Source organism: Hydra vulgaris, chromosome 12 (genome assembly GCF_038396675.1).
Source record: "Hydra vulgaris chromosome 12, alternate assembly HydraT2T_AEP".
Lineage (NCBI taxonomy): Eukaryota > Metazoa > Cnidaria > Hydrozoa > Anthoathecata > Hydridae > Hydra > Hydra vulgaris.
Window position 1 is genome coordinate 61,445,333 of NC_088931.1, and position 72,089 is coordinate 61,517,421.

General features: G+C 28.2%; 2 protein-coding genes, 1 long non-coding RNA gene and 1 other non-coding gene across 5 annotated transcripts; all 4 read right to left on the reverse strand.

Moving 5' to 3' along the window:
* Positions 1-12,991: 12,991 nt before the first annotated feature.
* LOC100213736 (uncharacterized) lies at positions 12,992-14,318 on the reverse strand. The gene is made up of 2 exons (XR_010642608.1): positions 13,714-14,318; positions 12,992-13,303 (listed from the first exon to the last, which is right to left on the reverse strand). It is a non-coding gene; the product is annotated as an uncharacterized LOC100213736 (transcript).
* An 8,120-nt stretch (positions 14,319-22,438) lies between these two features.
* Positions 22,439-24,089, reverse strand: LOC136088895 (uncharacterized). 2 transcript variants are annotated; one of them, XR_010642610.1, is made up of 4 exons: positions 23,783-24,089; positions 23,340-23,445; positions 22,754-22,866; positions 22,439-22,651 (listed from the first exon to the last, which is right to left on the reverse strand). It is a non-coding gene; the product is annotated as an uncharacterized LOC136088895 (long non-coding RNA). The 2 variants fall into 2 exon arrangements; XR_010642609.1 differs by having other exon boundaries at positions 23,721-24,087.
* A 4,974-nt stretch (positions 24,090-29,063) lies between these two features.
* On the reverse strand, positions 29,064-44,660 carry LOC100212589 (uncharacterized). The gene is made up of 2 exons (XM_065813982.1): positions 43,101-44,660; positions 29,064-29,679 (listed from the first exon to the last, which is right to left on the reverse strand). The coding sequence occupies exons 1-2, from the start codon at positions 44,199-44,201 to the stop codon at positions 29,227-29,229; spliced, it is 1,554 nt and encodes a 517-aa protein (XP_065670054.1). The 5' UTR covers positions 44,202-44,660; the 3' UTR covers positions 29,064-29,226.
* LOC136088896 (uncharacterized) lies at positions 31,406-33,783 on the reverse strand. The gene is made up of 2 exons (XM_065813983.1): positions 33,280-33,783; positions 31,406-33,159 (listed from the first exon to the last, which is right to left on the reverse strand). The coding sequence occupies exon 2, from the start codon at positions 32,611-32,613 to the stop codon at positions 31,642-31,644; it is 972 nt and encodes a 323-aa protein (XP_065670055.1). The 5' UTR covers positions 32,614-33,159; positions 33,280-33,783; the 3' UTR covers positions 31,406-31,641.
* Positions 44,661-72,089: the final 27,429 nt, after the last annotated feature.

Sequence of the window (72,089 nt, forward strand, 5' to 3'; positions counted from 1 at the left end):
GCAACATGTTCTGCAGCAAATGAAAATCTTAATAACTTCATTCTTAAAAGTTGAATTCTTGGAGACATATCAATAAGTGAACGATAATTTAACATTGGAATTAATGATTTGTGATCTATTTTTAATATAAAGTTTGGCAAACCATACAAATATTTTGACATGCGTGTGCACCCCTATGCTACTGCTATCATTTCCATTTCGATAGGATAATAATTTTTTTTAGTTTTTGTAAGAAATCTAGATGCACAATCAATTGGTTTGTATATACCATTATGATTCTGGTAAACTTTACACTAACTCCATTTAATAATTTTTCATCAGCTCTTACTTTTACAGGTTTTTTAACATCGTAGTGTGCCAAAATGGGTGGATTGGTTAAACTATTTTTTACCTCATTGAATGCTCTAGTATGATTTTCAGTCCAAAACCATGCTGATCTTGAACTCAAAAGATCTCGCAAGGGTTCAGCTACTTTAGCAAGTGATGGATTAAATTTTGATAATGGATGGGCCATGCCCGTAAAACTAGGTAAAGACGTAATATTTGTTGGTTTTGGAAAATGTTATATTGCTTCAACTTTTTTAGTCAATGGTTTTACTCCCTCTGCTGAAATTTTATGACCTAAAAACTCCACTTCTGTTTGATTAAATAAACATTTCTCTATATTAAGGGTAACTCCATTTTCAGCAAATCAAATTAGCAATGCTACAAGGTTTTCGGTATATTTTATTTCTGTATTTCCAAAAACTAAAAAATTATCCATACTTTTAATCACTCCATGAAATTTTTATAAAAAAAAATCGATCAAGTTATTGATGGTCTAACATCAATAACTTAATCGATTTTTTTACTAAAAATCTCATGGTGTGACGTTAAACCAAATGGACCCCTCGCTGGGCAGAACCACAAGGTGTCGTAAATGTACATTTTAACTGACTTTCAATATCCATTGGTAACTCCCAATGTCCTGAGTTAGCGCCAAATTTTGCCATATATTTACATCTATTTCCAAGTTGGGCCAATGTATCGTCTACACTTGGCAGTTCATAGAATTCACGCTTGGTGTCCTTGTTTAATTGCGTTAAATCAATACAGATACGAAGTAGTCCATTTGATTTTTTTAAAACTACTATTGGATGACACTAATCTGGAGATTGATCTACTATTTTAATAACACCCATCTCTTTCATACGCTTTAGCTCTAGCTTCAACGGTTCTAGTAGTGGGAACGCTACTTGTTGTGGCGCTCTAATGTGGTATGGTGTTGTATTTTCTTGTGTTGTTATATGTACAGGTCACTTTTAATTGTTCCTAACCCTTTGAATACTGAAGGAAAACCGTTCTATAATGTTACTTTTTGATTTTGAAATCATAGAACACATGAATCGTTAAATATAAAGTCTACTTTAGCAAGGTTAAACTTTTGTAAGGCAGGTCTTCCTAATAAAGCAGTTTCCACATGATCAAAAAAATATATAGTAGTTAATTCACTGTTCTGACCGTTTATAGAGAATGATTTTTGAAAGTATCCAAGACAATTGAGTTGCTTATAATCAGGACCTATTAGTCGTTTATTAGTAGTGTATTAATGTTCAATTTTAATTCCAAACTTTTTTAAATGGTTAGTTTCTATAACTGTGACCTCAGCGTCTGTGTCAATTTTAAATGTTATTTTTCCATATTCTACTTTTAATTGAATTTCTCAAGGTCTGTCTGCACAATCTGTTCCAACTCTTCCAAAAAACAACGCACCTAGATGCTGCTTACTTGACGAATTTTTACTATTGTTTTGTTGATCAACATATCTATCAGGAATATTTGGTTCTGCTTTTAGGCAAACTGAACTATTTGAGAAGTGATTCATAATGCTACAGTCTCTGCACTTTTTACCCCATGCTGGACATGATCCCCGAATAAAAGGATGCTTTTTTAAACAGAATTTACATACCAATGAATTAAATTTAAAATCTCTATTATCACTGTTCTGTGTGGGTGAATTAAATTTGTTTTTACTGTAAATTGTTTTCCAATACGATCTACACTTTCACTGTTATTATTTCGTAATTCAGATACACCGACTTGTGCTTTTTCTGAAGAACGACAAACTTCTACGGCTTTATCGAGTGTTAAAGTTTTTTCAGAAAGTAATTTCTCATGTACTTTGTCACACCATATTCTATATACAGTTTTATCTCCTAATAAACTGCCAAATAAACTAATAATAAACCTGCTAAATAAACTGCTAATAAACCATATCAAAACTATTAAAATAAACAGTTAAAAAATGAGTATATATAAATATAAAAAAAACCTATTTGTTGACAAAAAGCATATGAACAGTGCACGAACCATCAATCAAGTTTATTGCACAGATAAGTTCTCTTTTTATAAATATTGGATTTTATAATAATGATACAGCAGTTATGACTTATATATAAATGTGCTTTGCTTCTTAAGGTATGATTTTAAGGTACTAAACTAAAAATAGAAATACAAACTTAAATAAATTTTAAAAATCACTAATATTATAGGTGATAAATAGAAAAACTAACCCACTGATAAATCCTCTAATTGAATTAACTAAAATATTAAAATTTAACTTAAAATGAGCAAACGATCTTAGAATTAGTAAAAAAATCATATAAATTATTCATACCTTCAAATAAAATTAAAAATCTTTATTTGTAATTTCGTGAAAAACATCGATTAAAATGTAACATACTTTGGCAGCTTATTGTAATTATTATCTTCACATCTAAAGAGAAAAAATACAAACTTATCAAAAAATACAAAAAAAAACAATCTTACCAACTTAGCAACTAATCAAACAAATTTTATTTTAGAACAACACATAGGTAACTTTATAACTTCATCACAATAAGATAAACACAAACTATAAAACTGAGTAGAACCTTATTGTTCAGTTTTATCTTTTAAAGATTAACTAAAATTAAAATCTACAACTTGTGATAAGCTGTGCCGCTAAAACTAAAAATACAAACTAAAATATTGTTTTTCAATTTAAAACATTTTTACAAAAAAATGTGTTTGTTTATGCGACACAATGGTCGCAAAAAGTGACCAACGGAGCCGTCCAGTTACGTAGACCTGGGAGATGTGAAAATAAAAACAGATTGTAGATGGTGTCATTGAATAAAAAATAAAAATCATAAGAAAATATAAAATGTGTGGCAAGACTTTTGTGAAGTAGAAAAACGAAGAATATATGATAAGGGGGTATGGGAAGGAACAACTAACGCTCTAGTCACTCTGAGTGTTGAACATATGCAACAAAGAACAAATATTTGATATACTGATTTTAGAGACTGTTGATGTCTACAGGTGTGATGGTGTAGTGCATTAGTATGTACCGTTTGGTCGTCTCGTATGGTCTCGTTATGTTTTCGTTCACTTTCAAATCGGGTCAATAGAAAGCTAAACACACTCACTCCTTGCGCTTATGGGCTAGCACATCAGAGCCAGACGTAAGACCTTCAGTTTTATCTTTTAAAGATTAACTAAAATTAAAATCTACAACATGTGATAAGCTGTGCCGCTAAAACTAAAAATACAAACTAAAATATTGTTTTTCAATTTAAAACATTTTTACAAAAAAATGTGTTGAGTTAAATAAAAAAAAAAGCAATTTTCAAAGAAGTTTTTAAAAGTAAATTTAACTTTATAAAATCTAACTTGATTATCACCACGAGACAATAACACTGTACTAAGTAAAACGTGTACACAAAATAAATGTGAAAGAATGAGCACGTCATTTTTTTTCAGTTGTTGTTTTAAAAAAATTTTTATTGTTTTGTATTTTGTTTACAACGTGTTGTCGTTTTAAAAAAAGTATGTTAGATTTTGGATTTAACTTTTGTCATTTTAACTTTTTATACTGTAAAAGTATGTTAGTTTTAAAAATGACAAAAGAAGAAGACGCTAGAGAAAAAATTTTGCACAAATATTTACAAAATCCAAATAGTAGCTACAATTCGATAGCAAAATCGTTGCAAATACATCCATACACCGTTAGTCGTGTTATTCAACGTTTTTCTCAAACAAAATTGATCAAACGCAAATCTGGTGGTGGAAGAAAGGAAGGTTTTAAAGATATAAAACTAGTTAGAAAACTGGTTAACAAATTTAAGAATAACCCAAGCCTTTCACTAAAGGAACGCGCAAAAATATATGGATTTTCTCATAGTTTTGTTTCAAAAGTTAGATACAAACATGGTTTTTATTCTTTCAAAGCACAAAAGTGCCCACACGTTCTGAAACTCAACAAAAAAGTGCAAGAACCCGTGGTAGAAAGTTGTGTGACAATTTTATTTCTAAAAATTTCTGTATTATTGAAGACGATGAAACTTATATCAAGTACGATCATCAACAAATTCCTGGCTCTGTTTATTATATTGCCAAATATAAAGGAAAAGCAGATAAGAAATTTAAATACACAAAACATGACAAGTTTGCTTAAAAAGCTTTGATTTGGCAAGCTATTTGCAGTTGTGGCAAAAAATCAGCACCTTATATTTCTCAGTCCACACTTTCTGGTCAAATATATGTCATATATATGTTAAAGAATGTTTACAAAAACGCCTTTTACCTCTCATTAAATCACACTATAACAGACCTGTGTTCTGGCCTGATTTAGCTTCAGTTCATTATTGTAAACTAGCTATGGAATGGTATAAAAAGAATAAAGTAAAATTTGTGCCTAAAACAGAAAATCCTCCAAACTGCCCAGAATTGAGAGTTATTGAAAAGTACTGGGCTATTATTAAAAGAAAAATAAAAAAAACAAAAAAGTTTTGCAGAAACATTAAAGATATCAAAATATCATTTAAAAAAGAATCATATAGTCTTGATTTTTATTCTGTGCGCAAGCTTATGGGTACCACTAAAGCAAAAGCTCGAAATTTTATTAGATGCCCACAGGAAAAATTAATTTTTTTTTTAATGTTTGATCTTCTTATATTATTGTGTTAAAATTATTACTTGGTTCGAAATAAAAATTGAGGAGTACTTTTTTTTAGTTGTTTTTCTACTTTCACATTTATTTCGTGTACACGCTTTAATTAATTAGATTCGTGTACACGCTTTAATTAATTAGATTCATGTACACGCTTTAATTAATTAGATTCGTGTACACGCTTTAATTAATTAGATTCGTGTACACGTTTTAATTAATTAGATTCGTGTACACGCTTTGATTAATTAGATTCGTGTACACGCTTTAATTAATTAGATTCGTGTACACGCTTTAATTAATTAGATTCGTGTACACGCTTTAATTAATTAGATTCGTGTACACGCTTTAATTAATTAGATTCGTGTACACGCTTTAATTAATTAGATTCGTGTACACGCTTTAATTAATTAGATTCGTATAAAACATGATTGAATAGCTAACATAAAGTTATTTAATAAAAAAAATAAGAAAACAACTTACTTATATTTAAAATAAGGTCATTCTCAGTTTCAATAAAAATTTAACAGCCTGTTAAGATTACAATATATCACCTAACAAAACAGAATATATTTCTTTAACTTAAACATTAAAAAATTAAACTTTAGTAACTTTAAAAATAGATAAAAAGAAATACAAATTATTGTTTATATAAAATATATTCAATAGTTATATTGTTTAAGATATTGATAATAGAGAGATTCAAAAATATTTTAGAGATTTATTAAGGTGAAATAAGAAATACAGAAAACCTTTCCGCGCGCACATCTACAGCGCCTCATGCATTATCAGTTAATAAAATCCCAATTGGCTCTTCCAATATTTTACAGTGTTATACGGAGTTATACGGATTCCAGTGTTTTAAGGAGTTTAACTCTATTTTAGTGGTTTTATAAGTTTTGTCATTGTTGTGCATTCGGTTTAGAGTGTTTAACGGGGGTTTGGTAAAATAGCTATAAATCTCCAAAATTTATTGTTACCTTGATAATGAGTGTTTATAACTTTTTCTAATTTAATATCAAATAATGTTAATGAAATGTATTATTTTAAAGATAAATTTACCATTTTCAATTATGCATTTCAATTAACATTTTTAATTAATTATTATTAAAAAAATTCTTTTTTACACTCTCTTACTATTTTTAAATTAGTTAATGCCAGCGCGTGATAATTTCAAATCATCTGCTTGCTTTTTTTAATAAATTTTAGTTATTTAAAGTGCAAAACAAAACAACATTATAGTTCTATAGATTTTATATTCTATATATTTACATGTTACATACTCATTTTCCTTGCACGAACCCAACTTAGTTGTAAAAAAATTTAAATTTAAAACTAAAATAACATAAGTACATCATGACATATATGCGCAAAAAATTTCTCTCGATGTTTTGATGTTTTTAGAAATTTTAAGCTTTTTTAAAAATTCTCTCCCTTGACATAAAAATGTAGAATAACGGACTTACCATGGACCATGTACGTACTTTATGGACGACCTCTTAATAACTTAAGAGGTCGTCCATAAAGTACGTACGCTTTTTACGTATACTGGTCATGATAAATCTATTCCACTAGAGCCATTTTAATAATTTCGATTTATTTCAATAAATTTTAAAAAAGAGCAAAATATAAAAATCTTTGTTTTGAGTTAGCGATTTACGTTTAATACTTTATAACTTCTATAAAATAAAGAACAAAATTAAAAAAAACGGAGAGGGACCTTATTACTTTTTCTTTAATAAGATTTTTTGCTTGTAAAATCCTTTTTCTGTAAGAAAGAAAGTTGTCTCTTTAATGCGTATTAAACGCGCAATAACTTAAGAAAGTTGTCTCTTTAATGCGTATTAACTCTAATAACTTAAGAGGTCGTCCATAAAGTACGTACGTTTTTTTTCGGGACTCCCCCCCCCCCCCCGCATTTTGAAATACGCATTTTTGAGTACCCACCACCTCCCTATAAGTACCTATGCTTTTAACCTATTTATCTAACAATTTATGATATTTTTTTTAATTTAGTGTCTCCTTTATTTAACAATTGACCCACTGCCCTCTTATCTCAAATACGCTATTTGAAGACCCACTCTTCCCCTCCGAGCGTACGTACTTTATGGACGATCCCTAAGCACATTAACAACATATCTCCATCATGACATAAGCTCAAAAAATTTCCAACGGTGTGTTTTTAATGTTTTTAGAAATTTTAAAAAGCTTTTTAAAATAATTTATTTTAATTGATTTTTAAAATAATTTAAATAATTTTGATTCGAAATACTTCGAAATAGAAACTTTTAAAACTGAACTCGAAACTCTAAAAAATAATTTTACTGCAATACACATAAATATAAGAAGTATAAATAAAAATTTTGATAAACTAAAACACTTTTTAATAGATTGCAACTACTTATTCAGTATGATTTGCATAACTGAAACGCGGTGTTCTGATGAATTATTTCAAACGAACACAAATTTTCAAATTCCAAATTATAAACTATTATCTTTTGAAAGAAAAACAATCAAAAGGGGAGGAGGAATCGCAACGCATATCCGAGATAATCAAGTGTTTAAAGTAAGACCAGACCTCTCCATCTCAGACACTGATAGCGAAGTCTTTACTATTGAGATAACGGGTAATAAATCAAAAAATATTATAATTTCCACTTGCTATAGACCTCCAGAAGGTGATATAACTAAATTTTCAAATTTTTTAAATGAAATTTTTCTTAAAATAAATGACAAGGGAAAAAATATTTTTTTTATAGGAGATTTAAATATTAACAGTCTAAACTACAAAGAAAACGCGGTTACTAAACTCTTTTTTGATAATCTGTTTCAATTATGTATCCTTCCAATCATTAACAAACCTACTCGGATAACCCCAACCTCCGTCTCTGCAATAGACAATATATTAACAAATACATTTCTCGAAACTTCCTTAAAAACAGGAATTATCAAAACCGATTTATCAGACCATTTTCCTATTTATTTTTCATTATCTCAAGATTTAAGAACCTATAACAATCCTAAAACTAAAGTATATAAAAGAAAAATCAATCAGTTCTCTATTAAAAATTTTAAAGACTCGCTATCGGTAGTAAATTGGGATGAAGTGTATCAAGAATGTAACCTTGGACACACAAATTCCGCATACAATTTATTTATAAATATTTTTCTAGATCACTACAATAAACATTTTCCTGTTGAAGAGAAAGAAATAAAGCTAAAGTATCTAAACTGCCCATGGATAACTAAGTGGATTAGAAAATCATCAAAAACAAAGCAAAAACTCTATATCAAGTATTTAAAAAACAGAAACGAAACTAACTTAACTACATACAAGGAATACAAAAATCTATTTGAAAAAATTAGAAAAAATTCAAAAAAAGTATATTATTCAAAACAACTACAAAAAAGCAAAAGTGATATTAAAAAAACCTGGAACATATTGAAAGAAATAATAGGTAAAAACTATACTAAATCAAATAATTTACCCGATAAAATTATCGTTAACGAAACTGAATATATCGACAAAACTTCTATCGCTGAAAACTTCAATAGCTTTTTTGCAAACATAGGCCCTAATATGGCTTCAAAAATTCAATGCCCTGATATCTCCTTCGAAACCTATATCACAAACCAACATTTCTGTTTAAATATTTTCTCTGAACTAAACCATGAAGAATTAGAAATTGCAAAAAACTCTCTTAAGACGAATAAGGCCCCTGGGATAGACGACATTTGTAGCTATATAGTTGTAAATGTGTTTCCGGAGATAAAACAACCAATCTATGAAATTTTTAAATCTTCAATTATTACAGGATCCGTACCGAATAAATTAAAAATAGCTAAGGTAATACCAGTATTAAAAACCGGTGATGCATTTACACTAAATAACTACAGACCTATCTCAGTGCTACCTGTATTTTCAAAACTTTTAGAGAGAGTAATATACAATAAACTGTATAAATATCTAACAAATAACAAAATCCTAAATGAAAAACAGTTTGGCTTCCAAAAGCAACATTCAACCGAACACACAATTCTTGATCTTATAAATAATATAAATGACTCCTTTGAAAAAAAAAATACGTCCTTGGAGTCTTTGTTGATTTATCTAAGGCATTTGACACGGTAGATCACGCTATCTTAATTAGGAAAATGGAAAAATATGGGATAAAAGGTGTTGCACTAAACTGGTTCAAATATTTTTTACTAGGCAGAAAACAATGCGTTATTGCTCATGGAAAAAAATTTTCAAAATTACTCAAAATAAAATGCGGTGTCCCCCAAGGTTCCATTCTTGCACCTCTTTTGTTTTTAATATACATAAACGATCTTCCTAAAGCCTCAAGTAAATTAGATTTCATAATGTTCGCGGACGACACCAATTTATTTTATGCATCCTCATCAATTACAGAACTTTATGAAACTACAAATACTGAACTTGAAAAAATAAACAGTTGGTTAAAATCTAACAAATTATCGTTAAACACAGAAAAAACCAAATACATTATTTTTCATTCTAACCTTAAAAGATACCACCCGATTTACCTTCGCTAAATATAGATACTAAAGAAATAGAGAGAACCCAAGCAACTAAATTTCTTGGGATACTTATTGATGAGAACATCTCATGGAAATCACATATAGATATATTAAATATCAAAATATCAAAAAACATTGGTATCCTCTACAAAGCTAGTTCTATTCTGTCTCCTGATAATTTAAAGTTTCTATACTTCTCGTTTATACAAAGCTACTATATACACGCTAATGTTGCATGGGCGAGCGCTCATAGATCCAAACTAACTACACTATATCGAAATAGATCCAAACTAACTACACTCATACACTCATAGATCCAAACTAACTACACTATATCGAAAGCAAAAACATGCTGCAAGAATAGTTTTTAATAAGGATAGACTTTCGCATGCTGAGCCACTTTTAAAAAATTTGAAAGCATTAAATATACATCAAATCAATATATTCCAAAATTTGTTATTTATGCTCAAATATAAACTTGGACTTGTTCCTTCTTACTTTTCAAAGAATTTTTTCCAAAATAGCAAAAATAGATACGATACCAGAGGAACAGGAAACTTCAACGTACCTTTAAAATAAACAAATCTCTCTCACTTTTCCATTTCGTACCGTGGTTCTTATCTATATAATAAATTAATATCAAAAAATACTCAACTGGAGAAATCGAATAACTTAAATACTCTGAAAACGTTTTTAAAAGATCTCATTTTAAACACTAACAACTTTATGAACTTTTATTAACCCAAAAACATTTAAAACTATGTATAAAACTAACTTTGTTCCGAAACTAATCTAAACTCTAATAACTCAAAAAACTCTAAATAACCCAAAAAACTCTAAATAACTCAAAAACAACAGCAATAACAAAAACACAAAAGCAAATAATAGGCTTATTTATCAACACTCGAACGACTATATATTACCTATTTAGCAATTTACCTATTTAGCAAATCGTGTACCTACTTATATTAATGTGTATTGAAATAAAATCAAAAAATTAAAAACTTCTTTTTGTCTGCATTCTTTGTTTTTTTGCATTTTGGATTTTTATTCTCATTCTGCCGAAAACCGATAACATTTTTTTTTTTTATTTAAAAAAAAATAAAATAAAATAAACTTATTTTAAAAAAAGCATCCAAAAATATTAGTAACGCATAGCGGTTTCTTGATGACAAGACCGTCGGTCTTCTGCAAGTTTTCCGCGTTCTTTGAAGTAATTTCTAATACTTTACAGTTTTACTTTATATATTTTTTTGTATAACGTAACTTTGTAATTTTTTTTTTTTTTAATTTTATTTACTCTGTAAAGATTCTATTATATTTTACGAATTTGTAAGGATTAAAGAACAAAAAAAATTTGAATAAAAAAAAAAAAAAAATTCTTCTTTTCATTTGTATGTCTTTATAAAATGTAATCTTAATAGAATGTAATCTTTATATATATTATGCATATAATATCCTTAGGCCTTTCAAAATGTTTTACTTTTTATTCTAGAAAATTACAAAAGAAAAAACTTAAGTGTATAAGCGAAAGGATTTGAACCCACACGAAGCACTTCAACCACTTTGGTATGCTTTATCATCTTTTAAAACTGTTTAATAAACCAAAAACTTATTAAACTTTGTAAAACGGCATATAAATGCTATAAATCACATTTAAGGAGATATTGCCGCAATGAAATTTTTAAGTAAAGGTAAATCTGTAAAATTTGATATAACTTACATAAATTAATGTTTACAGGTTAGATATTTGCACAGACTTTTGTTCACATAGATAAAATACAAATACAAACGATAAAATACAAATCATTACGGATTGTGGTTTTAAAAAAATGTCAAATAGCTTAGTAAAATATACTTTTATTTTCATATTTATTAACAAATTACTATTTTCAATATTTTTCAATTGTATGACTATATTGAACAAACACGTCATCTGATTAATTTAAAATAATTAAATATAAAATTAAAATTTTCAATTATTTTTTTAAGTTTTACTATTTAAAATGCAAAACAAAACAACTTTATTTTTTTTTTAAAACAAACTTCTTTCTTCAAAAAATTTTTGTTTTTTGTTTTAAAAAAAATTAAATTAAAAAAAAAAAAAAAAAAGGAATACTAGTGTCTAGGAATCGATCTAAGGACTCCGCACTGGATCCGCGGCGCGATAACCACTCAGCTACGCAGGCATAATGACTATTGGTAGTTTTAAAAGTATATATATGACTTCATTAAGGGAAATAAGTGCTACAGAATAATGATCTTAAGATGATGTTGCCGCAATGCAATTTTCAAATGAAAGTAAAACTTTAAAACTTGATATATGAAGAGTCCAGGTGAAAAAACGGCAGTCACATTTAAAAAGTTTTGAGAAAGCATATATTAATCATTTATAAAAGTTTTTAATTAGAAAATATAAATAAGTTGTAAATTAGAAAAAATTATTTCTTGATTAATTTATCTGAAGATTACATTTTTAATAAAACATTTATAACTTTTATTAAAAAAATTTTTTTTCCTAACTTTATACAAAAACTTTTATAAATGATTCATAAATACTTTCTCAAAACGAAAAGGGTTTTTTCCCCTGGACTCTTCATATGTTTTAGTATGTTTTTAACAAATAATTTGAAATAAGTTAGATATTTGCGTAAGTCAGCTATCTGCATGACTTTTCTTATTAAAAAAAGCGCTGCTACTTTTCCTTGCTATTACCTCGGTTGCAATGGCTGCCAAGAGTATCGTATTAAACACGCTCGAATGAGCATTGACATGCTCCCTATTATATTATAATTATATTATAATATGATGATAAAAAAAATTGTAGAATAAGATACGTATGAAGTAAATGTTTTACTTTATTTGAACTTTTGTTAAGAAAAAGTTTTTATTTTTAAATTTGCAAATATTTCATCCTATTACCATCGTATTAGTAATCAATATTTTCATTTTGTTTGGCTTTTTTTATTCATCCGGCCTTTTGACTTAGAACCGATTTTAAAAAAGTCTAATTTTGAGTTAACAAGTAATGTATTAGTTTCATCTAATGCGCGATATTTGCATAGGTGACGGTATTGGCATTTTTATTCGCATTGACTTTAATTAATGTAATGATCGCAACGTAGCAAAACTGATTGTGAGTCGTTACGCGTTGAAACAACGAGCGAATTTATTAAAAACATCGTGATCAGCGCTATTTTATAAACAACCAGCTGGAAGTTAAAAAATATTTAAAACTTATTTGCACACATTCATAACCAAATAAGTGTCGCGGAAGCGTGTTCACAAAGTTAGGGGATGAACATCGACTTGTTTAGTCATGCAAAACGTTTTTATTCACATTCTTCTCAAACATAAACTTATCCTTACTAAATTGAAAAAATGGTAAAAAATTAAAAATAAAATAGAACATTAAAAACTATCAGTAACAATTGGAATATTAGTAAAGTTTTTAAAAAGATGTAATATTAACAAATAAAATAAGAAATTGAAAAATATGTTTTAAAAAATGAATACTTAAGTGACAATATTTAAGAATGTGTATATATAATAAAAAAAAAGAGAGAATAAATGCGGACCATCATTTTTTTCCTCCCAACTTTGACTTCATCTGAATTTGCATTGAAAAAATGTTTTTGTTTTTAAATTAGTAAATACGGCCATTTCATAGATCATTTATGTTACACACAAGTTGATCGATTCGTGTACTTGTTCAGTCGTACAATTTTATTTTATATTTAGCGAATAAAGTTGTCAAGAAGTATTTACGTCTTCTTATCTAATTACCTACATCTGCATGCAAAATACAAGTGTAAGAATTACATTTATTAAAAAAGTAGTTATTTAATCAAAATTTATTCCCAGACAGATTAACATATTTATAATCTATTTTTGTTAAATTGTTATTAATTTTCATTTAAAATTTATTTATTATTTAATTTATATTGTACGTAAAGTACTTTTTATAATTAAAACATCTAACAGATAAAAAATAATAAAATCCAATATCTGTTCTTTACTACCATATAAGTCTACCATATAAGCCAAAAATAAATAAGTGACCTTAAATTTAAAAACGGGTTAGATTTAAAGTTTTGAATATGGTTAAGATTTAAAAAAATTTTTAAGATTAAATCTGATTGGCCTATAGAATTCAAACTTCATTTGAATTTTTGAAAGAGTCGGATTTAAAAACAACTAACGTGTAAAAGGAACAATAATAACAGGGATATCCGAATGATGCAACACATAATCACTTGTACTTCCCAAGATAAAACTTTCGACGTTGCTTAACCATCTTTTCCCTAATACAACAACATTGACAGAATTAGAACACAAAAAGTCACATACAGCTTTACCAACGGAGCTTGACTTTTCAATTGTAACAAATTTGAATTCGATATTTAATTGGTTGCAAAGCAAGTCATACTTTAACTTAAGTTTGTTTTCATTCTCAACAGTTGCGCGCAATTTTTCGTTAAACTCTTCAAGCGCATGTATGCCACCTAACAAATTAAAACAAGATAAATCAGGAATGCTTTGAACGTGTAAAACAACAAGGGTGTCTTCTTTCGTATAATTATTTTCTACATACCATTGAAAAGCTTGTTCGCTCCATTTATTCTCGTCTACAGCCACGCAACAAACTCTCTGTTTATTAGCCATTTGTTGTTTTTTTTCAAAGTTCTAGTTAATAAAATATATAAAAAAATTGCAAGATTTTACACATAAAACAGCAATTAAATGTAGCAATTAAGAAATAAAACTCAAATAAATAACATTTTTAAATTGAGTTCTTAAATTATAAACTCAATACTACGCAAAGTAGTTATTTATAAATAATTTAAAAAACAAACATCTTAACCACAACACATCGCGGGGTTGAAAAAAAGTTAATTTTAAATGCAACTCAACCTCAAACTTTACCGGTTTCTACCGAATTCTACTTTAAATATAACCATATTTTAGAATTTGCAGTTACTAGTAGAGAGATTAAATAACGTTTGTTCGTACTTTTTTTTATTTTTTTTATTTTTGTTTCTTATTCTTTCTTATTTTTTATTTTTATTAATAGTTATTAAAATATTATCAAAATGATTAACATCGTTAAGTCACGTAGATATAATAAAGATGCATTGAAATATTTGCAAACTACTTACAACCTTTTGTTTATTAAACAAAGAAAATTTACCTCAAAACTGTATTTTGACAATAGACTTAAATTCGTTGACGCAGGAGTTGACGCACGCAGTTATTTAAAGTTGTACGCCTTACATTAATACTATTTTTTATTTCAGACGAGTTGAAAGAGTTTAATGAATGTGCAACCCTTAGTTTTTATGTATCGGCAGATAACTTCATGCTTAATGACAAAGGATATTTTGACTTTTATTTACCTGTTCTTAATTTGGAGTCACCTGTTTTCCAATAAAATATTAATAATATCTTAAACTATATCAAATTTTATTGGGAGTATTAAAAAAGTTTTTGTTTGTTTATTATTGTTATAAATTCGCCGTTTAAAATAATTACAACTCTCGTATTTGTAAAATATACACATAGCGGGGGCAAGAAGGAGACAAAATTGTTTTATCACCAAGGCCCCAATTATCCGTAAATAATATAGCCGTTAAATCTTGTCATTAAAAATGTTGTCAAATAATTTTTTTTTTTTTTTTTTAAATAAAGATAATAAGTTCTTAAATTTATCTTCAATAATAATTGAACACAAAGCAAAAATAAAAATAAACAAACGAAAAAAATATTCGAAACTATATATAACAGTTTTTAATTATTGCGATTAAGAGTTCCTAATAAGGAAATTTAATGAAAAGAATTTAAAATTTTAAGGAAAAATTTTTAGTTTTTCATAATGAGAAAATAAAAAATAAAAAATAAGTTTTTAAAAAACCAAATTTTTAAACCTTTGCAAATAAAATGAAAATATACTTTACAATATTTTAAAGGCCAACAACTAAATATAGCTCTAGAAGAAGCCCTTCATGTTTTGATTAATTAAAATTATTTCTTTTAGTTTTGGTTCAAAATTACTTATGTTTGCGAACGTTTTGATGTCATTTCTAATTACTTTACTCCATAGTTGGGGGCCTCTAGCTGTGATAGAAAACTTAGTGGCTTCAAAGTGAGTTTTAGCTTGAATATAGTTATTGTTTGCATGTCTAGTAAGATATTTGTGCTGTATTTTATTAAATAGCGTTTTAAAAATATTTGGCATCGTATCGTTATTGATTTTAAACATAAAAATGAAAAGATGATATATATTTATTTGGTAATCATTTAAACTTTTTAGATTAATAAATAGTGGTTGTAAATGAGAGAGACGTTGGATATTATTCTTATGGCATGTTTTTGTTTGTTAAATAATTTGTTTAGTTTTTTTTATTGGTGCCTCACCAAGCAATGTTAGCATAATTGAGATAACAATGAATAAAAGAGAAGTAGATATATTTTAAGCAAATTTGATTTAGGTAAGGTTTTACCTTATAAAGTATGCCAATATTTTTAGAAATTTTATTTTCGATTAATTTTATGTGGTTTATCCATATGACATTTTCGTCAAGAAGAACACCTAGAAACTTTATTGAGTGTTCTCTTTTTATAAATTGATTCTCAATGCTAACGTTTGGAAGCTTTAGAGGAATTTCGTCTCTTAAAAATATACTTAGTTTTGGTTAAGTTTAATGACAATTTGTTTTTACTAAACGATTAAGTTACTTTTAGCAGTTCTTTGTAGGCTGTTTTAAATAGAGTTTTTATATTACTATGGGAAATAAATAAATTGGTATCGTAAGCGAACAAAATAGAGTCTAAAATATTCGAAGCTCTGCTTAAGTCGTTAATGTATATTAAAAACAAAAGCGGTCCTAAAATCCTTAAAATTGGCAAAATTTTGTTAAAGAGGTCAAACTCATCCTAACTGGGAATTGCGGGTGCAAGTTTGTAAGGGTCAGAACTTGGATTATCCCTGATTGAGCTCAAAGGTCTTCTCATCCTTACAATACTGTCAATCATCATTAATGTGGAGTTCTAGCGGGTTTTGACAGGTGAGATAATTTTAATATACTTTAACTCCTCCTTGTCAACTATGTGGTTGTCATCCAGCATGTTTTGAATCTTCTTCTTGATTTGCTGTTCTAACAAATAGGACTTGTGGCATAGAGATGACAATTCTGTCGCTTTTTTAATGGCTAACTCCAGATCCAAACCTTCAATTCACTTGGGTTCTTTAGTTGCACCTTCCACAACCAAGTTCAAAAGGTGATCAGCACAGAGCAGAGACTCGTCAACAAATTTGCATTTAGGGATGGCTGCCTTCATGTTGGAAGCTGAGTAATGAACACAAACAACATAGCTGTGTCCGGCGTTTTCGGGAATCTGTGAGACGTTTCCAAAAATAAATAAAAAATTAATAAGTACAAATATTATACAAATTAAAATTTACATATAACAATTTAATACCTTTAGTTATAATATTATATTATAAAATTATAACTAAAGGTATAAAAATATTATATGTAACGGGTAATATCACAAATATGTTAAACTGTATAAAAATTTGTACAACAACAAATCAACAAGTACTACGTAATTAGCTTACTTAGTAATAGTAAGTTAAAGTATTAATGTAAGTACTACTATACTAAGCTAAAAAAACTTCTATAAAAATGTACTTACTAATCAAGTCTGTTTGCAATAGCTTCTGCAGTATGGCTTCCAGAAAAGGGTGACACCCCAATAACAAACATCTGGTGGTTGAAGTCTTCATTGATGAAGTGGAGGGTGATGGCTTGATAGGCATCATTATTTCGACTTTGCCACATGCCAGAAGAAATGGCGAGTCCAGGACTTTTTGACAACTCTTTCTCCAGAACTTGATCTACTGCTGCTTTCACGTTTTTGTAAACTAATGGCAACCTAAAAGAAGAAAAAACAAATAAAAAAAACTATTGTTTATACTAATTTATAGTTATTTAAAAGAACTAACAAAAAAAATTGGCGCGGACAGGTCTAGAAGCTAATGATTTTAAAAAAACCCGAATGATTTATAGTAAAAACCGTTTGTTCAACGACAACGTCGCAGCACATGCATTTAAGAACAATACACAATACTAATGTATTAAAACGCGATGTCGTGCAAAGATGAAGGTCCAGAAAGCAGCGCATCAAAAATGATGATTACAAAATATTTATTCAACAAAAAAGATGAATCACTTTCTGCAATCGTATCACGAATGTGTTCCTTAGATAATATGCCATTCAAAGTTTTCTGTACGTCTATCGATTTGAGAAGTTTGTTTTTGGCAAGAGGCGCTCGAGATTATGTATTACCAAAATCACCTAACTCGATTCGCAAAATGATTTTAGAATACGCACAAAAAATATGGGCTAAAGTGATGCAAATAAATTTAAAAGAAGATGGAACAAGAATGAATGGACATCTTCAAGAAACCGATGTTATTTAAATGTGAATGTCCATGGCAAGAAACAGTTTTGGAATTTAGGTTTAGTACCTGTTGAAGGACGTTTCCCTGCAGAGAAATGCATTACGGCTCTGAAAACCACATTTTAAAACAACAATCTAAATATCGATAAAGATATTACGTCTTTAATATATACATTTGATTGATGGGGCAGCTGTGATGCAAAAACGGACGGCTTTTGGACGGCTTTTACCATTTAATCAGCATTTGTGCTTCGCATATGCGGTCCATTTAGCTGTAATTAATGTTCTGTACAATAATTCGAATACAACTGAATTGGTGGCTCACACATATACAGAAAGTGTTAGTGTAGAAGATCAAGTAAGTGACTTCGATGAATTGGATGAGGAATACATTGAAGGTGAAAATGTTGGTTTAATTGAACAAACTTATAGTGAAGCTGAGCTTGTTGAGACTGAAAAATTTGGATTTAGTTTTCTCATCAAAAAGTTCGTTCGATTGTAAAGAAATTTCGTTTTTCGAGAACACCAAATGATATTCTTTAAGTATATGTGAAACAAGAATTTGGAAAACAATTGAAACTTCTTATGGACACCAGAACTAGATAAATAGCTTAGTCGAAATGTTTGAAAGGTTTAACAAGCTAAAAATATGTGTTGTAAAGCATTGATTGACATTGCATCTAATATCGTTATTCAAGTTGGTGAAATTTTGTCGATTAAAAATATTATCTCTGCACTTCTCCCAGTGAAGCTTACTGTTGAAGCCCTTTGTCGAGAAGATGCAGATCTGCTTTCTGCTGACGCGGTATTTTCTTTTATGCTTGAGAATTTCGGATCTGATGAACTTTCATTAAAATTAAAGAAGAAATTAGAACACCGAATAAGCCAAAGACGAACTAATGTGTCTGGAACTCTTCAGTATTTACACAATGGCGGAAAAAGTGAGATTCACGAATCTTATACTAGACCATTCACTAGAAAAACAATAGCCAAAGTAATTGAAAACTTTGCACAAAGATTGATATTTAACACTAACATGAAAACTTCCTCAGGCAAGCAGTCAGAAGCTGACGATGTAATAGAAGTGATGTTGGAAGAACAAACAAAGCTCTTAACATTAAAAAATTAAAAGTTGGAGAACAAAATTCAATTGAATTTATCGTCCAACATAACTTCCAACTAAACTCAACAAATAATAAATAGGAGCTTATATTCAAAAATTAAATCTGAAATGAAATTCTTTGAAGAGAACGGCGTTTGTGGCAAAATATTAGAGTCCGTCTACTCTTACTTGATTTTGATTCCGCCATCATATTTTTTATTATTAAATGATATACCGTGTCATGTTTCTGTACTAATTGAATTTGGTATAATTTTATGTTCAATTTTTAGTTTTAAAGAAGGTATTTTTTATCCCATAAATAACAATGAATGATCTCAAATAAGTTATTTTTATTATTTTTATAGATATAAAAAAAATTAAAACATTTTCGGAATTCGGCCGAATTCCGAAAAAATTTAATTTCGAATTCCGAATTCTTATTTTTTATTTTCGTCATAATTTGCATTCCCTAATTTGAACTAAAATTTGGCATTTTTAAAAAAAAAAAAAAGGAATATTGTAAAAAATATTGTTATTTCATATTTCATTATTTATCGGTATCTCTTGTTATTTTTATGTATTCCGATAAACTGATAAAAAAAAGCCGATATTGTCGTTTCAACCGATAAATTTCCAGTCAGTTATCGTTTCAAACGATAAGTTATCGTTTCATAGACAAACTTATATCTTTTGATATTGTTATCGTTTCATATTGTTATCGTTTCAAAATATCGGTTCATACCGATGTACCAATAACGATACGCAGACCCTTAGATTTAATTACAACATTACTGCTTATTTCATCAACTCCTAATCCTTTGTTTAGTTTTAACGTTTGAAAAGCAATTAATAACTCATTTTTAGTCAGTTTATTGTTGGTCATTATGAGGTATTGTGAGCAGTTAAATATGACTCTACGCTAAATTTACCAGGTTTTAGTTTTAAGGCTAAATTTGATCCTACACTAACAAAAACTTGATTAAATGTTTTTACATTTTTTGATTTTTGATTTTTTGACTAAGTATATCAACGCCATTAATGTTTATTGTTTTCGGAAAACAAGGAGTTGATAACTTTTTTTTACCATTATATCTTTAATGACACTCCAGGTTTTCTGAGTGTCGACTTTGAATTTTAGTAATTGATTTTAATAATATATATTTTTTTTAACGATTTATAACTAGCTCAAAAATACTTTTTTATACTTGGATTCATTATCAAATAATCTTTTTTTAAGAAATTTTTCGTGCAAACGTTTTTTTTTTTTTTTGATGATTTTAATATTCCGGTAGTTATCCGTGGGTTCAAATACATTTTAGATTTAATAATTTTTGTTGTCTCTGGAAATGCATTATTTCAATGCTTTTGAAATATTTGAAGAAAATTGTCATAAGCTTTGTAAATGCTTTTTATTTGTAATATATTTTTCCAGTTTTCAGAGAATAGAAACGTCATTAATGAATCGCTTAGTTATTTTCACTTTTGCGAGTTTTTTGAAAGAAGTTTTTTTACATTTTTGAGTTGCAATAAAAATTGGAAAATGATCCGATATATCGGATATAAATATTCCAGTTTTAACTTTTGTGTCTGTAAATTTGTTTGTTATAATTTGATCAATTTGATCTGTTTTATACAGATCGCATTCAGGTAATATGAAAATATTTGATGAACATATAAAAAGTTCAATTACAAATAAATATGTTTGTAGTAAATGCGTTTACCTTGTTGGCGATTTGAATTTAAATGTATTAGAACATGACTCAAATAAAAAAAGTCAGAAGTTTTCTTAAATTAGTATTTCAAAATGGATTTATTCAACCATAAATAAACCAACTACACACTAAAAAAAAAAGATAGAAATTTCTACCTTAGAGTAGGATATGTGATATACCCTTAGTAAGGTATAATTTTCTACCTTTTAGGGTAGAAAATTATATTAAAAACAATTATTTGTCATACAATTTTCTAACTTAAAGGTATAATTTTCTACCTTATAAGGTAAAAAATTATACCTTACTAAGGGTATATCACATATCCTACCTTAACTAAAAATTTCTACCTTTATTTTTTAGTGTGTAGTTGGTTTATTTATGGTTGAATAAATCCATTTTGAAATACTAATTTAAGAAAACTTCTGACTTTTTTTATTTGAGTCATGTTCTAATACATTTAAATTCAAATCGCCAACAAGGTAAACGCATTTACTGCAAACATATTTATTTGTAATTGAACTTTTTATATGTTCATCAAATATTTTCATATTACCTGAATGCGATCTGTATAAAACAGGCACAATTACGTTTTTAGTAGTTTTACTAAATATTTCAATTGTCAATGACTCATAATCATTACTTGCTGTGCAGTAATCACTTCGCGGTTTGTAAATTAATGAGTTGTGGATAAAGATGCATACTCCTCCACCAGGTTTTCAGAGTTTCTAAGTTGATGAACTACTTCATAATTTTTTAAAATGAAACTGAAAACTTGAATTGTTTTCAACTTCAATATTGTGACACCATGCTTCTGTGAGGCAAATAACTTTAAACTCCGTTTTTGTGCTGTGTAAAAAAAGTTTAAATTTCTCAAAATTGTTTTGAATGCTTCTAATATTTAAATGTAGGATTGAGAATGCATCTATATCTATTTCAGGATTTGAAGTATTTAAGTTGTAATATAATGGACTTATGTTTTTGATTTCATCGCTACTATTATAAAATTAATATTTGGATCTGAGTGACTCTCGAGAAGCATATTTTTGTTTACATGAAAAGATTTAAATCGTGAATTTTGATAAAAATTTATAGTTTTATAAATTATAAATAAAAAAGTATAAATACCAAAAAACATAATAAATTGAAATGATTAAATTTTAGCGTTCTGATTTTTTTGAAATTCTTTTAGTATTAGTTTGTCATAAATAACAATTGAGTACATACTCAGTGGGAAAAAAGACGTCGAAAAGACGTCTTTTAAAGTCTTATTTCTGATGTCTTAAAGACGTCTTTTTTAGTCGGTTATGCAAATCTAAAAGACATCTTTTTTCGACATCGAAAAGACGTCTTTTTTGGTCTTTTTCTAAACATGAAAAGACATAGAAAATGCGTCTCTAAGACGCCTTTTTTAGTCGAATATGCAAATCTAAAAGACATCTTTTTTCGACATCGAAAAGACGTTTTTTTTGGTCATTAAAAATGCGTTTTTAAAACGTCTTTGTTAATCGACGTTATTTGTTTAATCTAGAAAAGTTTTTTTTCTTGAGAAGAAAAAAAACCACGTTCAGATGTCAATATAAAAGAGTAAGCATTTTCTACATCTTTTACGTTTAAACATAGACGAATTATTTATAAATAAAACAGCAGTATTATTGAACATTACATATTTATTTAAAAATCATCAGCAGATTCATTTCCAGATTCATAACTTTCTTTATCTTTCTCTTTCTCCTCTGGTTCTTGAGCTCTGTTTTTTGGCGTTGTTGTTTACGCAACCCCCCAATTTGATCAGGGGCGTTCTTTAGCTTTCTCTGAATGAAATTAACTATTTCTCGTCGAGAACTCTTTTTATTCGAGCTTGGCTACAATTTCGAAAAAATCAGTGAACATGAAAAACAGTAACTTGTTTTAATGTAATATAAAATAGCAAATTAGATTTGATCAGCCAAACACACTAGACTTACCGACTATTAATTCAAAAATAGCTGATCCTTTTAACCCCCTCTTGTTTGCAGCTCGGGCTTTTCTTTTTGTCCCCACTAGGTTAAACTGGGACAGGAGTGCAACGGTAAACAGTCTAGAAATATAGAAAAATGAATACGCTAAAGAAATGTACGGCCATCAAAATGACTGCTTAACGATGAATTATATTATGTAGTATTTAAACCAATCTAAACATTGCATCTCTCAGAAAAACCAAGTTATAGAAAACAGATATTGATATTTTTCTGTCTTCTATGACGTAACTTTTTGATTTAATTTTGCTGAAATTAAGTGTTGTAGACCCATAAAATTTGGAAATCCGTTATTGACTAAAGACAATCAAAATTGAGAGGATAATTTAGCTAATACACCTTGAGAGTTGTTATTCATTTAAACTGGATAAAAGTATTATTTAAAGCTCTATTTTAGCCTAAAACATAATGATGCTTTACTTAACAACATAACATTATAAAAACTGGCGATATCATTAGCAACACAGATAAATTACACATAAACAAAAACATAGACTAGAAAGCTGTAATAATGTTTAGGTATAAGAAAGTGTACCTTTCCAGTATCATTTTCATTTGGTCTTGGTCCGAGCCACGGACTTGACGTCCGAAACCATCCGAACCACGGATTATATTATATAGCTATATGATATATATACTCCCTGTATATGTAAATAAATAAATATATATATATCATATATGTATATATATACATCATATATGTATATATATATATCATATATGTATATATATATATATCATATATGTATATATATATGTATATATATATATATATATATATATATATATATATATATATATTATATATATATATATATATATATATATATATATATATATATATATATATATATATTATGTATATGTTATATAAAGTATTATTTGATTACATAAATTATAAAATAAAGCATTTTACCGAAAATAGTAATTTATTAAATAGTAAAATTGTCGTTTATTTATATGCAAAAAAGCTTTTACTATTTTTTTATTGATAATATTTCTGCATTCAAGCCATCAATTCTGTCTTTAGATAATTTTAAGTTTCCGCTGATAAGTTTAAGAATGTCGTTTTGCTGCTTTTGAAACATTTCTGTGAACATTTCTCGAACAATACTTATTGAAATTTCTTTATCGTCATTAATGCAAGATTATGTTGATAACTTTTTCGATTTATTCATTATATGAAATAAACTTTTTTAATCCAGCAAGCGAAAAAATTATAATGAAAATAATAAAACAAAAAGCGAAAATTTATATATATATATTTTTTTTCTCTGCGTAACAAAACGCGTCCGTTTACCACGATGTTTTGAATATGAAAAAAATATTAAATTTTGTCATTAAAACTTTATGCTATTAGTGTAGTTAAGGTGTAGTTAAGGCGATTTTTAATAATTATAGCGTCGGTATAATATTTGGCTGACTATAACATTATTCCGTTAAATGATCATGTCTGTGAATCATGAAAAAACGAGTTAAATTAAAATGATAAACTTTGCCGAAACATAAAATAAAAATGTTTGTAGCGTAAAAAACCCAGACCGAAGATTTTTCTTTTTTTTAAAAAAAATCTTCTTAAAATTACTATCGCTTGTTCAAGTTTGAATAAGGTTTTCAATAAATACGCTTTTTAGGTGAAATGAACATTATAGTTTAATAATATGATCTGTTCTGAAGTAAAGTAAGTTTTGTTTAATTGACTCCACTGGAATTTTCTTTTGATTTAACGGTATCTTCCTAGTTTATATTCTTGAAAAATGATCAATAAGATTTTCATTTTAAGTCGTTAATCTATGCCTTTTTCTATCAAAAAGATGGTATGTCTTTCTTGGCTCATGGAAATGCGTAGATAAGCTTGGCGGAAAGTGTCCGTTTTGAGAAACTGCACTTTCCCATTTCTTTCTATTGACTGAACCAATATCGCTGATATTGGTAAGTCAATAGAAAGTCAATAGAAAGTAAGAGATACAAAAAAATTTGGAAATCCATTTTTTAACTTGTTTTGACAAAGATAGCTCAGCACATTTTCCGAGTTAGCATTTTTTTGTATACAATGAGTTATTCCAAAAAGATCAGAGCAGAGAGCTGTTGTGCCAATATCTTTTTGAAATCGTCAGACTTTTCCAAGATAATGTTGTGTAAGTGCTTTATTTCCAAAATAAAAAAATCATCAGTTCTTTTGAACATTTAATCTTGTCATTTATATTATATAGAAAGAATATATCATCAGCAGATTAAAATAATGCAGTTTTTGAAAACTGAACAATATTCACAAATCATATTATCATAACCTTTGTTATGTGCGGCTGATATTCGGTGTGCAATCAAGAATAATAGAAAAATATTTCGTCTTTTTAACCAATGAAAGTATTTTGTTTTTTTAACCAATGAAATGATTTTATCTTTAATATCAGTTGATAGCACTTGAATAAGTTCATGTCTTTTACTCTCACTTTTCACCCTTTAAATTGTTCATTCGTAAACAAACAAGGAAAGGAATTCTGTAGTTTTAAGAAAATTTTCATTGTCATGAGCCACAAAAAGCAAAGTTTGGTACACCTAGAACTCTTACAAGAGATATAGCGCGCTCTAAGATCTGATTCCAAATCTTTTCTTCACTGTTAAGCTTTTTTGTATTAACTCTATCAATAGTTGTTTTTGCTTTTAGACTTGAGCAGTAGCGTTTCCAAGTGATGATTCCAAGTTGGAAATGTGATCTATACCTTTCTTATGTAAAGAGAAAATTACTAGTATGATATGCCAATCATTGCATCCATTCTGAGCGAGACTTTTGCTTTAACTCATTCATCCAAAAAAATAGCAGCAAAAACAAAATATCAGTTAATACAGAATATAAAAAATCATATGGAGATATTCCTAACAAACATCTTTATCGTGTTGAAGTTTTCATTTATAATGCACTGCTAAAAACTTCCTTATTTTACCGTGTAGAAGTTTTCATTTATAATGCACTGCTAAAAACTTCCTTATTTTACTGTGTAGAAGTTTTCATTTATAATGCACTGCTAAATACATAATTTTTTTCTCTCAATGAAAATCTTTGCAAACTTGTTTCGGACAATTTCAACCAAAAGCGATCAAAAAATCCAGATAAAAAACAAATATATAGCTATTTAAGCAGTGTTTTTGCTTTTATGTTAATTCTTTTTTGCAGATTACTCCAATCTTTTTTATTCCTACAGAGATATTAATACACTATTTGAAACAACAAACGAACAATTATCGAAAGTTAATGAGTGGTTTATAAGTAATAAACTTTCTCTAAATGTGGATAAAACCAAATTCATAGAAATAAATGTGGATAAAACACATTCTAAATGTGGAAAAAATACATTTTTCTTTATAAAAGCTATTGATGCATTTTGAAATAGTTGTCGGACTTTTCGGCATTTTATAACCTTTTCGTTGCACGTAACCAGCTATAGCTTGGGATTTACTCATTGCTGTGTTAGCCATTCCATCAAAAGCTGCAACTTTTGACAATATTTCATTTAAAGATTCTTTTTTTACAAATGGCCAAATATTACTTATTTCAGTATTTTGTTTTTTCTTAGGAATATTATTTACTCCATCATTGTCATTTGATACCGATTTAGATATCAATATGTTGTGTCGTAGCTTCAAATGATTAATCATAGCAGTAGTTGAACTTCTCCATCCTATGTTCGTGTTGCACCTACCACATTTGGCTTCACCAATATTTTTTTTCGTCTTTCTTAAAAAATTCCCATACCTTGGATTTTTTTGACATGGCTAAAAAAACCAGAGATGAATTATCTAAGAAAATCTAAAAAATTTTAACTTACCACTTTAAATTATGCAACCACAAATTGTATATTATATTATATTTATTTAATTGTATATTATATTTATTTATTCACAAAAGATTAAAAATTATTATTATTAAGATTATTATTAAGATTTTTTTTTTATGGAACAAATATGTATTTATATTTTTAAGCAATCTAAATAAACGACTGTTTTCTAAAAGCAAACAAAAATAATGTCACACAAAATAAAAATCATACAAAAATGCAATTTAAGTTTTCCACTTCAAGGTTATATAAAAATTCTAAGAACTTTTTCCGTTTGCAAAAAGAGAAATATTTTTTTCGTTTGCAAAAAGAGAAATTAACAGTACTTTTTTAAAAGCTTACTCTGCCTATACATTTTTGAAATTATTTGAATATTGGAGAAAGTATTCGAATATCAAATAGTAAAAAAATACGCTAATATATTCTTTTTTTTTTTTATTTACACTTTTGCCGATAAAAAAAAATTTACAGTCGTAACTTATAAAAAAATAATTACATGACCGGGGCTAGAAGAAGACAAATTTAGTCTTATCATTAGGACCCAAATTATTCCAAAGAGTATTCGAACTTATAAAAACCCAAATTATTCCAAAAAGTATTCGAATATCAAGTATTCGAATACTCAAATTGGATGGTCTAAAACCAACTTACTCCAAGTTTTAATGTTCATGTATAAAACAAATATAGGATTATCTCCTAAAATATTTCAATCCTATTTTGAAAAAATATTTCATAAATATACAACAAAATTTTCAAATAGCAACTTTGTTGTCCCAAAATATAATTTAAAACTTACTTCATATTCAGTTCTTTATCGTGGACCTTACTTGTGGAAAATGTTTCCCATGATTGTAAATACACATAAAACTAATATAGAGCAGTTTAAAAATGAATCAAAACAGACATTCTTACTTATGGATTTTAATATATCCAATTTTAAATGTTTTTTTTTTAAATTAAAACTTAAATACAAAAAAATAATTAATACAAAAATTACGTCACTGAGTGTATCAACATTATTTTTTCATTACCTTAGTGATATACTTCTCGCGTTTGCTAATTTATTTACGTTATTTCTATGAAATATACTAATTTATTTATGTTATTTCTATGGTGTATAATAATTCATTTACTTTTAATTTTTAAATCTTAGTTTAAATTTTTAGGCAAATGATAATATCTTATTCGCTTGATCTTACTCATTCCTTAAATTTTGATTCTTTTATTTTTTTTTAAATGACAACAAATTGTTATCTATTTTACTTTTATATTTTTTTAAATAAAATGTTTGTTAACTATAGGTATTTCTATATTACGCTTTTTGTAAATACGTGACAATGGGGCTCGGTGATAAGGCTAAATAAGTCTTCTTCTTGCCCCGCCAATATTTATTTTTATTTATATACTTCGAAACTGTATATATTATTAAACGGCAAAATAAACAAGGAAAAAAACAAACAAAAAAACAATAACATAGATATCGCAGTTTGTAAGCCATTTGACGTTTTGAAAAGTGGTGTTTACATTATAACTTTTTTCTCCTTATTTGTAGATTTTTCCAAGAAGCAGGACAGGAAAAATCTATTTTTTACACTTTCTTCAGTTATTTCAAGCAGTTTATTAAAGTACTATTTTTTAGAGAAACTGCAAAAAGAGAACTTTTTGCAGTTTCTATTGTTTTCTTTTCCTCTTGGCTATTACGATCGTCATTGTCTGACTAGCCTATATTGCAATCTTTTGAAGCTTCATAAATTTTATCATTAGACATTTCCTTTACAGATAAAGAAAAGTTTATTATCAGTAGAGAACAATCATTTTTATTGCGATAATCACTTCATAAAATACTTACCTTGCAAAAATTTTTTGATCTAAGTTGGAAAAAATTAGATACGTCACCCCCTCCTCCTCCTTTGAAATCTCTTCGCGACGGCCCTGACTCGGGGAGTATTGAAAGATCCCAACCGTACCAAGAATGAAAAAGATCCAAATCATAGATATAAACATACTATCAAAGCTTTTATCATGCTTTTATCAAGTTTTCAATGCTTATATTTAAAGCATTTCAATGTCTTATCTTTACTTTTGGGAGGAAATACGAGGTTTAATCTTTAAAGTTTTGGACTAACCAGTTTAAAGGAATGGTAAGAATTTCAAGTAAAAAAAATTGTTGAGAAAGAAAAACGAGAAAACGTATAGATATATAGTGGAAATAATTTTTTTTTTATAAAAGTTTTTATAACATCTTTAAATTCTTTAAAATACCAATACTTTTAAATACAAAATTTATATATCAAAATTTTAAAAATATATTTTTTTATCACAAATAATAATATATATCAAAATATTCATAGAAAAATTATTTTTACGATTTTTAAGTTTTATTAATTATATTTTACTTATTAAGATGTAAAAAAATCAGCAACAACAACGAAAAGTAATATAGATACAAAAAAAAAGAAATTATTTTTAAAATTACCTGATTAAGGATTTATGTTTTCTTATCTTAAAAATATAAACATTTATATGTGCACAAAGTTGTTGCTTTATATTAAATCTATAAATTCAGCCAAAGGTTACTTAATGAAATCATTTATTTTCGGATAAATTTAAAGAATTTAAAGAGGATGGCGTTTGATAGAGAAAATGATCCGCTATATCTTTCATACTTTTGTTATTAAACTCAGGCGTTCCCTTATGATCACTGGATGAATGATGCCTTACTGAGCTCTGATTTTTTCTTGAAAAAGAATTTTGACTAACATTTGGCATTGAAATATGGTGTTGATTTACTTCTGATCCAGAGATTTTCTTTACTAAACTAGGTACGTAAATCTGATTTTGAAACTCGTGAGTGTCATTAAACGATTTTGAGAGTAATGAACTCGAATCTTTGAATTTTGTAGAATCTTTGAATTTTGTAGAACCTTCTGCATGTTGATCTGAAAATACTTCTTCTGCATGTAGATCTGAAAATACTTCTTCTTTTGAAGAAAAACTAAAATCTAAAGCGTTCTCTTGCGAAAGCATTTTTTGAAAGTCCTAAAATTGACATAATTAACATAAACTAAAATTAGTTAAAATATTTAACATCAGTATAAAACCTCCACCCTTGTCAAGTACAACCCTCCTCCTCTTCAACCAAAATGTCTTTAAAAAAATAAAAAACTAGAACAAGTGAGAAATTAATTCAGTACAATATTAATGGAAAATAGAAAACTTTATCAATGCCTGAAAAAAACAACAAGTAAATATGGGGTAAAAATATATGAAATCATGAAAAAAAAATAATTTTCGACACCAATTTACGTCTCAGAATTTGTTTATTTTTACACCACTTGCAGTCCATATCAAAAAAATAATAACTGCGAAAATTTTCTGAAGCGACTACAAAGCAACTTTGACATACAGTATCTTCATAATGGCTTGGGGAAGTTTCCTAAAATTTAGTACTCTAATAGATTTTAACTTAAGGAATCCAAAAAAAACACCCTCAAGACTCGATTATCTCAAGAAATGCCTCATTTGTCCAATTTTGTTCAAAATTAATGACTTGTTAATTAGTGATTTTTGGAGGTAAAAAAAAGACTGTGGCCCAAAATCCCGAGTAAAAAGTTTAATTGTATATCATTATTTCATTTTAGGTCTACTGAAAAAAATTAGATTCATCAATTGTCTCTCTAATACATGATCAAAATTTGCATTTAAAAATGGTGTCTTTTTAGAAAAATTTAAATTTTGTAACAAAAACAATTAAAATATTTTGTAAAACATTTATTTGAATAAAACATCAAATAGTGTTATTTATTGACTAGTTTAGGATATTTATAGTCATGGGCCAAGGAAGACGCCCTCCCCTCCCACGGGAGGCCCCCACGCCGCCCCCATCTTCCTAGATTTTTTATTACTTTTTTTTTTTTACATAAAATGAATAAATAATAGTTGATTGTTAAAATACATTTTAAAAACATATTTTTTCAGTTTAAGTTTGAGAAACAGTTTATTTGCGTTACTTCAAATCGATAAATACTTACCTATTATTTCAAAGATCTTTTTACGATTTTAAGTCATAAATTTTAAAACCAAAGATATTAAAACGTTTTTAAAACATTTTGACAATCAATATCTTTATGTAGTTTTAGACTAATATAGTCATTGACATAATAAGATGGGAGTGATTTGTGATTTATTTAAACCCCCACCCCTCCTTTTCAGCCTACAATTCAAGAATTTGAAAAAAATAAAAGACATTTTAAATGCAAAATAGGTAAATAAAATAAAAACAAAATTATTTTAAACATAATTAATTTTTTTTTGTAACCAACAGTTTATATTCTTCAAATCTAAATCAGATATGTTGTATGTACGACCTGATATTGTTCGCAGTGTAGAAATTAGGCATATAACTTCAGAATTGAGCACCCAACACTCATCAGTTCTCATTGGCCAAAAGAAGTTTTTACCTGGTCCATGTGGATGCATGAATCTGACTTTTATATCAAGCTCACTTACATCTTCAGCATTCCCTACCCACCAAAAGCCATCATAAAAACATGCAATATAATCCATTTTTTTAATATTTAATGAAATATCTACATAATGTTTGCTTTTTGGAATGATATCAAATATTTCAGTGCATGCATCAGTACTTATTTTTTTATAACTTATAGTGTTTGGAGCAATTGGAATAAAATGATGATACATCCTTGTGCAGAAACTGTTCTTCCACCTAAATATCTTTTTTCTAATTGTGCTCGTGTTTGATCAATTTCTTCTTTTGAAAATAACTTAAAATAAATTCCATTTATCTTGGCTTCACAAAAGGAGTACATTAAATTAACATCTAAAATCTGCCCAGTAGTTATTTGTTTTAGACTTTCTTGACATACTACTCTTTTAACAGTCCCACCAATACCATCACAGGGGGATTTACCATGACTGGTAGCAAAAAATACCCATTCAGCATTTAAATCAAAGATTGATAAAATTTTTAAAATTTTTAAATTATGCTGCACAACCATCGGAAAAGTATTTCACACTTGATACATCAGGTTGATTTTCTTTGATATATCTAGTTATATCTTCCTGAGTCTTGTAAATAAATCCTGTGTCATGATCAACATCTTCTGAAAGGTAACAAAAAGATTTATGTTTGAGAAGTTTGTTCTCTATAAAATAAAGTACAATTGTATAAAGTGAGCATTGACTTTTGCTCCAGTGATAACTTTGAACCTCATCCTGAACAACATATTGATAGTTTTCAGCAAAATCTCCTAAAATTAAGCATTCGTTTTGGTTAAGATTTTCTTTACAGTTTTTTAAATATCTACTTTGTGTTTTTGCAATATATGAATGAGTGGTAAGGTTGTCAATGCTGTCACATAATAAATCATTAAATTCATCTAGTGGCAATGACTGTGAAAGTAGTGTTGTACGATCGGTACTCTGCCATTGCTTAAATACTACATCTTCTTCATGCTCATGGTCCATAAACTCCTGCACTAAAAAACTTTTTAACACTTCAATACCAGGGCATTGGTTACATCGATGCAACATACATTCTGCATTTTCAAGAGAGCAAACAATCAATGCCATGAAATCTTTATAACTTTTATTCCACCTAATGGCATCAATGAGAAATTTTGTATTTTGGTGATGTATGCAAACACATACATTGTGGGTACCTGACGCATTAGTTGTAATACACCATTTAGGTTTAAGAGTACAAAATTTTGACAAACTGACTTTGACGTTAGGGTAGTCTTTTTTAAATGCAACATGTAATTCATTAAGATTGAGTAGCAATAATCTTTTTTGAACATGTTGGTTTTTCTTAATAATTACATAATCTTTTTTTCCTGGCATCATTCTTGAAAATTCATCACTTTGATAAAAGTTAATCAGTAAATTAACAGTTTCTGGTGAAAGTGGGTTTCCAGTTATTTTTTCCGGGTAATGATAGAATTCCATTCTCATTTTTAACTTTTCTTGCTGTTCGAACAAGATACTCAGACACTTCAAAGTAGCTTGATATCTTTTTACGTGTTCATGATTTTGGTGCGAGTGTTAACATTTGCACCTTATGGCAATAAGAGTCAGTCTCTGAAATTTTATTTTTTATTTCATACATTAAAATGTCTAGATCATGGTCATTGTTAATGTTGCTGTTTGAAATGGGGCTTTTTATTTCTGTTGTTAAAAAAGTTTCTTTAATATTATATGCTAATGAGACCATTTTTGCAACTCTGTCAATAGTGTTCTTAAACTTTTGTTTTGCTACAGGCAATTTGCTGTGTTTTGAAAGACTTTTTAGTTTGACTGGTGAAATTCCAAGCAATTCTATAGTGGTATCTAACTTAATTTTTTTCTCACTTTTGGATTCGCATTCCTCCTGTGAATTTAAATCTTCATCAGTTTCTATTGCTTTTTTGTAACATTTACTGCAGAATTTCCAACCTGGGATTACATAAACATTATTTTTTTGCAAATAGTTTGCCATGTCTATGGAAATCTTTATATTACCTAAACAACAAATTTAGTTTTACGTGGTTAAAATAACTGAAATTATCAAACATTTTATAAATAATAAATTGTTTTCTTTTAATTTCCATATCAATTCTGTTGTAAATAAGGTAAGATTACCTTTTATAGCAATTTTTTTACTTTCCTTGTGAGTTCCAAAAGGATTGCAACACTTTGTAATTTTTCTCTCAAAATATTTTCCATAGAATTGCTCATGATAACAACATATAATTCTTATTGAACTATATTTTTCCTTTAAATTTGCTCGCCATATTATTTCTTCTTGTTTTTCGCAAGGAAGATCTTTAAATTGAACAAAACCTTGTTTTCTTGAAAATCCAGTTTTGTGGCAATGAATGTTAAGACTTTTTCCAATGTCTCCAAATTTCTCCATATTAATTATTTTTATTATTTATTACCTAACAAAATAATATAAAAACTATAAAATTAAAAGTAATTCTTTAAGAAAATACAAACAAGTAAATACCTTTAAAAAGAACAAAACAAAACTTATGTTTGTTTTTTATATAAAAGGAGGTTTTAAGTCACCAATTTGAAATAATGAAATTTTTTTTTTTTCAAAATTAAAATTAAATTGTATGTTTTGGCATTATTTATTCATTTTATGCACAAAAAAAAAAAAAAAAAAATCTAGGGAGATTGGGGGAGGGGCGTAGGGGCCTTCCGTGGGAGGGGAGGGTATCTCCCTTGGCCCATGACTATAAATGTCCTAAACTAGTCAATAAATGACACTATTTAATGTTTTATTCAAATAAATGTTTTACAAAATATTTTAATTGCTTTTGTTACAAAATTTAAATTTTTCTAAAAAGACACCATTTTTAAATGCAAATTTTGATCACGTATTAGAGAGACAATTGATGAATCTAATTTTTTTCAGTAGACCTAAGATGAAATAATGATATACAATTAAACTTTTTACTCGGGATTTTGGGCCACAGTCTTCATTTTACCTCTAAAAATCACTAATTTACAAGTCAATAATTTTGAACAAAATTGGATAAATGAGGCATTTCTTGAGATAATCGAGTCTTAAGAGTGCTATTTTTGGATTTCTGTATGTCAAAGTTGCTTTGTAGTCACTTCAGAAAATCACTAAAATGCTGAGTCAGCGTTATTTCAAGTGACAATATCTCTGGAACCCATTGGTATTTTTAACTAAAATTTTCGCATTTATTATTTTTTTGATATGGACTGCAAGTGGTGTAAAAATAAACAAATTCTGAGACATAAGGATGTCATGGTCTGGATGATTTCATATATTTTTACCCTATGCACTGTAACTATCATTAAATCAAGAGGTAATTTTACCAGATTTTCGATATCAAATAGAATTTTGAGGTCTTGGCACAAAAATTATTAGAATTTTTGGATAGCTTTAGAAATTTTTTTTTTTTACCAAAAATAATTTTTTTGCATACTTAAGTCAAGCTACAGAACTTCAGGCACAGTTGATCTTTATATACATTACTGCTAAGTGTAAAATAGAACTTGAGATGTATATCTGAAAAGCAAAGCTTACCCAAAACAAAGTGCTAAACATTGCAAAACTAAATAAATAAACAAAATTAATTTTTTTTAATGTAAACTAAAAAAATAAAGTGTTATTTTCATGAGACAGCATCCTATCACGACCTTACAGAGTTTCCACTATTAAAACTGAGGCTAAAAGTAAGGATTTTAAGGAGATTTAAGGAGATATTTTTCTAATATTTAAGGAGATTTGGTCACAAATGACACTTTTTTTAAGAAAAAGTAAGAAAATTAAGGAGAAAACATTAGAAACAGAATCTTATTTTTTTCAATAAATTTTAAATATAAACAGAAAAATTATTATAAATTAATATATTACTTTAGATACATATAAATATATATATAATAAAAATATAGGTTTGCAAACTAAAGAACTATATATTTTTTTCTTTGTTAATAAGTATCTTTCACTTTAATAAAATTTCCTAAATGATTAAAAAATAAAAAAATAACGAGAAATTAAGGAGAGCAGTCAAATTTTATCTTTTTTTAAGGTTATTTAAGGACTTTTTAGGAGAATATATTTTTTTAAGGATATTTAAGGTTTTTAAGGAGGAGTGGGAACCCTGCCTTAGAACAACAAGATACTAACCGACAATTTTGACAAAAATGAGATTTTTGTAACAAAAATCTTGAAATAAACCAGTCTATAACCAGTACCAATTTGGTTATTGTGCGGACCATATTAATAGAATTTTCATAGCATTAAAGTTCTATTCCAAATTGAAACAAACAAAGAAATTACAACAAGATTTCAATGGCTGTTGTAACTTTGTAACCTCAAGATTACGACACATTTTTTTGTAATAGGGAAACAGGGTTCTATTCTGCAACTGTATTTCTGCAACTATAGCCAACTTTATTATTATTACCAAACTATCGATATTTGTGTTGCAGTGAGCTACCAAATTCTGATTTTCTCAAAGTTTATTTGTTTGTTTCTTAGAGTTTTTTGGTGTGTTTTATCACTAATCATGTATTGCAATTAAAAAGCAAACATACCATGGCAAATAAAAGATTAAAGTGCAGAAAACTTTTATACCGATTTCCAGTTATTTTGTTGCTATTATTTTTTTAAGCAACTATTATTAAATGTCTATATTAGAATTGAGCTAATAAATGTTATACCTCTTTGCTTTGACAGGTTAAATGTTTATGGATTTCTTCCTGTATTTGAGTTATAGTTGAAATATTAATATTATTTTAATTACCATTAGAAATTGACAATATCATGGTAAAATAAAATATTTTATATGGATACTCTTAGCTTTTCACAAAAACCAATACATAACATGCATTCTAATACGAATATAGAAACAAATACCCCCAAGCCTGACAGCCGAAGTAGAAGAAACACAGTACTGTTTCAGAAGAGCATGTCAGGAAACATATCAACTCATTTCGCTGAGTCAATTTACATTATTGCCAAGCTAAAACGTCCAAGGAGTATTTAGAATCCAATTTGAACATCCACAAAATGTTTGAGCTATATGAAAAGAATGCAAATCTGCTGAAAAACAGCCTGTAAAAATATCAACAGTATCAACATGTATTTTCAACAACAAATTCAACATTTTTTTCCGTATCCCAAAAAATTTATTCCTGGGAGCATTAACCAAGCAAATTATCAGGAACATGTTTTCCAAAAAAACTTAATGAGGGAGAAAAAAATAAAGATAAAAGGATATTCTTTAAGTTTGATTTGCAAAATTTTATAACATGCCTAAAAGCTGGAGTGGGCTCCTTCTGTTATCAAAAAAATTAAATATGTACAATTTAACATATTTTAGCATATACATGTTGCCAATAACGGGGTAATCGTGATGTCCCTGAACCTGATCTGAACTTACATTTAAATCTAGCAATTACTAATAAAACATTACAGTAATTTTCTAAGAATCATAAATGTATTAAAGATTGTACTGGGTCATTCCATATGAAATCATCCAGACCATGACACCCTTACGTCTCAGAATATGTTCATTTTTATCACACTTGCAGTCCATATGAAAAAAATAATAACTGGGAAAATTTTAGTCAAAAATACACATGGGTTCCAGAGTTTTTGTCAGTTGAAATAATGCTTACTCAGTATTTTAGTGATTATCTGAAGTGACTACAAAGCAACTTTGACATATAGTACCATAATGGCATGGGGAAATTTCCTAAAACTTGGTACTTGGTAATAGATTTTTACTCCAGGAATCCAAAAATAGCAAAAATAGCCTCAATTGTCTCAGGAAAAAGTTTAATTGTATATCAATATTTCATCTTAAATCTACTGAAAAATATTAGATTCATCCATTGTCTCTCTAATATTTGATCAAAATTTGCGTTTAAAAATTGTCTTTTTAGAAAAATTTAAATTTTGTAACGAAAGCAATTGAAATGTTTTTTAAAATATTTATTTGAATAAAACATCAAGTAGTGTTATTGACTAGTTTTGAACATTTATAGTCATAGGCTAAGAAAGGGCCAGGGGGCCTATGACCAACTTGACCTTCCCCAATCTCCCTTTACTTTTTTTATTTTTTTTTCTCTCCTTCCTATCATAAGCAAGGTTTTTGAATCTTTAATTAAAAAACACCTGATCTCTCATCTTGAATCTAATAACTTACTTTCTGACCATCAATATGGATTTTGATCTTCTCGTTCTACAGCTGATTTGCTAACAGTAATAACTGATAGGTTTTATCGTGCATTAGATAAAGGTGAAGAGGTTAAGGCCATTGCTCTTGACATTTCAAAAGCTTTTGATAGAGTTTGGCATGCTGGTCTTCTCCATAAGCTTTCTTCTTATGATGTATCTGGCAACATCTTTAAGATTATTGAATGCATTGCACTATGTATCATAGATACTCTTCATCTTCTAGGATTAACTCTTACTTCCAATCTTTCATGGAAACCATATATCAAATCAGTTGCAAAGTTAGCATCTGCTAAGGTTGCATCTCTTTATCGAGCTCGTCACTTTCTTACTTCGGATTCTGTTCTCTATCTCTATAGATCTCAAATCCGGCCTTGTATGGAATACTGTTGCCATATCTGGGGCGGATCTTCTAATGATGCCCTTTCTCATTGTAAGCATAGTTGGACCTGCTCTTGCAGCGAGCCTCCAACCATTATCACATCGTCGTAATGTTGCTTCTCTTTCTCTTTTCTACAAATACTATAATGGCCACTGCTCTAAAGAGCTAGCGTCTCTTGTGCCATCTACTAAAATTCATTCTCGTGTTACTTGTCATTCAATTAAGCCTAATCCTTTTTCTGTGATTGTTCCTAAGTGCTCCAAAAACGCTTATTCGCCTAGTTTTTTTCCTCGAACATCAGCTCTTTGGAATTCGCTTCCTTCATCTTGTTTTCCTGATCCTGATTCATATAATTTTCAATCCTTTAAGTCGTCCGTCAATCGTAACCTTGCCCTGCAATCTTTATCTTCTCTTTTCCAGTAACTTCCAACTTTAATTAGTGGCTGCTTGCAACCTTGTTGGAAGCAAAGATGTTTAAAAAAAAAAAAATTCAATTCAAATTGGTGAATGATTACCTCTTATTATATCAAAAACAAGCAAAAGTTTTGTTTTGCTCTTTTTAAAGGTTGTACTTTACTTGTTTGTATTTTCTTAAAGAATGATTGTGAATTTTATTGTTTTTATATTTGGCCGGTAATATTATAAATAATAAACATATTTAATATGGAGAAATGTGACATTGGAAAAAGCCTTAACATTAATTGCCACAAAACTAGATTTTCTAGAAAACAAGATTTTGTTCAATTTAAAGATCTTCCATGTGAAAAACAAGAAATAATATGGCGACCAAATTTAAAGGAAAAATATTATTCAATAAGAATTATATGTTGTTATCATGAGCAATTCTATGAAAAATATTTTGAGAGAAAAATTACAAAGTGTTGCAATCCTTTTGGAACACACATAAAAAAATTGCTACAAAAGGTAATCTAACATTAATTACAACAGAATTGATATGGAAATTAAAAGAAAAACTATTATTTATAAAAAATTTTATATTTTCAGTTATTTTAAAAACATTAAACAAAATTTGTTTTTTAGGTAATATAAAGATTTCCCTAGACTTTTTTATAGATTTTCTTGCAAAAATTTTGCAAGAAAATGTTTATGTAACCCCAGGTTGAAAATTCTGCAGTAAATGTTACAAAAAAGCAATAGAAATTGATGAAGATTTAAATTCACAAGAGGAATGGGAATCAAAAAGTGAGAAAAAAATTAAGTTAGATACCACTATAGAATTGCTTAGAACTTCACCAGTCAAACTAAAAAGTCTTTCAAAACACAGCAAATTGCCTGCAGCAAAATGAAAGTTTGAGAATACTATTGACAGAGTTGCAATAATGGTCTCATTAGCAGATAACATTAAAGAAACTTCTTTAACAACAGAAATAAAAAGCCCCATTTCAAACAGCAACATTAACAATGACCATGATCTAGACATTTTAATGTATGAAATAAAAATAAAAATTCAGAGACTGACTCTTATCGACATAAGGTGCAAATGTTAACACTAGCACCAAAATCATGAACACGTAAAAAGATATCAAGCTACTTTGAAGTGTCTGAGTATCATGATCAAACTGCAAGAAAAGTTAAAAATGAGCATGGAATTAAATCATTGCCTGAAAAAAAATAACTGGAAACCCACTTTCACCAGAAACAGTTAATTTAGTGATTAACTTTAATGTGATGAATTTTCAAGGATTATGCCAGGAAAAAAAGATTTTATAAGTGTTAAAAAAAAACCAACATGTTCAAAAAAGATTATTGCTACTCAATCTTAATAAACTACATGTTGCATTTAAAAAAGACTACCCAAATGTTTAAGTCAGTTTGTCAAAGTTTTGTACTCTTAAACCTAAAATGGTGCATTACAAATAATGCATCAGGTACTCATAATGTATGTGTATACATACATCACCAAAATACAAAATTTCTCATTGATGCCATTAGGTGGAATAAAAGTTATAAAGATTTCATAGCATTTATTGTTTGTTCTCTTGAAAATACAAATGTTTGTTGTATCGATGTAACCAACGCCCTGGTATTGAAGCATTAAAAAGTTTTTTAGTGCATGAGTTTATGGATAATGAGCTCGAAGAAGATGTAGCATTTAAGCAATGGCAGAGTACCAATCGTACAACACTACTAATACAATCATTGCCACTAGATGAATTTAATGATTTATTAAATGACAGCATTGACAACCTTAAAGAACACTGTAAAGAAAATCTTAACCAAAACGAATACTTAATTTTAGGAGATTGTACTGAAAATTATCAATATATTGTTCAGGATGAGGGTCAAAGTTATAACTGGAGCAAAAGACAATGTTCGCTTTTTACAATTGTACTTTATTTTATAGAGAAAAAAGTTCTCAAATATAAATCTTTTTGTTAACTTTCAGAAGATGTTGATCGTAACACAGAATTTATTTACAAGACTTTATTTAAGGTGGTTGTGCAGCACAATTTAAAAAATTTAAAACCTTTATCAATCTTTTTCATCACAATAAAGACTTTGATTTAAATGCTGAATGGGTGTTTTTTGCTACCAGTCATGGTAAATCCCTCTGTGATGGTATTGGTCGGACTGTTAAACGAGTAGTATGTCAAGAAAGTCCAAAACAAATAACTAGGCAGATTTTTGATGTTAATTTAATGTACTCCTTTTGTAAAGCCGAGATAAATAGAATTTGTTTGAAATTATTTTCTAAAGATGAAATCAACTAAACACAAGCACAATTAGAAAAAAGATATTTAGGTGGAAGAACAAACTTCTTTTAGCCAAATAGAAATGGCGAGTGTTGGGTGCTGAAGTTATATGCCTAATTTCTACACCCACAACAACATCAGGTCATATGTACAACATATCTTATTTAGATTTGGAGAAGATAAGCAGTTGATTACAAAAAAAAATTAAATATATTTAAAATAATTGTTATAATTTTATTTACCTATTTAGCATTTAGAATTTGTCTTTCTTTTTTTCAAATCTTTGGAAGGAAGGCTGAGAAAGAGGGGGGTTTTAATGAATCCCACTGTCCACCTTATTATGTCAATGATTATATTTGTCTTAAACTACTAAATAATACTATAAAGATATTGATTGTTAAAATGTTTTAAAAAACATTACAATATCTTTGGTTTTAAAATTTATGATTTTAATCGTGAAAAGATCTCAGTTTTGAGTACTAACTTCGAAATAAGAGGTAAGTATTTATTGATTTGAAATAATGAAAATAAATTGTTTTTCAAACAAAATAATGTTTTTAAATTGAATTTTAATAACTATTTATTATCAATTCATTTGATGAATAACAAAAAAAAAATTAAAGGGAGATGGGGGGGGGACAAAGTTAGTCAGAGGCCCTATGACGCTCTTTTGGCCCATGATAATAATGTCCTAAACTAGTCAATAAATATTACTATTTGATGTTTTATTCAAATAAATGTTTTCAAAAATATTTCAATTGCTTTCATTACAAAATTTAAATTTTTCTAAAAAGACACAATTTTTAAACGCAAATTTTGATCAAGTATTAGAGAGACAATGGATGAATCTAATTTTTTTAAGATAAAATATTAATACACAATTAAACTTACTCAGGATTTTGGGCCATGGCCTTCATTTTACCTCCAAAAATCATGAAGTCAATAATTTTTAACAAAATTGTCAATAATTTTGACAATTTTGAGAAATTCAAACACATCAATAATTTTGAACAAAATCGGATAAATGAGGCATTTACTGAGACAATCGAGTCTTGAGGGTGCTATTTTTGGATTCCTCAAGTAAAAATCTATTGGAGTATCAAATTTTAGGAAATTTCCCCAAGCCATTATGAAGATACTATATGTCAAAGTTGCTTTGTTGTCACTTCAGATAATCACTAAAATGCTGAGTAAGCATTATTTCAACTGACAATATCTCTGGAGCCCATGTGTATTTTTAACTAAAATTTTCGTAGTTATTATTTTTTTAATATGGAATGCAAGTGAGATAAAAATGAACGAATTCTGAAATATAAGGGTGTCAAAAACGTTTTTTTGGAATTACTTGTAAAAATCTAAAATTTTTATTTTCAAAGCAATTGCTTTTTGTTTTTTATGATAATATATGGGCATTTCCAAAAAATCATGCATGGTAACCCATATATGTTTTGTCTATTATTTTCATAATAATAAAACTGGCAATCATTAATTTGCTCTCTTTTAATTCTAACCTATATAAATATTTTGTAAACAAAAAATGGTAAACATTAGTAATGTTAACAAAGAATAAATTAGGTTTGAAGCAGAACGGAAAAACTTAAATTTTAGTTACTAAATAAATAAACTTTAATTCCTCAGAAAATATAAGTTTCAACATATATATTTTAAAATAATGTTTTAAACATTAGTAAAGCTTTCCAGAAAGTTACTGGATTGCACTATGTATCATAGAGTAACAGCAACCGTTTAAAAGCAGTTCTTGAATGATCTCGCACGGAAGTCACGCACGAAAGTTTCAAATTTGTTTATTTCATGTAGATATTTTTAAGAAAAAAAAATTGCTTGTGAGTATTTTAAGTAAAATATTATACTTCTACGACTCATATTTAATACATTTTCAATGAGAAATGGCAGGCACCAACTATTTCTAGCTAAAATATAGCATTTTGAAAATTGTTGTTTATTTTTAAACTGTAGCGATATTGTTATCATAGTAGTATATGGCTTTAAGTCCCAGCTTTTAATTGCTAAAACAAAAAAAAATAAAAAATCACGCACAGAAATGGAAATGCCCATATGCTATAAAAAAATAAACAGAGTTTTATTGTACCAGATTTTTTTAAAATTTCACAATTCAAATTTTTAGCACAGAACTAAACACAGTGTGATATTTTGCATTGTAACATATGCAAAGAATTTATCGTTTATACACCTTTCCAACTTTTTAAATATAAAATTCAAACTTTTTTATCCTTTCAATCCCTGTAACCTACTATGCAGGTCATAAAATTTGTTAGCAAATGTGACCACACCAAAAACACCATTTGATCACATGAAAGAAGCTAAGAAAAGTTAGATTTAAAAAAAATAGTTTGGCAGCTGTTTTACTGAGAAAAAAAAAACAAGATCTCATTTGTGAAATTCTGACAAATATTTTTTATTTTGCAGCCTTTAAATCAATGATGACATTTCACTTACAATCATTTTACTGTTTTTCGTCTGGAACTGAAAGGGTTAAAAAGAAAATTTATAATTTTAATAAATAACTGAAAATTTTTTTTTTATAAAAAAACATTTCTGAAAATATTATTTATAATTTATATAAATAAACTGAATTGTTTTTTAAAAAATATAAAAAACTTACAAAACCAGTCTCATTATGAACTAATGTGTCATAACTGCTTTCACTAACTCTAGCAGAACTAAATTGATTTATATGATCATAGCATTCTTTTGCATCAGATGATTTTTTAACTTCTGCATTACTTAAATGATCATAAAATCTATTACCTGATAAATCTTGAGATAATTCATCATGGATCTTTAAAGAATTTTTGTTTTTATTTTTAAATATAGTGTTATATTCAGGAGGTTTAGATATTGATATGGGGCTGCTTTCTGAATTTTTTAATGATCTTGTAGAAAAACCATGTGAATACTTGTTGTTACTTTGGTTACAAGGTCTTGAATCAAAACCTGTTGCTGCCAAATAAAGTTTGTCATAAGTTTCAGAAATTTCATCATTTTTTCTACTTTCTGAATTTATAATTGCTTTTTTATTTAAATTTTCCTGAACAAAGTTATCAATAGTGTTAAACATTTCTTTATCTTCACCAATATTGGTATGAAATGTAAATAATCCTTCTCCCATAGGAGCTTTACGACCAGCTTCAATAGAAAAAATACACTGTCCTGAAAATTCATAGTTACGAATAGTAGTCAGTGGCCACATTGATAATATAGCTCTTGAGTCTTGTAAGGCTAATGTGACTCCCCATTTTGTGAATTGCAACAAACATCTTTGTTGTGCCGCGCCAATCTTTTGCATGTGTTTGTTTACAGCCCCAGATACCTGAAATACTCGCCCAGATAAATATTGATTTAATTTTGTTTGCATTTGTATTTGAATAGCCCATAGATCAATAATTTTTATATCACTAGCTGATAAAAACCATTGTTCTTCAAAGTTGTTAACCTCCAACACTTGCTCTTTTGATTTGAAATTATAAATTTTTGCAATTTTATACTTTGGATATAGTTTTAGAATGTATTTAGGAGTAAAATTCTTTAAATCCTCTTCTTTTTTAAAACATGCTAATATGATTTTATCAACATTTTCAGACTCTCTGTAAAATACTAAGTACCTTTGCTTCCATTGTCCTTTTGATTTACGTTTCAATACAGAATGCGGACTATCAATATTAATATACAACCACCCCTGATGAATAACTTCACGATTCTCCATTATAAAACTTGTATAAAACAACACAAGAGCAAGATTTTCAGATTTTTGAAAATCGTTCAGACAATTGTGTTATCTCACCATTTCACTGTTTTATCCTATCATCTCTTAGTTGAAAAATTTATACAGTGACCTATTGATTTAAACGTTTTTAATACCAAAAATTTAATGCCAAAATGCAACTTTTGATCTTATAATTAAATTGAAGAACATCAGTATTTGAAAGATTACCATTTATTATTTTTTATTTTCTTTTAAATCATTTGACGACGGGTCAGACGAAAAAAATGCGAATATCATGAAAAATTGAATACTAATTTCCGTGAGTTTTCACTATATTTATCAAAGGTTAACACATTTTTAAATTTCTCTCGCATAATGTTGTTTTTTGTTTCGTAAAGGAAAAAAGCTTAAACGTCGATTTAAGTTTCTCGCGTACCCATTTGCTAAGAACTTTTCGTTTTCAAGACCTTAGGGTGGAATGCAAGAAGCGAACTTGAGTCAAGTTCGACTTGAACTTGACATTGTGACCAATAGTGGCAGAGTATGGGTTTTCCCCTCAAAAATACACTTGACTCAAGTTTGCTTTTTGCATTCCACCCTTATTCTTGAAAGCGAAAAGTTCTAAGCGAATGGGTACGCGGGAAACTTAGAAGCGACGTAAAAACTTTTTTTCTTTACAAATCGAAAAACAACATTATGCAAGAGAATTTAAAAAATGTGTTAGCTTAACCGTTTATAAATACAGTGAAGACTCACGGCACTTAAGAATGCAATTGTGAAAATCTGTCTTCAGTTTTTCCTTTTTTTAAATTTACTTAGTCATAGACCGCATTCTTTGAGACAATTAAGGATACTTTACTAAAGGCGTACACAAGTAAGTAGTGATGGGGCATAGTGAAGTTTTTCAGTTGTGGCGCAGTGGTAGTGCACTTGCCTCAATCGGCAAAGTTTATATATATATATATATATATATATATATATATATATATATATATATATATATATATATATATATATATATATATATATATATATATATATATATATATATATATATATATATATATATATATATATATAATTTTATTATATATTTCGCTGATAAAATAAATTGCAGATGAGTTTTACTTGGTAAGTATGAATAAATGAAATATTTTAAAAACAGACGGGGACTCAAGAAGATATGGATGATGCAATATCACCTCAATCTTTTCAAAGAGCCCCTTAATATAATAAAATATTGTCAAAAAGAGTTATAAAAATCCATTAAAAATATAAAAGTAATATAATAAGAAAATATAAAATAAACTAAAGATATAATAAGAAAGCAAATTATTTTTACAATTGCAAAGATATTTTGCAATAACTATATTGCAAATTTAGTTATTCGAAGATTTAGAAATAAATACAAACATATACAAGATTTAATAATTCAGGCGTGGATCTAGGGGGTATTCTGTGTTGCTCAGGATTCACCCATAATATTCTTAGAAATTATAAAAAATTCCGTTTTATAATATAAAAAATCCTAAACTTAAATTTATAGTATACTAATATGTATACATGAGTTCTTTAAAAAAATAAATATTGCCTTTATAGAAAAACATACACGGCTATAACAATGTTTCAAAGACTTACCTCTCCTCCGTGATGTTTCAAAACGCCATTATTATTCAGGATTCTTTTTTTTAAAGTAAACGGAACCGAAAGAACGCTTTTCATCAATCGTTATTGCAATGTATTTATATTGGTTGCCGTAATTAAAGCCAAAAAATCCCTATTGTTTCAGGATTCATTTAAACCGAATTTCCGGTCGACAATAAAAAAAAGTTGCAGGAACGTTTGATCAAAAAGGTTCTCTCGGTTTCGTTTAGATAAAAATGAGTCCTTAATTATTCCAATAACGCGTTAATTATTCGTATAAAGCCTTAAGTATTCGAATAAATTGAAGTTTTATCAAAAATTAGCTTAAAGTAATTTTTGATACAAATTTTATTTTTGTTTGCAATTATGGATTTGTTGCTATCCAATGCCATTAAAACCAAGCATTTGCCTAATATTACGACTTACCAAGAAAAGCTTTGTAATATCTCAAAGATTTAAATTCAAAGTTTCCTATTGTAAACAAAGATCTTCTATTTTAAGAAATTCTGAAATGGAAACGTCTATTACCATGCAAAAAGAAAATGAAGACTATATCTTTTTAAAGTATGAGTTAAAACACGTTTTTTTATGCTTTATTTTGTTTATAAAATTCTTGACAAATAATCTTTAGTTAAATATGTTTTTTTTAGTTATATTTAGTTTATATATGTTATGACTCATGGCCTACTATAAATACACGGCCGGGTTAGTTGGTTTTTACGGAAAAAATTAGGAGGCCAGTTTTATTTGCTGTAATAAACGATAACTTTAAACAGAAGGCTTTGTTTTTCTTGTTATATATAATATTTTTTGATTATATATGAATTTTATTATGAGTTTAGTTATGAGGAACTTATTAATTTTGATGTTTTAAATAAGATTTTAATTAAGTAACAATATAAATACAATATTTAAATTAGACACATTTATAACAGCTTGTCGCTTTTGAGATATGATTATTTTTATTGTGCTTCAAAAATATAAGAATTACTTTTATTTTCAAACCTAGAATTCTTAATACAATGCCACACAAATGTGCAGTGATATACTGTTGCAGTGGATACAAAAGTAAATCATCAAATACAAATGTGAATACTCTAAAATTGACTTCAGAAACAACAGTTTATAACAAAGAAAAAAGCGTTTTTGCGTTTCCTGATGCTCTTAAAAGACCTGAGTTAAGAAAAAAATGGATTAAGTTTGTTAATAGATAAAATTGGTTTCCTACAGAACATTCAGGTGTTTGTAGTGCACACTTTGATCCAAAATTTCTAAAGCACGGTGTTAGAATGACTCTTATTTATGATCTTCATCCGATACCAACTATTTATTCAAATGATGCAATAAAAAAATTCCACTTTCTCTGTTATTATCTATTCCAGGTCCATCAAGAAAATCTCCAACTAGATGTGTCACAAGCATTCAAGATGAATCAGATATTTTTATGGAAAAAGATTCTATCAAAGACCTAGAAATGTTAAATTCATCTTCAAGTCCTGTTGGCTTTATTTTTCAAAAATGACTCCCATGTTTTATATTACCGTATTTTTAATGTGGCATCTATTGATAATGCTCCCTGTATTGAATCAATACAAGTCAATTCTACTTTGCATGTAAAGTTGCATCACAATGGATGTCAAATTCCTCTAACAAATTTGTTTGTTCTGAATGTGAAGCGTTATTAAATCATGAGAAGGTCACCATTAGTGTTGAGTATACAAATTTGTTCTCTAGAGGGGGGCTTCAATTACCTGGGAAACATCTTGCATCATATATATCCCATTGCTTTGACAAACTAGATTTAGCTTAAGAAAATTTATTTTTAAATGCTGATAATATCAGATATGCTGCAAGAAAGCTCCTGAATCTTGGAAGAGGAGGGATCTTCATGCGTCCTCAGCATTTTAATAATGCTATAATATTTATTAATAATATAATTATAAAGATATACTTTAACAACAAGCAAATAATTATCAATGGTGGAAAAAGAAAAGATGAGATTGTTGCTTTTAAATCAAAGAGAACAAAAAGAAAGCATAATGATTAATCTATTTCTTGTTGTTAATTTCACAGTATTTTAAAATTTATTGTGATTTTATAAATGTTTATATTACTTTAAATAAAAAAGAATTTTAAACAGTTGTTTATTTGTTTTAGTAATTTATATTTTTATTATTCCAGCATTTTCTATGATAACTCAATAATTACAACAACAACAAAAAAACTGGCCTCCTAATTTTTTCCGTAAAAACCAACAAACCCGGCCGTGTATTTATAGTAGGCCATCTATGACTTTACAGCTCAATGGAAAATGGTAACTGTCTTTACAACTCTACTGCTTTATTAATAAATTCATCAGATAAAACTCATAAAGTTCTTCGACTATTAACTTCTGTTGAGTTGTTTGAGAAGGCAAGCTTTTATTCAAGATACCCAATAATCTTAAACCAAGTGGAATCTAAAAGTATTTCTTCACTCTCTAGTGTTTTCATGGCATGTGTTTCATTTAAGTCTTCTGATTCTTTTACAGAATTAAATGATATAAATAATTCTGAACTTATAAAAAAAAAAAAGCCTATAACAATTGCAGAAACAATAAATTTGCTTCTTTTCTTTGTTTAATTGCATTATCTACAGTGTTAAATAAATAAATTCGGTCTGTTTATCCTGAATTTGAAAAATATAAAAAGTCGGTCAGTTTATCCTGACTTGAAAAATATAAAAAGTTATTTAATGTAAGTATATACCCACGTGGTCATCATAAAACAACTAAAGAAATTCTGAGTATTTTATGGTGTAATACTGATTGTTGCTCTATTTCCAAGGATAAAGATATGTGGTAACCAAATCATTTTGTCCCTATTGTGAAAAGAGAAATTTTATGCTCAAAGATATTTGTCAAAAGTGATTTAAAAAGAGGATCGTGTTCAGTTTTGCCAAGTGTTCTATCGCATTCTTCTGTTACCACTAAGGTTCTTAATTTATCTTGTCAACCTCCTAAAAATCTATTTTCAAATAAAAAATCATTAGTTCAATCTCACATAAAGTTTTGCATAGATAATGAAACTAAAATTATAGATGTAAATATTGATATTACTCCTAATCCAAACTTACTTAATTGTATTCCTTGTACATCAAATCAGTCTTTAAGCCTTCCTTTTTATGATGTTTCTACTTACTATGAGCGCGGTAGACATCTATCTGCTAGCAAAGATGATTCAAAGTTATTAAATCTAGTTAATAAAATATTTTTTCCTAACTTGTCTTTTGTTTTTCCTGTTGCTGGTGAGGAAAAAAAACGATCATTTTTACATAAATGGCTACTTGAATATTCCTGGTTAGCTTACTCACAGATTGAAGATGGAGCATAATGCTTTCCATATACACTGTTGGGTAGCGGAATTCCAAACAATACCACAATTATAATCTTTATTCAAAAACCCTTTACAATATGGGGTAATGCAACTCGTTCTTATATGGATCACAATAATAATTGTCGACTTTATCAAATGTCAATGCATTGTCTTAACATGCTGCAATCTAGATCTAATTCAAAAAAAACCTGATTGAAGTTGACATCGATAATCTAAGAAAAAAACTTTTTATAAGTAATCGAAATAAATTAATTCTAATTATAAAGACAATTATTTTTCTTGGCCGCAACGATATTGCTTTTCGAGGTCATCGTGATGACAGTAAGTATCATCCAGAGATCGGAGTAACATGTAAAGACAACATTGGTATAGATAACTTTGTAGAGTTTTTAAATTTTCGTATTGAAGCAGGTGATAAAATTCTTGAGCACCATTTTCGTTTTGCTCCTAAAAATGCAACCTATAAATCTAAAACCGCACAAAACGAACTTATTGAATGCTGTGGTAAACAATCGAAGAAGTTCTAATTAAGACAGTTAAAAAGTCAGGTTATTTTTCTATCTTGTGTGATGGAGCCTCTGATTGTTCTAATGTTTAACAGCTATCTCTAGTTATAAGATATATTGACTTTCTATGGTTTATTGAATGTAAATCTGGTACAACTGGTCTTAGTCTTGCACAAAACATAATTTCTGCAATTGATGATCTTGGTCTTGATATCCAAAAATGTAGAGGTCAAGGATAGTGCTGGGGCAATTTCTGGTAAACTAAAAGGTATTTCATATAGAATTAAATTTATTAATTCAAAGGCTATTTTTGTTCACTGTGCCATAAACTTAATCTAATTGTTAATAAATGAAGCCGGCTGGTAGTCAGGTTTCTCGAACTCTGTGGTAGCTCTCAAAGAGGCTGATTCCATCAGCAACTGAAAAATATCAAAGTATTAACATTGCCATATTGCGCATGGATGGTGTCCCTGTTTGTACTTTTGGTGTGCATTGCGGAGGCCACATTTGTAGCCCTTTGTTACGGCTTAGGGTTTATGAGTAGTAATGAGACAGTTGCTTGGGCTATAAAACAGTGTTCTGAGTGCTATCTATGCTTTGAGTCAAGTTCTTTAATCTAATTTTAAAATGAATAAAGTACCAAAAACTATAAAACACAAAAAACCATCATCATGACCAAGTTCTCCAAACCTATCATTCACTAATATTCGTGGTCTTCGAAGTAACTTTTCTTTTGTTGAGTCTTATCTCTTGCAAAGTTCACCAGACCTACTTGCTCTTTGTGAGACTAATTTGGATTCAGCTGTCTCATCTTGCGATCTTAGTGTTGATGGTTATCTTCCTTTAATTCGTAAAGACTCCAATAGTCACATGCTTGGCCTGGGCATTTACATTCGTAAGAATTCTCCCATTTATCGTTAAACTAGGTTTGAATCCACAGACTATTCTTTCATGTGCTTCCGTTTAGGACCACTTCACTCTATTGCCTTTCTCTTTGTTCTATATCGCTCTCCTTCATCTCAAGACTGCACTCTTTTTGATGTTATTTCTGATCATATTGACCAAGCCCTCTCTCTTTATCCATCAGCTAATATAGTTGTTATCGGTGGCTTTAAGTGATTCTGCAGGCATTAAAGCACACAACCTTTTGCCTTTCTCAATCCCTAACTCAAATAGTCAACTTTCCAACTCGCTTTCCTAACAACCCGAATCATTTACCTTCTCTACTCGACTTATGTCTTGTTTCTGATCCTAGTCAGTGCTCAGTTTCTCCACATTCACCCTTAGGTGCATCTGATCACAGTTTGAACTCTCTAAAACTTATATCTCATTCTTCTTCATCGCCTGAATCCCCCTTACTATCGAACCTTTTACAACTACAGAAAAGCTAACTGGGATTCTTTCCGTGATTTTCTTCGTGATGGTCCTTGGGTAGAAATCTTTTGTCTTCCTGTCGACAAATGTGCTTCTTACATAACTTCGTTGATTCAGGCAGGCATGGAATCTTTTGTTCCCTCTCGAAAATTCCAGGTCAAGCCTCACTCTCCTCCATGGTTTTCCTCACACTGTGCTGCTGCGATTGCCAATCGAAACCGTTACTTCCATATTTATCAGCAAAACAATTCTCCAGAAAACAGACGTCTGCTTATTACTGCTAGAAACAATTGTAAAAAGGTTTTGTCTAACTTTTTATAATTCTTTCTAGCAGACGTCTATTTGAGAACTTTAATAGTATCAATAATAAGGGCAAATCTTTAATTGCACCTCTCTTGTATGGTTCAGACTTTGTCACCTCACCTAAAGACAAAGCTGAATTGTTTGCTAAAAACTTTTTATCTATACCATCTCTTGATTCCACTAGTTGCGTTCTACCTGATATTGCCAATAAACAGGTTGATCCATTGCTTGACATTCATATCACTCCAGCATCTGTATCTAAAGTGATTTCCTGCCTAGACTCTTCTACAATTTGTGGCCCGGACAACATACCGGTTATTGTCTTGCAGAAGTGTTCTCCGGAGCTGTCGTCTATACTCTCAAAAAATTCAACAGGTGTTTATCAGAGTCTTGTTTTCCAGCCTGCTGGAAAGCCGCATCTGTTATCCCTATCTTCAAAAATTCTGGAGAGCGATCTGATTCGTCTAACTACCGTCCCATTAGTCTTCTATATCATAAGCAAGGTTTTTGAATCTTTAATTAACAAACACCTAATTTCTCATCTTGAATCTAATAACTTACTTTCTGACCATCAATATGGATTTCGATTTTCTCGTTCTACAGCTGATTTGCTAACAGTAATAATTGATAGGTTTTATCGTGCATTAGATAAAGGTGGAGAGGTTAAGGCCATTGCTCTTGACATTTCAAAAGCTTTTGATAGAGTTTGGCATGCTGGTCTTCTCCATAAGCTTTCTTCTTATGGTGTATCGGGCAACATCTTTAAGATTATTGTATCCTTCCTTTCCAATCGTAGTATAAAAGTTGTTCTCAATGGACAGCACTCTTCTCCTTATTCTGTAACTTCAGGGGTTCCTCAAGGTTCTATCCTTGGCCCTATACTCTTTTTAATTTACATAAACAATCTTCCAGATATTCTCACATCTAAGGTGGCATTGTTTGCTGATGATACTACCATTTATTCTTGTCGTGATAAGAAACCAACACTCTCTGATTGCTTAGAGGGGCGTTTGAGCTTGAAAAGGATCTCACTTCTGCATGGGGCTCACAGTGCCTGGTGAACTTCAATACAAATAAAACTCAATTTTTTTCAGCCAATCGTTATCGCAATAATTTAGATCTTCCTATATTTATGAACGGTAATGTATTCAATGAGTTATCCACTCTTCATCCTCTAGGATTTACTCTTACTTCCAATCTTTCTTGGAAACCATTTATCAAATCTGTTGCAAAATTAGCATCTGGCAAGGTTGCATTTCTTTATCGAGTTTGACACTTTCTTTCTTCTATTCTCTTTCCCTATAAATCTCAAATCCGGTCTTGTATGGACAAGGTACAAAAACGCATTGTAAACATAGTTGGACCTGTTCTTGCAGCCAAACTCCAACCATTATTACATTGTCGAAATGTTGCATTTCTTTCTCTTTTCTACAAATACTATAATAGACACTGCTCTAAAGAGCTAGTGTCTCTTGTGCCATCTACTAAAATTCATTCTCGTGTTACTCCTCATTCAATTAAGTTTCATCTTTTTTCTGTGACTGTTCCTAAATGCTCCAAAAACGCTTATTCGTCTAGTTTTTTTCCTCGAACATCAGCTCTTTGGAATTCGCTTCCTTCATCTTGCTTTCCTGATTCATATAATTTGCAATCCTTTAAGTCGTCCGTCAATAGTTATCTTGCTCTACAATTGCAATACTTTTCTCTTTCAGTAACTTCCAACTTTAATTAGTGGCTACTTGCAGTCTTCTTGGAAGCGAAGATGTTTAAAAAAACTAAATCATGCAATGTTCAGAGTGTTAGAAATCTTCTTGATCAAATCAAAGATATATCATATTTTTTTAACTTATCACCTAAACGTGCCAGTTGACTCAATAAATTCATTTTTCCTGGTCAAGCAACATTAATTGATACATGTCGAACTAGATGGGTTCAGAAACTTAAAGGTCTGGATGTTTTTTTTGATAACTACATATCCGTTTTTCATTCAATGGAAGAAATGGCATATAATGAAGGTAAGAGTTATAATATTGATACTTCTTCAAAAGCATCATGTTTTTTAAATCTTAGTACAAATTTTTCTTTTAATGTAAGCTTAGTTTTAACAAAACAAATAATGGACTATTTCTATGCCATCACTGTTATTCTCCAAACTAAAGCGTTTGATATATCACATAGTGTGATGAAATAAATTGTTTAAAAACTCAAATTTTAGATTTAAAAAAAATATTGATGTCTATCATAACGAATGGTACTTAATTGCTTTGATCTAGTTAAAACTCTTGATGTTTCAGAAGCTAAACCAAGGCTCTGTGGCAGACAAATTTATAGAGATAATTTTCCCTCTGACACAGTTTCAGATTATTTCAAATATTCCATCACATCTCCTCTTCTAGAACTTAATTAATGAATCAGAAGATAGATTTGATGAAGGTGAGATGATTGTTTACAAAGATTTATTTGGTATTCCTGCTACTGTTGAAAAAAAATAAAGAAAAATGTTTTTGGAAGTTAGATTTTATGGAATTTTTGCATTTTTATATATCGGTGCCTCATCCTACATCAGTTCATACTGAATTAGATCTGTGGGAAACATTTTGGAACAATCAATCTGTGATCCCATCCACTATTACAGAGACTTTAAAGTCTATTGATATGAGGGGTTTCCCAAACATTAGGGAAGGTTTTTTAATAATGGGAGCAATTCCAATTGCTACATGTGAATGCGAGAGGAGCATTTCTGTTATACGCAGACTGAAAACTTATATGCGAAGCCGCATGACAGAGTCAAGATTTAATTCTTTAGCTCTGATGTCTATTCATCAAGAAATAATTCCTGATGTAGAAAGAGTTTTAAATATTTTTTCTGTTTTAGGGGAACGACGCTTAGAGTTGTTTTTACCTAATATTAATTTATTAACTTCTTTTTTGTTTATTAACTTTCTTCGTGTATTTTATTTTATATTTAGGTTTATCTTATATTTAGCGAAAATTAGAAAAACCAACATAAAAAATTAAAAAAAAAACTACTTAAAAAAATTTGGCCTAACTGTCTATCGAGAAAAGGCAAGAATCCAGAAATGGATGGCTAACCTAAGGCAACAATATTAATTCTTTACATTAACTTCCTATTAAGAAAAGGTAAGAATCCAGAAATAGAGGGCTAACCTATGGCAACATTAGAAATACTTTACACTGACTGTCAAGAAAAGAAAAGGAAAGAACCCAGAAATGGAGGGCTAACCTTAGACCACATGACAGTTTATAGATGGAGTGCAAAGTCCTATGGCTTACCTTCTCGTTGGTGCACTTTGTTAAATAGGTTAGACAAGTAAAAAATGTCTAATTTATGAACAGAATAGCCAAGGGAACATTTTTATTAGTTTTGTTTTACATGAGTAATTGAGAACAATGCCAAGTAATAATGAAGTACTGTTGACGATATTTTTTTGTAACCTTCTCCCCCCCCCCCGAGGAGGGGTTTACAAAAAAATATCGCCGACTATATTTTGGCAACTCGAAAAAAAACAGGCAACACCCACAAAAAATCCTGCATCCGCCGCTGTAATTAATATATTAAAAGACACATAGATCACGAGTAACTACTACGAATAATAAGTAAAATTCATTTGAATAAATTTACAAAAGTTTTTTGGAATTATTATTCCACAAAATTAAAAAAGTGTTTTTTTGCTTGAAACTTAAATGAGTTTAATGATTTTACCATATTTGCAATAGTTTTTTGAAAAGACTTCCATAACTTAGGTCCTCGATATGCTATTGAATATTCTGTATATCGATTTAATTTCTTTGGCAGTTTGAGGGAACTTGATTGATTTGTTCTTAAGAAATACCTTTCATATTCATTTTTCTCAAACTTAAAAATAAAATTAGCTGGAGTATACATTTATCATTTACATATTACTCATTAAGTATGCTCCCCTCTTTTTTTACCGTAAATAATTCTACACGCATGTTTTTGCAAACTAAGTATTTTTTTAAGTTTTTTTTTGTTTTGTGTACTACCCCATATAATAATAGCATAGTTAATGAAACAATGAATTAGAGAAAAATATATTAACTTTAGACAAACTGGATTTAAATACAGACGAATTCGGTACATCAGACCAATGGTTTTACTAACTTTTGATTGTAAATATGGGGAAGCCAAGATTATTATAAACAAGTATTCCTAAAAACTTTATATAGTCTTGCTTTTTTATTTGTATGTTATTTCAAAATAGGTCTGGTAATTTAAGAGGAAGATTTTCTTCTTGCATTTTTTTTATGAAATAAGGTATACTTTGTTTTTTTAACGTTTAATGAGAGTTTATTCGCCATAAACCAGTCATTTATCTTAATTAATTCAAAATTCATGTCTGGATAAAGTTGTTTGATATTGGAAAGAAATAAGTTAGTGTCATTTGCAAACATAACTGGGTTTAACTTTACTAATCCATTATTTAAATCATTTACATAGACTAAGAATAAGAGAGGACCTAGTATCGATCCTTGCGGTACTCTACACGGGATTTTAAGTATTCCGTATTCATGATTTAGAACATATTGTTTTCTATCAGTGAGGTAACTTTTAATCCAATAGTAGACCTTATTAGTTACTCCATAATGCTTCAACTTTTCTAACATAATACAATGATCAACAGTGTCAAAAGCTTTTGTGAGATCGATAAATATACCTTTGTTAATAAAAGTTTGTTTTCGTTAAAGTCATTATTTATTTGATCAACTTATTCAATACAAGCATCTTCAGTTGAATGATTTTTCTGAAATCTAAAATGTTTTGAATAAAAGAAATTGTTTTCAGTAAAATGATCAAAGATTCTATTGTAAATTAAACGTTTGAATATTTTTGAAAATACAGAAATATAAAGGTCTGAAGTTAGAAACGTTGTATAGGTCTGTAGTTAGAAACGTTAGAGTGATTATCATTTTTATAAATTGGAAATATTTTTGCTAATTTTAGTACATCAGGAAATACCCCTTGATCTAAAGAAAGTTTTACTATAAAAAATAACGGTTTACTAATACTTTTCTTTTTTTTTTTTTTTTTTTGCCTTATAAATTTATTAAAGTCGTAAAGCATAATATAAATACAAATAGCAGTGGCAAGAAGAAGACATAGTTGGTCTTATCACCAAGCCCCTTAGTCTATACCGTAAATATAAGACAACAAAAATTAAAAAACGTAACACTATATAATATATAACGTTTTTCTAAAGACTTAATAAAATAAAAATTATCGGTCCAAAAGTCCTACTTTTACTTTTTGTTTTTGTATTGGTTAAGAAAAATTAAAAAAAAAAAAAAAAAAAGGAATTAGTACAAAGAAACTATATTACTAAAAAGCAAGCAAGCAAGTACGCATAATCCTGAAGATTTCCTTTTACACCAGCATATACCTTTAAATATGTCAATAGTTCTTATAAACCATAATTTTATATATATATATATATATATTTTTTTTTTAAAAAAAAAAGAAGAAGAATTTAAGCAATAACAAGTGGCACAATCCTTTTCTAAGATTGTCAAGCCGATAATGACAAACCTCTAATTGTTGGGTAAGTTTAACAGTAGCAATCATTAAAACTTTAGAAAAAGCTGAGCGTCGTTCATCATTAATTTTTGCTTCAATTTGTTCTTAAACTCATTAAGCGTAGAAATTGTTTTAAGTTCATTAGTTAATATTTTATTCCATAATTTCGGCCCTCTAGTAGAAATTGAAAATTCGGTCGCCGCAAAATAACTTTTGGGTTGAATATAACTGTTATTTGAAAATCTGGTGAGATATCTATTCTGATTTATTTTGAATAATGGGTAAAATATTTTAGGAGATATATTTTTATTAATTTTGAACATAAATATAAGAATTTGATAGACATTTAATTGATAAACATTCATTATATTTGAATTAACAAATAATGCTTGGGAGTGCGTATAACGGCCCACATTAGAAATGATTCTGATTGCATGCTTTTGTTTATTAAATAGTTTTTTTATCTTATTTTTGTTTGTACTGCACCAAGCAATATTTGCATAATTAAGATGGCAATGAATGAACAAGAAATATAAAAGCTTTAAGCAAGTTGGATTTAAAAGAGGCTTAGCTCTGCATAGCAGGCCTATGTTCCTTGAGATTGTATTTTTGAGATATTGTGATCTCTCTACGTCACATTTTCATCAAGAAGCACACTCTTACAAAAATTGGTTTTTTAAAAATCCAAATTTGGTTTTACGGCTTGTCCCAATAAACGAACCAAATTTGAATATCTAGAAAACCAATTTATTCTGGTTTTACAGTAAACCAAATTATTTTGGTTTTCTAAAAAACCAATTTGAATATCCAGATATTCAAACTAAGTTGGTTTTCTAGAAAACCGACGCTATTTGGTTTTCTGAATAATCAAAATTGGTTCGTTTATTGGGACAAGCCGTAAAACCAAAAATTGGTTTTTCGGCAATAACGATAAAAGTAATATTTTATGTCAAAATGCTTAACACGAAACGCAATTTTCAATGCATTTATGTTTATTTTACAAAACTTAACTTCATGAGTTATGTTTTGCAGAATAGAAATATTCGAAGAAATTTCAATTTAATACAAAAACTTAAATTTAATAATTTATTACCATATTAATATATATTTTTAATACGTATTTATATACATTATAAAAATATATGGTGTTATATATAAATTCTATAAAGAAATATTTATGTGCTATGGAAACTTATTTATATACAACTATATAATTTGAAAAAGAAAAAAATTCTCTATAAAAACAACTAAAAGTTTGTAAGCGAGTTCAAAAAATAAATTTGATTCAAAAAAAGGTTTTGAAACAAATTAATAACATTAGTATATTATTGAGTTTTATAATTTATATTACAAGTTCATACAACAAGCAATGTTTTGAATGTTGTCAGGAAGTTTACTATTTCGTTCCAAAACGTAATGCTCTAGAAAAGACAAGGTATTTTGGAGTTTCTTTGGATATGCGATATCAAAAATGTAATATGAACAGATGACAAGACTCAAACCAGAAGTTATATCAGGAACAGAATTGCTTACTGTCACCCCGTCAACTACTAGACTTATTCGTGTTGGATTTATAGCATCTCCCTCAATTTTCAGAGCTGGTGTATGATAGATTGGATCCTAATAAAGAGAAGCATAATATTAACAAATATTTAAAATTGCATTAGTTAACTTTTTTTAATAATAACAATAATAATAATAATAGTAATAACAATAATAATATTAGTAATAATAATAGTAATAATAATATTAATATATATGTGTGTGTGTGTGCAAATAATTAGAATAAAAAAATATAAATGTTAAAAATATTAAAATGTGTATAAAATAAAAAAGTTGACTTTAATTGTTTGAGTTTTTAAATTATAAAAAGTGAACTGAATTTTTTTATCAATTTTTATTCAAATAAATGAATATTAAAATGATTTAGATAATAATGATATACAATCATTTAAATGAATATACTGATCAACAAAACTTACTAGCGTCATAGTGAATAAGATTGTTTTTTCCGCCGCAAAAAATGTTTGTAAGAATTAATGCATGAAGGTTTTTAATTGTTGCTAAAAATAGGAAAATAAAATACAAAATTCGAGTAACAATTAAATAATTTTAATGTTAAATTAACAATTATTATCATCACTAATCTCGTCCAGTACCTCATTGCACAATGTTTTCCATCTAGCTAACAAAGGTTTTTTTAAATCTATCAACTTCTTTATTCCCTCCTTCATTCTACCCAATAATAACAAGCAGTTATTATCAATATCTTTATTTGTAATAGCTCTTGCTGCATCAAAAAGCTAAAAATAAAACAAAGAAAATGATATCACAAAGTCGCTAAATAAAGAAAAAAAATATTTACTCCCACCCTAACATTGCAGGGGCAATTCTAGAAAAATTCGGGAAGCGATACCCCAGAGCAGCATGAATAAAAACACAGACTTTTATAAAATAAAAACCAGTTTAAAACTTCTCGGCGTGCACGTCGAGAAATTTTAAAGTGGTTTTCTTTTTATGTCCTGATTGGCAATACAAAGTTTTGGATGTTTCAAAAGAATTTTATCTCGGTCATAAAAACGATGGAAAAAAGTATATTTTGTTTTGGTTACATTTAGAGGTAATTTGTTTGCATTAAACCATGCAATAAGATTTAATAGCTCTTTGTTTACTGACTTAAACAGATTATTTATATCATTATGTGTATAAAATAGATTTGTGTCATCTGCAACTAAAATTGTATCTAGTTCAGTACAAGCTTTACTTAAATCATTAATAAAAGTGAGAAATAGGAGTGGCCCTAATATAGATCCCTGAGGAACCCCACATGTTATGTTCATATTGGTTGTTTTACCTTCATTATAAGAAAAGTATTGTTTTCTCTTTGACAAATAGCTTTTAAACCACGCAATATTTATATGTTTAATACCATAGTTTTCTAATTTTGTTAATAAAATGTAATGATCTACAGTGTCAAAAGCCTAACTGAGATTAACAAATACACCAAATGTATATTTATTTTCATCAAATGATTTAAAGATATCATGAAAAAATGAATAATACCTTGATCAGTAGAGTGGCTCTTTTTAAACCCAAATTGCTTACTATAGAGAATATTGTTTACATCTAAAAAGTAATACAATCTTTTATACATAATGTGTTCTAATAACTTTGAAAACCATGGTAGTATGGAGATAGGCATGTAATTGGAGACACTAGTCTCATCTCCTGATTTTAGTATAAATATTACCCTTGCAATTTTAAGTTTATCGGGAAAAATTCCTTGGTTTAAAGAGAGCGTAAATATATGCAAAAGCGGAATTTTTAAATAAGGCATTGATTTAATTACTACATTACTGCTTACATCATCATCTCCATTACCTTTATTTGGTTTAAGTAAGTACATGGCATCAAGCAATTCTGTTTTTGTTAGCATATTATTGTCCATTGTATTATTATTAGAGTTTAGGTATGATTTGAAGCAAGTTTTACTTTTATTTATTTTTGATGCTAAACTTGGACCTGTGCTAACAAATGCATGGTTAAACGAATTAGCAATTATTGCGTCGTTAATAATTTCACAGTCATTTATAATTAGTTTTTTTGATAAACGACTAATATTCATATTTTTTTTACCTATAACCTCTTTTATTATGTTCCAAGTTTTTTGTATATCATTTTCGTATTTTAGCAATTGGCTACAATAGTAAAACTTTTTTGAGCGCTTCACAATCGTCACAAAAAGGCGATTATAGTTTTTATAGTTTGTTTCATTTTTAAAAGTTCTTTTTTTAATGAACTTCTCATACAATCGTTGCTTTTTTTTCGAAGATTTTATGATTCCGGGTGTTATCCAGAGATTTTGTAGAGTTTTTGATTTAATAAATTTAGTTGTTATTGGGAATGCTTTAGTGTAGAGACATTCAAATATATGATAAAATTTATCATAAGCTTCATTAACATTTTTTGTTTTCATAACAGATTCCCAGTTTGTCGTCGATAAAAGGCTAATAAATGTCGCAAGAAAAGCGTTCTTAATTACTCGTTTATTAGTTTTTACTTTTTTAGAAGGTTGATTTAACGATTTTTGTGCTATATAAAATTATTGTGCTGTTATAAAAACTGGATTATTGTGCTGTTATAAAAACTGGAAAATGATCAGCTATGTCTGTAATAAATATTCCAGTTTTAATTTTTATGTTTTTGAAATTATAGTTTGATCAATTAAAGTAGCAGTATTTTTTGTAACTCGAGTAGGTTTACTTATAGTTGGAATAAATCCATTTTGAAACATAATATTGAAAAAGTTCTGACGTCTTTGTATTTGTTTTATTCAAGTAAATCTAAAATCAGATCGCCTACGAAGTAAACGCATTTGCCACAAAATTCTTCGCTTATAATTAGGCTTTTAATTTGTTTTTTAAATGCTTTTTTATTACCAGAAGGCGGTCTGTATATGACGTGTGCAACTGCGTTCTTGCAAGTTTTATTTACAACTTCAATTGATAACAATTCAAAAGCATGCGTAACAGCAAAATAATATTTGCGTAGTTTGAAATCTAAGGAGTTGCGGATAAAAATGCATAATCCTCCACCTGTTTTTTCAGAGTCTCTAATTTGATGAAAAACTTTATAATTATTAAAAAATTAGAACTGTTTTCAATTTCCTTATCGCGGTACCATGTTTCGGTTAGACATAATTTGAAAGTTAATTTTGACACTAAATAAAAATTGTTTAAATTTCTCAAAATTTTTTTGGAGGCTCCTTATATTAAGGTGTAGGATAGATAATGCAGTAGAATTTGTGTCAGTAATACTTGAGATATCTGAACTATAGTAATAAGGACTTATATTTAATAATCCCTCCTCATCATTATAAAATTTAATATCTATAAATGCTTGATTTTTTAACGGTATATATTTGTTTATTGGGAAAGGTTCGAGATTATTTATGTCAATATTATTAAAAGCGCTATTATCAGAACTATTCCTAAATAATCGATTAGTTTCCATTTTAAAATTATAAATATAAGATAACAAATATAAATTAAAAAAAAAAATTCTTTTCCTTTTGAATCCACTCACAAACAATTAGTTTATCGTAAGATATTATTGCAAACTTGCCAAGCTCTCGTTCCTTTTTCATTCGCTCTTTTAAATCTTCTCTTATTAATATTGTTTCTGCGCAGTAATCTTCATTAACGTAAACTTTTTTTCCTTTTAGTTTTTGGACGTTTTTTAAAATAGCAACTTTATCTTTATAATTTAGAAGTTTTATAACAACTGTTCTAATCTTTTTCGAGTCTCTTACCCCAGTCCTATGGGCCCGTTCAATTTTTATATTTTTCAATCCAAGTGAATCTTCGAAGAATTTTTGCACTTTTAATTCAGTCTCATTCCAATTTTCGTTTTCACTTTCTTTTAATCCGTCAATTCTCAAGTTATTTCTTCTTGAGCGGTCTTCTATTTCTTTAAGCTTACTTTTTATTTTTGTGATCTCACTATTATCTTTTATCTTGTTATTAATTTCTTTTGTTTTTTTCTTCAGTAGTTCTAATTTACCTGAGATTATATCATCGTTTGTGTGAATGAACTTCTGCATTTCACTGAATTCAGTTACCAAAAACGTCACGGATTTATTTGTTAATTCAAGCTCGTTTGTAATAGCAATTATTTTATTTAAGTTATCAATATTATCTTTATTATTCTTATCAAGTCGTTCAGTAATAATTTTCATGTTTACAGCTGTTATTTTTCTTTTCGTGCTCTTTCGCATCGATTTTTTGCTTTTCAAGCATTTCAGAGAATAATTTTTCGATACAATTTATATCCATAACATGAATTTGAACGATACCAAGAAAATAGAAAAAAAGTTTTTAACAATAGTAAAAATAACAACAACAACAACAACAACAACAACAACAACAAAATTATACACAATAAGTATATTTCTGGGTATATCATCAAATCCTGGTGTTTATTCTTTTTTAAAGAAGAAAAAAGCCGTTTCTAATTCTTTTAAAGTTATGTCAAAATTATGCAATGTTGTGTCATCTGTTGGTTTTAGATTTTAAAAGAATTATTGATTGGTGACAAAGTTGGTGTAATTTTGTCAGCAAGATTACGTCCAACATTTGTAAAATATTTGTTAAACTCCTCAGATATTTGTTTGGGGCATAATATATCAGTATTTTTGGTATTGATTCTATTTGGTACCAAAGAAGTTTTATGTTTAATTTTCTCTATTAAATCATTTATTACTGACCATGTTTTTTCAGTATCTAACTTACATTTAGTAACTTGTTTGCTGTAATATATTTTGAAATTCAACTTTGAATTGAAATTCAACTTTGCCAACTAAAATAAAATTTATTAAAACTAAAATTAACTTTTAAAATTTTAAAAATAAAAATCCAATTTTTTTTTCAGCAATTTGCCAATTGGCAGAAATTTTAGAATATGCTAACATATTTTTCACAACATACTTAAATACAAAACTGAAATTTAGCAAATTTTAGTTGGGGTTATACTTGCGTCTGGTGTCTTAATTATTTAATGTGTTTTAAAAATAATATATTAATTAATTATTTAATGTAATATATTAGATTAAAAACACAAAAATTTTGCTATACTTTAGTAATTTAATTAGGTATTTTGTGAAAGATTTTTAGGACAATCCTAAATATTACCTGCAGTCTAAGTAGGGGAAAATGGGGCAAGACGACAGCGTTTTGAAAATCATTGTTTCTCGCTAGACTACTAGTCAAAGTTTACTAATTTTGTCAGTATGTTTTTTATACCAAAATTATTTAATATTCGCCAAGTAATTTAATATTCGCCAGTAATTTAATATTCGCCAAGTAATTTAATATTCGCCAGGTAATTTGTTAACTACAATAAAAAGATACCAAAAAAAAAAAAAAAAAAAAAGTCGTTAAACTTTTCATTTTGGCCCGATAGTGGGCAAGATGACTGAAAATGCGTTTTCCGATCCACAGCATATTAGAAATTGGAAAATATTATTAAGTATAACCCAATTAACTTCAAAGTTTCACCAGTGTGTTACACCCGGGAATTGTAAAAAGGATTTGGTTGTGGTAACAGACAATGCTCCCTGCCACGATTGTTTAGAGAGAATATTTGAAAATCACCAGCTCCAGGGGCGCCAGCATTTTTTGGTCTTTGATATAGCTAACTTCCAGACATGGAGAAAACTCCAAATATTTATATATTTATACCTATGTCAAATAAGGATGCTTTGCAAAATATTGCGATGATTGGAGCTTGGGAGGAAAAAAGCCCCAAAATGTATCCCCCCTACCTCCTACCCAAACGTGAGAGCAACAAGTTGATGAAATATTTTTTGTACTATTTTTAAATAGACTTATATTTATCGATAAATTTTGAGTTTCACAGTATTATCTCTCAGCGTTCAAAAATTATGACAATATAAAGTTGTAAATTGTAAATTGCAACCCCCTCAAATTGAGCGGGGTTTAAACTTTATATAGTCCTAATTTTTATAGCTAAAATATTTAACTATGAAATTTAAAATTTATTGATGAATATAAGTCTATTTGAAAATAGTACAAAAATGTTTCATCAACTTGTTGCTTTTATTACGTTTTGGAACCTAGAGTCCAATGTTAAACCCGTTGGAAACAATCTGGTTCAAAATTAAAAGTAAACGTTAAAATGCGGTTTGCATTTCACCTGTATTCGGTGCTGAGATTGTGGAATAACGAATGCAGTATTTGGAAAGAATGGTGATTGTGCACGTGCTGTACAACATACATCCACACATTATGCAATAGTTTTCAATATGGATGTCTTAGTTAATAATTAATTAAATATTTCAATGATTTTATGACTTTTTTATTTTATGGATAGTATGTTATCATTTATTGAAAACAAACCCATATGGTCATCTGGCCAAATTAGGATCCAACCTTAAATTACAAGGTAAATTAAGGCAACAAAATTAAAAATACAAAGAACTTCGTTCTGAGAATCTATACTTTAAACTTTTATTAGGAACAACTATATGTTCTCAATTACATTTTATGATTTCCTATCTATAACTTTCGTGTTTTAAATCACGTCTTACATTTTTTAATTACAACTTATATGTTCTAAATTACGTTTCTCAATTACAACTTTTATATTTTCAATTACATCTTACGTTTCTTAGTTACAACTTTCAAGTTCTCAATTACATCTTGAAAAGATGTATAATATAATGCGTATTAAAAACACGCTGAATATCAATAATACAAATATTATAAAAAAAAAAAAAATACGTTTTTTTATACACATCAACAAAAAACTTATAAGCGTTTTCTTTTTCTTTTTAATATTACTTTAAAGATTTTCTGACCGGCAGGTACAACAAGTGAAACATGACTGAACCACAATTTTGTGAGTCTAGTTATAACATTGTTTACAGCTTAGCTAGTCGACTTCTAATAATGGAATCATTTCATCTACAAAAACAAATCCACGAAAAACACAAAAAACATAGTGATTTATCTTCAATTTAGTTAAGTTCTTTGTAGAATTACTTTCTACTGTCAAGTATTCATTGTGCTTCATTTGACTGAGGCTTAGATTTCTTGTTTTTCTTATTTTGCTTCTTATTTTGTATTGCCTTCTGCAGATCGTTTAGATTTCTTTGTTAGTAAAACATCTTTTCTTTTGCCATATTGTCCAATATTTACTTTTTTCAACAATTTCTTTTTTGCTCTTTCATTTTTCTTCTCAAGTTGTGCTTTCTTTGCACTTTCCTTTAATTCAACATGATTTTGAATGGAGAGGTTGTAGCAACTACAGAATCTTTTGACACTTGTTTACTACAATACAGCTCATTTTGACACACATTTTTACTCAATGTGTAATAGGAATTGGTTTTATGGCTACAGGTGTGATAAATATTGTTGATGGCTCTATGATCTTCAAAAATGCTAATCCAGGTTTGATGTCAATGTCACAAGTGACTCAAACTCAATTTCTAATGGTTGTTCAACATGCATGCCATATTAAACTAGTCCGGGTGTTTAATATATCTGCGAAAATTTGTGGTAAACATATTTTGATTGAAAGGCCAAACTCCAGTTTCTAAAAAACTTTTGTAAAAAACATTGTAGCTATTCCTGCTGTTGCAGCTCTACCAAAATTTCCTTAACTGATTTGTCTATTTAAGCCTCTGTAGATATTCCGTCTGGATGGCTTGTTTTCCATTTGTCATTTGATTGAAAAAAAAAATGTTTTAAAGGGTCCAAAAAAAGTGAATCCAAAGGTTGAATCCTGTGACTATTATGTGATAGAAGTGTCAGATGACAGCCAAACTAAGATGTGATGAATGATTTTCTAGAATCAACAACACTGGATCATTTTGTGTTGGTCTCGAGTTTTTGAAAAAACGCTTCAGGTACTCTGGAAAAAGTTTTTGTGTTATTCATTACATCCATTGGATTTTTTAACTTTAGCTACTCTCTTTACCCCTTCTTTTTTTAGTAACAATTTCTGAATAAGATCATAAAGCTTCATAAACTAGGTCTCATTAAACCCCTGTATTCTAGAAAGTGATACTATCTCAGGTACCTGTTGTGATATCTGACTGTTTTGTTTCATAAAACTTGCAAGCCAATTTTTACCTGCAAATTTTGTACTGTGATCAAACAGAGAGGCAAATTGTTTCGTTTAGCAAACTTTTAAGATGTCTAAGTTGCAGAACTGTAAATGCGTAATAACACGTACTGAGGTGTATAATGTCAATTTCCTCAAAAAATACTTCGCAAAATCCTTCTATTATTGACTGGAGACTTACTTTTCTGGAGACTTGCGTATATAACGACGAAGTGCGGATTCAGGAATTTTAAAATTCATTGTTGTTTGATTTATACTACTAGTATTTTTTTACTTCACAGCTTCAAATGCCAAACGAAGATTTTCACTGGTCTCATTCATATTAACACTTTTAGTAGTTTTCCTTATGTATGTTTGAACTATTTCTTAAACAAAAAATAAAGAGTTTTATATATATATATATACACACACACACACACACATATATATATATATATATATATATATATATATATATATATATATATATATATATATACATATATATATATATATATATATATATATATACAACCCTTAGATGTTGTCCGAAAGTTTTTTCGATATTTTGTTGACAAAAAGTAAAAATTAAAATGCAAGACCGGAATTTTTTTTTTTATAATGATAGACTGCCTGCCCCAACCAAACCCTCAGTCGATGTAGCAGCACTCCCTTGCGGGTCAGGCTATTTGTCAGTCGATGTAGCAGCACTCCCTTGCGAGTCAGGCTATTTGTCAGTCGATGTAGCAGCACTCCCTTGCGAGTCAGGCTATTTGTCAGTCGATGTAGCAGCACTCCCTTGCGAGTCAGGCTATAAGATAGTCGATGTAGCAACACTCCGCGCATGATTTACAGTAAAAAAAATAAAAATAAAAACATTTTATTAAAAAAAATAAAAATAAAAACATTTTAATAAAAAAAAATAAAATAAAAACATTGTTTATATTGTTAAAAACATTCAAAATGTTTTAAAAACATTCTGGTCAATTAAATTTGCGTTTTTGTGGTTTTTTTAAAAAACGATTAATTTGTAATTAAATTAATGGTTTTTACTTTCGTCCAACACGGAAATGTTGGACGAAAGTTAAAAGTAATTAAAAGTGACGTATATGTTGGCGTAAGAATCACTTTTTTCCTTCCGCTCTTCCCAAAGCCAACAAACTATAGATCTATATATATATATATATATATATATATATATATATACAACCCTTAGATGTTGTCCGAAAGTTTTTTCGATATTTTGTTGACAAAAAGTAAAAATTAAAATGCAAGACCGGAATTTTTTTTTTTTAATAATGATAGACTGCCTGCCCTAACCAAACCCTCAGTCGATGTAGCAGCACTCCCTTGCGGGTCAGGCTATTTGTCAGTCGATGTAGCAGCACTCCCTTGCGAGTCAGGCTATTTGTCAGTCGATGTAGCAGCACTCCCTTGCGAGTCAGGCTATTTGTCAGTCGATGTAGCAGCACTCCCTTGCGAGTCAGGCTATAAGATAGTCGATGTTGCAACACTCCGCGCATGATTTTCAGTAAAAAAAATAAAAATAAAAACATTTTATTAAAAAAAATAAAAATAAAAACATTTTATTAAAAAAAAAAAAAAAAAAACATTGTTTATATTGTTAAAAACATTCACAATGTTTTTAAAACATTCTGGTCAATTAAATTTGCGTTTTTGTGGTTTTTTTAAAAAACGATTAATTTGTAATTAAATTAATGGTTTTTACTTTCGTCCAACACGGAAATGTTGGACGAAAGTTAAAAGTAATTAAAAGTGACGTATATGTTGGCGTAAGAATCACTTTTTTCCTTCCGCTCTTCCCAAAGCCAACAAACTATAGATCTATATATATATATATATATATATATATATAATTGATTTTTTGAAGAGATTAAATAAAAATAACTTTTAGCAATCATCAGGTAAAAAAAACATTGTTTTTTTCGTTAAAAAATATACTCTTAACAAACATCGTGACGTTCAAAAACATTTATAAAACTGTTAATATTTGCAAGCGTGGTTTGGTTTTTTAATCTTTAGGCTCGTGGTTGTCAAGCAAGAACTTGTTTTTGTGACGGCACTTAGATATTATTTCTGTTTTTTTATTTAATAATTCTTGCGTACATTTGTATGGTATTATGCAAAGTTTTTCATGAAGACAAAGCAAGCATTTTATATATATATATATATATATATATATATATATATATATATATATATATATATATATATATATATATATATACATTTATATATATATATATATATATATATATATATATATATATATATATATATATATATATATATATATATATATATATATATATATATATATATATATCAGTGGCGGATCCAGCATTTTTTAATCTTTAAGATAGCTAACTTCCAGACATGGAGTTAACTCGAAACATCTTTATGTTTATACTTATATCAAATAATGAGGGTTTGCAAAAAATTGCGTTGATTGAAGGCTGGGAACAAAAAAGCCCCAAAATTTTTGCTACATCTGCAAAAATTATGACCATATAAAGTTCAAACCCCCCTCAATTTGAGGGGGTTGTAATTTTTATATGGTCATAATTTTTGAACGCTGAGAGATACTACTATGAAACTTTAAAATTATCGATGAATATAAGTCTAGTTGAGAATAATACAAAAAATATCTCATCAACTTGTTGCTCTCACGTCTGGGGCAGGTGTAGCAAAAATTTTGGGGCTTTTTTGTTCCCAGCCTCCAATCACCGCAATTTTTGCAAACCCTCATTATTTGATATAAGTATAAACATAAAAATGTTTGGAGTTAGCTCCATGTCTGGAAGTTAGCTATCTCAAAGATTAAAAAATGCTGGATCCGCCACTGTTTATATATATATATATATATATATATATATATATATATATATATATATATATATATATATATATATATATATATATATATATATATATGCGTAAGTGTATATATATGAATAACGAAAATATCTTTATATTATCATGTATAATATTGTGTAATTAAAAGAGTGCTTAATAGATAAACTAGAGCTATTTAGAATATATGTTACTGTTACCCGCGGTAACAGAAATTAGCTAAATGCTAATGTTTTTATGAAATGTAATTTAACTTTGCAGTACAATAAAAACGAATATATAAACTATATATATATATATATATATATATATATATATATATATATATATATATATATATATATATATATATTGTGTGTGTTTTGTTTATACATTCGTTTTTATATATATAAAGATGTAGTAATATATCTATATAAAGATGTAGTAAGATATTTTGATTTTAACTAAATATGACGGACAAGATCACAGGCTCCTTACCTTGCCCCAACTGACAAATTATTCTAATTCTTGCCCCTCTGACACAATTATTTTAATTTAATCAATAACTCCAATACTCTACAACAGCTGCAAATGCATTATTATAATAATGTTGAAAAAATTTTTTTGCATCAAACAAAAATCTTGCAGAATTCAAAAGGCAACGCAGTCTGGAGCAAACTGAAAAAAAAAGCTGTTTTAAAAATTGTAAAAATAGACTTTTGTGAATAAAACTAGTGGCAATGTTTACAATAACCAAACGCTGTTTAAAATAAGATCTATATAAAAAATATTTATTGCCACCTATTTAAACTTTTTTTTATTGAACGATTTGGCTTGGCAAAGCAGTTTGTTTTATTTCCCTCTTCGCCATGTTGCCCCGTTCTCCCCTATATATTTATAAACTGCAGTCTAAGTATATATTTATAAATTGCAGTCTAAATACATTTTTATAAGCTTCAGTCGAAGTATATATTTATAAACTGCAGTCTAAGTATGTTTTTATATACAATTGTTGCTCTGATTCTTCAATGAGAATTGTCCTTATATATAACTACAAATGACATTTAATTATTGTTTTTTGTTATACTCATTTGATGGAAAAAATTTCGAATCAAAAAAATAAAAATAATCAACTCTTCATTAGCCATTATTAACTTTGACATACTATATTTAAAGTACTGAAAGCTTTGATTTTAACAAAAAATTTATGGTACTATATCTCTCAGGCTTACCTAATTTTTCAACGCCAAAACTTTTGTCGACAGTCCAGCAAATATTTTCCTGATAAAATTTTTTTGGGTTTAATAAACAAGAAATAGTTCATATTTCGTCATGAATCGACGTTTGGTAAAAAAGGTATTGTAAAAACTAGTGTACAAATGATTTCAACCAGCCCAAAAAGGACAGAAAATGGCAGATAAGTTATGGAAAGTATTTACCGAAAAAGTAAACTAAATATTCATGGCAATTCTTTTTCTAAGTTTATTACTCAAAGATTAGTTTGACTCATCAATCACTCTTCTTATGGATTAGTTTGACTCTATTAATCACTCTTCTCCTGGGTTATTTCGAATCTATCAATCACTCTCTTTCTGAATAAGTTAGAATCTATCAACCACTCTACTTATGGATTAGCGCTTGACTTTATCAATCAATCTCTTACTTAATTAGTTCGAATCTATCAACCACTCTATGTCACAGTGTGACAAAGGAGTTATAATTATATATTTCTTGAATTATATCACACATACCTGATATAATTCAAGAAATATATAATTATATATATTTCTATATATAATAATATATTTATATTTTTGGATATACAAAAAGTATATCCAAAAATATCTAAAGTATTCTCATTAAATATTATGAAACATTTTTTAAAAAATTAATTAAGCTTAATGATGTTGAAGTTATACAATACAACTCTTTTGTCAAAAATTTTCTTAAAAACACCTCTTCATTGAAATAACATTGGTACATCTCCATAAATCAAGTAGTGAAACATTGGTATATCTCCATAAATTAACATTGGTATATCTCCATAAATCAAGTAGTGAAAGAAGACTTAAAAGAAGACTTAAAATGAAATAAAATAAGGAAATCAAATAAGAGAAATAACATCTAAATTGTAAGAATAAAAAAAAAGGAATAACATCTAAATTGTAAGAATAAAAAATTACAAAAATGTAAATGCAGTCTGTATGTTAGAGAAATAAAATAAAATTTTAGAGAGAGAAAAATAAAGATAAAATTTTAGATTAAAACACTCCACCTAGTTTACCGATTCATGGTGGAGTAAAATAACAATAACTAACTAACGCTTTATTTACTAAAGCTAAAAACAAAATTATATTTATCACTGAAAACCATGCGCAAGTCATTTCTATTTTTTATCTATATAAATATAATAATAACAAAAATAAATCCGGTTATTAAGATGTTATGCAAGAGGCTTCATTGAAAAAATCAGTCTATGATTCAATTGAATTATAATATGAATATTATAAATTATAAAAAAATTATTATTAAGAAAAATACAAGAGCAATATCATTCTAAAATATCAGTTTAATTTTGGTAAGTTCCTAAAATCATAAATCTTAGATAGTTAATTTGATAACAAACGGTGATATTTGAAATATAAAAATATAAAAA

Bases quoted from the DNA above. Each gene is read 5' to 3' on its own strand.
- LOC136088896 (XM_065813983.1), bottom strand. From the start codon at position 32,613: ATGAGAATGGAATTCTATCATTACCCGGAAAAAATAACTGGAAACCCA.
- LOC100212589 (XM_065813982.1), bottom strand. From the start codon at position 44,201: ATGGAGAATCGTGAAGTTATTCATCAGGGGTGGTTGTATATTAATATT. The intron at 29,680-43,100 runs GTAAGTTTTTTA...TGTCAATTTTAG, and splicing joins TTCATAATGAGACTGGTTTT to GACTTTCAAAAAATGCTTTC.